General features: G+C 39.7%; 2 protein-coding genes and 1 pseudogene across 3 annotated transcripts; 2 read left to right on the top strand and 1 right to left on the bottom strand.

Annotated features, from left to right (window-relative positions):
* Positions 1-22,129: 22,129 nt before the first annotated feature.
* LOC140525905 (class I histocompatibility antigen, Gogo-OKO alpha chain-like) lies at positions 22,130-29,023 on the top strand. Of its 2 annotated transcripts, XM_072641677.1 has the most exons (8): positions 22,130-22,205; positions 23,239-23,511; positions 23,764-24,045; positions 24,381-24,656; positions 24,800-24,898; positions 26,613-26,645; positions 26,820-26,864; positions 27,053-29,023. In XM_072641677.1, the coding sequence occupies exons 1-8, from the start codon at positions 22,136-22,138 to the stop codon at positions 27,055-27,057; spliced, it is 1,083 nt and encodes a 360-aa protein (XP_072497778.1). In that variant the 5' UTR covers positions 22,130-22,135; the 3' UTR covers positions 27,058-29,023. The 2 variants fall into 2 exon arrangements, with proteins under 2 accessions (XP_072497778.1, XP_072497777.1); XM_072641676.1 differs by lacking the exon at positions 27,053-29,023 and having other exon boundaries at positions 26,820-26,985.
* An 8,983-nt stretch (positions 29,024-38,006) lies between these two features.
* LOC140525902 (HLA class II histocompatibility antigen, DQ alpha 1 chain-like) lies at positions 38,007-41,357 on the bottom strand (annotated as a pseudogene).
* A 5,005-nt stretch (positions 41,358-46,362) lies between these two features.
* On the top strand, positions 46,363-68,200 carry LOC140525903 (HLA class II histocompatibility antigen, DR beta 4 chain-like). The gene is made up of 7 exons (XM_072641675.1): positions 46,363-46,507; positions 47,884-47,966; positions 63,814-63,971; positions 64,368-64,643; positions 65,240-65,350; positions 65,830-65,853; positions 66,352-68,200. The coding sequence occupies exons 3-7, from the start codon at positions 63,839-63,841 to the stop codon at positions 66,363-66,365; spliced, it is 558 nt and encodes a 185-aa protein (XP_072497776.1). The 5' UTR covers positions 46,363-46,507; positions 47,884-47,966; positions 63,814-63,838; the 3' UTR covers positions 66,366-68,200.
* The last annotated feature ends 3,889 nt before the right edge of the window (positions 68,201-72,089 follow it).

Here is a 72,089-nt window from a genome sequence, read left to right as displayed (position 1 = left end):
TCCATTGTTGAATGTCTCTGCATAAACCCCCTGAGGGAACTGAGCCCGTGAGGCAGCCCTGCCCCCACCTGAGCACCTGAACTTAATCTCACACTGAATAACAGCCCTGCCCCGCCAAAAGCCCTGAGGCTGGGAAGCAGCATTTGAATCTCAGACCCCAAGCGCTGGCTGGGAGGATCTGGAGGCAAAGTGGGTGTGAAGAGAATATTCAGAAGTCAAGTCACTAGCTGGGAAAATGCCCAGAAAAGGGAAAAGAAATGACTATAGAAGGTTACTTTCTTGGTGAACAGGCATTTCCTCCTTTCCTTTCTGATGAGGAAGAACAATGCTTACCATCAGGCAAAGACACAGAAGTCAAGGCTTCTATATCCAGCCCACTCAATGGGCTCAGGCCATGGAAGAGCTCAAAAAGGATTTTGAAAATCAAGTTACAGAAGTGGAGGAAAAGCTGGGAAGAGAAATGAGAGACATGCAGTCAAAGCATGAACAGCAGGTCAGCACCCTGCTAAAGGAGATCCAAAAAAAATGCTGAAGAAAATAACACCTTGAAAAATAGGCTAACTCAATTGGCAAAAGAGGATCAAAAAGCCAATGAGGAGAAGAATGCTTTCAAAAACAGAATTAGCCAAATGGAAAAGGAGATTCAAAAGCTCACTGAAGAAAACAGTTCTTTCAAAATTAGAATGGAACAGATGGAGGCTAATGACTTTATGAGAAGCCAAGAAATCACAAAACAAAACCAAAAGAATGAAAAAATGGAAGATAATGTAAAATATCTCATTGGAAAAACAACAGACCTGGAAAATAGATCCAGGAGAGACAATTTAAAAATTATGGCCCTACCTGAAAGCCATGATCAAAAAAAGAGCCTAGACATCATCTTTCATGAAATTATCAAGGAAAACAGCCCTGAGATTCTAGAACCAGAGGGCAAAATAAATATTCAAGGAATCCACAGAACACCGCTTGAAAGAGATCCAAAAAGAGAAACTCCTAGTGGAGTTGTGGCCATTTCCATTGTGGCCAAATTCCAGAGTTCCCAGATCAAGGAGAAAATATTGCAAGCAGCTAGAAGGAAATAATTCAAGTATTGTGGAAATACAATCAGGATAACCCAAGATCTAGCAGCTTCTACATTAAGGGATCGAAGGGCATGGAGTAGGGTATTCCAGAAGTCAAAGGAACTCGGACTAAAACCAAGAATCACCTACCCAGCAAAACTGAGTATAATACTTCAGGGGAAAAATTGGTCTTTCAATGAAATAGAGGACTTTCAAACATTCTTGATGAAAAGACCAGATCTGAAAAGAAAATTTGACTTTCAAACACAAGAATGAAGAGAAGCATGAAAAGGTGAACAGCAAAGAGAAGTCATAAGGGACTTACTAAAGTCGAACTGTTTACATTCCTACATGGAAAGACAATATTTGTAACTCTTGAAACTTTTCAGTATCTGGGTACTGGGTGGGATTACACACACACACACACACACACACACACATGCACACACACACACACACATAGAGACAGAGTGCACAGAGTGAATTGAAGAGGATGGGCTCATATCTTAAAAAAATGAAATCAAGCAGTAAGAGAAATATATTGGGAAGAGAAAGGGAGAAATGGAATGGGGCAAATTATCTCTCATAAAAGAGGCAAGCAAAAGACTCATTAGTGGAGGGATAAAGAGGGGAGGTGAGAGAAAAACATGAAGCTTACTCTCATCACATTCCACTAAAGGAAGGAACAAAATGCACACCCATTTTGGTATGAAAACCTATCTTACAATACAGGAAAGTGGGGGATAAGGGGATAAGCAGAGTGGGGGGGATGATGGAAGGGAGGACATGGGGAGGAGGGAGCAATTTGAGGTCGACACTCATGGGGAGGGACAGGATCAAAAGAGAATAGAAGTAATGGAGGACAGGATAGGATGGAGGGAAATATAGTTAGTCTTATACAACACAACTATTATGGAAGTCATTTGCAAAACTACACAGATTTGGCCTATATTGAATTGCTTGCCCTCCAAAGGGAAGGGGTGGGGAGGGAGGGAGGTAAAGAAGTTGGAACTCAAAGTGTTAGGAACAACTGTCGAGTAATGTTCTTGCCACTAGGAAACAAGAAACACAGGTAAAGGGGTATAGAAAGTTATCTGGCCCTACAGGACAAAAGAGAAGATGGAGACAAGGGCAGAGAGGGATGATAGAAGAGAGAGCAGATTGGTCATAGGGGCAATTAGAATGCTTGGTGCTTGGGGGGGGACAAAAGGGGAGAAAATTTGGATCCCAAATTTTTTTTAAAATTGATGTTAAAAGTTAATTAAATAAATTAATAAAAAAATAAAAATAAAAAATAAAATATCTGTCTGTCTATCTCACTGTTCTTCTTCATATGTCTTCCCACTGTTCTCCAGCATAACACTGAATCAAATGACAATATTGAACTCTAAGCAGACAAAAAATAGGATTAGAAAGAGTACCTGCACTCAATGACTTTGTAGAGTTGGTAGCTTCATTATTCCTTATTTATCCAAATTTCACCCATTCTTTAAGGGTACAAACCCAGCCCTATTTGTGAAGGGTTTTTTTTTTGTTCACACTGTTTTTGTTTTTGTTTTTCCCTCCTCTGACCTTCTACATACTCTCCTTACTTTATGACACACTTGTAGATTCCATTTTATGTTGTTACTTGACTTTTTGTGCATGCATGCCCTAAGGAATACCCTCCACTCCCTTTTCAAGCTATAGATGGCAGCAAATGGCAAGATAGATGAATCTTTTCTTTCTTCAATCAGTTCCGTTAAGCAGAATATTCTTCTTCCTTCAGTCATCACTCAACAGAAACACTTTTTCTCCAATCAGCCTTTATAATTACCACAGCATTGACTCTACTGATCACCTTTTAAAATATATTTTAAAATAGTAGGTTTTAGTTTCAACATTTATTTTCATAAGATTTTGAGTTTTAAATTTTCCTCCCCTCCCCAAGATGGCATGCAATCTGTTATAGTTTATACATGCATAATCATATTTAACATCCTTTATTCTTGTAAAGAAGAATTGGAACCAAAGGGAAAAACCATGAGAAAGAAGAATCAATGGAGAAAAAAGAGAGAAAATAGAATGCTTTGATCTGCATTCAGACTCCATATTTCTTTTTCTGGATGTGAATAGCATTTTCCATCATGAGTGTTTTTGAATTGTCTTAGTTCATTGCACTGCAGAGAAGAACTTAGTTTATCAACATTAATCACTGAACAATACTGCTGTTACTGTGTATAGTGTTTCCTCCTTCTGCTCACATCAGTCAGCATCAGGTTTTTCTGAAGTCTGCCTGCTCACCATTTCTTGTGGAACAATGGTATTCCATTATATTCATATACCACAACTTGTTCAGTCTTTCCCCAACTGATAGGCATTCGCTCAATTTCCAATTCTTGGCCATCACAAAAAGAGATGCTATAAGTATTTTTGTACATGTAGGTCCTTTACCAATTTTCATGATCCCTTTGGTGGATGATAAACCTCTCTAGGTTTTCACAATACAACAGTGCTCATTTCTGGTTTCCCTCATTCTTGGGTGAATGATCCTTCTCAGTCTCCTTAACTGGTTCTTTATCCATATCATACCCATTAACTGTAGATCTCCCCCAAATCTTTGTTGGAAGCACTCTACTCCTTTCCTTCCTTGGTGACATTAATAGCTCCCTGAGTTCAATTAATACCTTTATGCAGATGACTCCAGCCCTTCTCTCTTTCTCATCTTTCTCTCAAGGTAAAATCCCAAATCAATAAGTGCCTTTTCTACACCTCAAATTGGCTGACCCATAGGCATCTGAAATGCAATATGCACAAAAGAGAGCTCATTGTATGTTCTATCTCCTAAAAGCTTCTATTTTCCAAATTTCTTTATTGTTTTATGTATATATACAAATAACTACTATTTATATATTCTATTATTATATATTATTTCATTGTAAAATTATTATTTATATATTTTATTACATATTACCATTATACATTTATTACTATCATTATAAACATTATTTATATATTAGATTATATATGTACATATTATTTTTATATATTTATTACTATTATATATTATTAGAACACAGGCTCTAAACACTGATGTCATCGTCTACCGTTCAATCTCATTCACCTCACATATCACATATAGAATGTAAAATCTTTTTCTTTCTACCTTAAAAACCCCTTTCATATATTTCTATCTATCTGTCTTCTCTTCTCTACTCATGTAGTCATCATCCTAGTTCAGGATCCTATTATCACTTGACTGGACTATTGCAGTAGCCGTCTATTTGAGGTCTCATTGCCTCAAGTCTTTCCCTACTCCAATCTATCTTCAGTCAAGCTGCCAAATTGATTTTCCTATAGGGTGGATCTGACCACCACCACCACCACCACCACCCATTTAGTGAACTCCAATGATTATCTCTTATCTAAAGGGTCAAATAGTAAGTATTCTGTTTGGCACTGAAATTTTCTCCTAACCTAGACTCTTTCTACCTTTTTAGTTTTCTTACGTTTCTCTCCCCTCCCTGCACATGATTCAGTGACAGAAGCCTGCTTGCTATTGCTTGAGCATGATATTCCATGTCCCATTTTCATGCCTTTTCACTAACTCTTCTCCATGTCTGGAAGACTCTCCTTTCCTCACTTTCTCCCCTTTTCTTTGTTTCCTTCACATCTCAACTCAAATACCGATTTATGAAAGAGAATTTTCCTGCTCATCCTACTTGCATTTTGTTTTAAATACATGATCTTTTCCCCTCAGATAGATCCCTGCAAAACTAGGGTATGCAAGAAGAAATGTCAGACAAAGGGTCTCTCTATGGAGTTCCTGCCAATGCAAATGGAATTCCAAAAAATCTCAGGTTATCTCCCCAACTAGCATGGGCATAGCATTGTGTCTAACCCTTCTTTTCTCTAGTCTCTCTCTCTCTCTCTGTCTCTCTCTGTGTCTCTCTGTGTGTCTCTCTCTGTGTCTGTCTGTCTCTGTCTCTGTCTCTCTCTGTCTCTCTGTCTCTGTCTCTGTCTCTGTCTCTGTCTCTCTCTCTCTCTCTCTGTCTCTGTGTGTGTGTGTGTGTGTGTGTGTGTCTCTCTCTCTCTCTCTCTCTCTCTCTCTCTCTCTCTCTCTCTCTCTCTCTGTCTCTCAGCTGGAATTGGTTTCCTTATCTAACCTGTAGTGGCAAGAACGCTGGTAAGTTAGAGTGGTTCCCCAGAAAGGAAAGACACAGCTACATCTCACTTGCAGGGTAGAGGGTAACCAGTACACCATGAAGCTTTATATCTTCTATGCATAAGTGAAGCCTTTGAACTCTCATCTTCCTAAGTCCTATTCCTGGTTTCTGACTTTCAAAACCATGCCTCTGCAGCTATCTTATCCTGGAACTTCCTTCAGCAACTCCCCAACCTGGAAGATTCAATTATCTTTGTGACTTTCTCTACTTGAAATGTTCCCCCGTAAGACCCACTCCTTTCTCTCATTAATGAGTTCCTACCAGGAACCATTTTGTGGAGGAGTACCCCATTTTGTGGAGGAGTTCAGGCTGCCGTTCTTTCTCCTTCTGACTCTGTTCCTGGCTTCTGGACTTCAAAACCACATCACCTCCCCTTGTTCTTCAGCATTTTTGTGTGAGTTTTCACCTATTAGAATTTAAACTCCTTTAGGGCTAAGACTTTTTTTCTTGTATTTGTCAGTACTTTAGCACACTACCCAAAACATAGTACAAACTAAATAAATGATTTTTCCCCATTCCTTCCATATGTTCTTCCCATTTAAATAAGTCAAAATGACACAGTTAACTCTTAATCATGAAAAATTTGCTAATTGAATGCAGAAAAAGAACAATTGTAACAAAACACACCACTAATAAACCTAAGCCACATTCTTCCACCATTTTATACACTGTCTATCAGAAAGAGTAGGCACAAAATTAAAGAAGGCATTTAGGAGGCATATTAATAAAAACACACAACTCTGCACTTCAGTCGCTGATATTCTTCATCACTTTGGCGAATGTGTGCATCACAGTTCATCTGCTGGACAGGCCCTTTCTCCACTGACTATTTCACCCAAACAACTCCTTGATTGGATTCTAAGGAATTATTATACTTTTTTCCCCTCCCAAAAAAGCAGTTTTCCTAAGCCTCGGATATCCAGAGCTATTCAGGACTGCTATCTTGGATGGGCTCTGAGAAACTGCCACCTTTAAAACCATAAGTCACAGGAAATAATAAGGCAGAGAAACCCCCGAGGGGTTTTGATTCACTCAAAATGTTGAGATTTCAGGGTTTTGGGACCCTGAAGTAATACACAGAAAGAAATTCACACAGGTCCTGCTTGAATGCATCTGACCCAAGCCTTTATTCAGCCAAAGCAAACAAAGTTTATTAAAAGGCTGCATTTGGCCAGACTCTTAAGGAATCTGAGCATATGTAACGCTATACATACATGTCTGTGTGTGTGTGTGTGTGTGTGTGTGTGTGTGTGTAACAGACTGTGGGAGGGATATGGGGTAGCCAAGTAGTCTAAGGTGGGGCCAGATGGTGGTGGTGGTTGTTGTCCTTCGTTTTCAAAGAGGACCAAATAACATCACCATGATACAGTCTAGTTTCAATGTGTCCAACTGTGGCTGATCAGACCAATACAAACTCAGAATGCTCTACCACAGGTTGGGCACAGATAGTCCATGTGAACATGTGGGGTGGACAGTCCAAATTTGCACATCCTATGTTTCCTTTCAGCTGTTTCAATTCTGCTTTGCTCATAGACCACAACACTCTTTTTGATGTGGGCATGCCATGCTGAGCGGTCCTGTGCCAGTGTTTCCCATGTCACACAATCAATTCCAAAGTTTTTGAGAGAGACCTTGAGAGTGTTCTTATATTGCCTCTTCTGACCACCATGTGATAGTCTGCCCCAATCAAGTTCTCCATAAAGCAGCCTTTTTGGCAAATGTATATTTTGCATTTGAACAACATGGCCAGCTCACCAGAGCTGTGCTGAAGAATAGTTTGAATGCTTGGCAGTTTAGTTCAAGTAAGGACCTCAGTGTCTGGTACCTTATCCTGCTGGCCTTTATTTGCCAGCCTTGTTTCACTCAGGGCTGCTATTTGAATGTGATACCTGTTGAGTTCTCTTGCAACAAGAGCAGTTTGTCTTTCAGGTCTACTGGACTTTGTGTTGTCTATAAGTATGCACATGTATCGTGAGCCTATGGTGAGTGGAATCATCCTTGCAGATGATCAAAAGTACTAGTTATCAAAAATTTCCCAGCTAGTAAACTTTAAATACTCTTAATATTTCTAAGTAAATCCTAGGATGGGAAACAAGACACTTTCTCCATGTTTGGCTTTAGTAAGTTTTTCCCCCACCCAGAGCTGATTTCTCTCAGGTCTTGATTCTCTCTAGGTTTTTTCTCTGAAAGACTACTTTCTCAGAAGCTCACTAAAAACTGTCTGTTTCTACCCATTTCAGCAAATAAAATTGTTAAATTTGAAAGAGGGCACTACCGTACATGAATATGAATCAGTTTTACATAATATCCAACAGCTGATGATCCAGATTTGAAGACCTCCGGTGAGGAGTAATTCACTACTTCCCAAGAGATCCCACCCCACTTTTGTACAGATTGAACTGTTAATAAGTTTTGTTTGTTTTTTTTTGCTTTTTCTAATGGAAAGTATTATCTCAGTAGCAGTAACAGCAACTATAACAGAGATTGTGGAAAACATGGGCAGAGCAGGGACAGTGATGCAATCATAATGGCCTGATGATATCATGTGTATCCTAGCCTTATTTGTCTTCATCCATTGGTGGTAAATCAGGTAGCAGGGATTAGACTGGAAGGCAAGACATCATTAAGGAATTGCTAACCAAACAATCTAGGGAGTGGTTGGGTCTTTTCCTGTTTTACTTTCACTTCCCCTTCCACTCTCTTTTCTTTCAGTTGGAAACTTAAACTCAGTTTCCTGTTCCCTTAATGTTGATATGTTACTGATGTAATGATATTTTATTTTGTTAAGCCAGATCTCTTAGTTGAGATTGTTCACTATTATCTCATGGGTACATTACTGACATGAAGTGGAGATAGGGTTTGCAGCAGCTATGTGCAGTTCATAGACAGTTGTCTTCTCTCAGCTTGATGGCTAAAGGCCACTGGAGGAAATGAAGCCAGTATTGAAAACTTTCTTTCTATTCTACCCCATCTGCTATTAAATGAGACTGTCTTCCTTTGCTATATACATACATATATAGATACATATGTATGTGTGTATGTATGCATGTATTTATATATGTGTATGTATACACACACATATATACACACACATACACCCATGTACCTCTCTCTCTTAATATGTGTATATATATACATATATATATATATAAATACATACAACCATATTATATCTATATCTATATCTATATACTTGCATGTGTGTACACAGACACACACACAGACACACACACCTTTGTTATACATGTTGCAATCCTGTGCATGGCTGACTAGGAGAGAATGATATGAGCCCCCTGAGGCTAAGTCCTCTTCCACACTGACCCTGGAGAACGGAAACGATGCAGCTAGGAGAGAAGTCCCCTCCCTGTACTTGCCCAAGTGAAAGAGAAAGGTATGGTTTGAGGGGATTCTGTCACTTCTCCTTTTCTAGTTGGACAAATAAGTCTGTTGGCAAGGGGCAACACCTAAGCAGCTGCTAAGTGCAATAATACCTATTCTTTTCACTTTAAGAAAAAAAACTAATCCATATTGGTCTCTTTAGGAAATTTCCCTTTTCCCCTCCTCATCACAATTGTTTTTCTTTGCCTCTTCAGAATTCCCAGAGGTTAGAGACAAAAGGCAAAAAGTCATGGATACAATCACCTATCTATTTGTTCCTAGCCAATTCTGAGAGAAGGAGAAGTTGGAGCAAGAGAATATCAATCCCTACTAACCAATATTCCTTTTGTGGAGGCTCAAAACGGGAGAGCCTAAATTGACTTGAATTACTCCATCTTAGAACTAGCCTCCATTTCTGTGTAAAAGGAGCAAATCTCATTCATCTTCCCATATCAGACCTATCTTCATTTTAGCCTATTTGCAAAACTAATCACAGAGAGAAAGAAATTGTTCTACTCCTCTTTCCATGAGAAGTAACTTTTCCTGCTGTGATTTTAAGGTCAGGTGCACAAAGCTTCAAAGATAAGTTGTTTTTCTCAAGTTATAAGAAAAAAAAAAAGCTTCCTTTTTGAATTGTCCTTTAACTGCATGTTCCTGATTAAAATATCTTCTGTCTTACAACCTAAATTGTTAGCTATTCATTTGTTTTGGATTTTTTAAATTGATTTGATGCATTTCATAGAAATATAACACATGGACTCTGTGACGAGAAACTGCTTCCTGATACCAGATCAAAGGTTAATAAAATTACTTTCGATATAAACAACCACACACATTAGATAAGGACTTGGGTGGTATGGGTGTCATAGATGAGAGTAACTGTTAGCATCTGTCTCTCCCTTACCTCCTGCCAGTGTATACCTTAATGACTATGAGCTATCTGGAAGGACCCTGACTCTCATCTCAATAGAACTTGACCTTAATGTGAATTCTCATGGGTTGAATCTCTCCTTGGTAATATGACCTATAGTCTGAGGTATTTGACCTTCAGCTTTAGCATTTGTCCTTCCAATAAACAATCTGAATTAATTTATTTAAGTATTTACTGATTTGATCTCCTTGCTGTCCAAGGGCCTTTCAAAAGTCTTCTCCAATGTCACAATTTGTGTCAATTCTGTAGCACTCAACTTTCCTCATAGTCCAATTTTCATAGTCGTACCTTGTTACTGGAATATAACCATAGCTTTGACTATACAGACCTTTATCAGCAAAGTTATTTCTCTGCTTTTTAGTATGCTGTCCAGATTTGTTATAGCTTTCCTCCCAAGAAGCAAGTGTGCATCTTTTAATTTCATAGTTGCAGTCACCATCTTCTGTGATCTTTGAGTATGAGAATATAAAATCTGACACTCTTTCCATTTTTTTCTCCCCCATTTGTCAGGAAGTTACCATGATCTTATTTTTTAAATGTTAAACTTCAAGTCAGTTTTTGCATTTTCCTCTTTCAGCCTATCAAGAGGATTTCTAATGTCTTCAATGTCTTTCAAATGAGTGATATCATCAGCATGTTCCACACTGTTAATATTTCTCCCAGGAAGCTTAATTTTGACTTTTGAGTCATTCTGCTTGCTATTTTGTATCATGTTCTCTGAATTTAAGTTAAATAAGCAAGGTGACAATATACAGTCTTGATTGTACTCTTTTCCCAATTTCAAACCAATCAGTTGTTCTATGTTTGGTTCCAATTGTTGCTTTTTGACCTGAAGATAGGTATCTCAGGGCATAAGGACGATGATTTGGTACTTTTATCTCTTTGAGGACTTGTCATATTTTGTTATGATCCGCATAGTAAAAGGTTTTAGGATAGTCAGTGAAGTGGAAGTAGACGTGTATTTTTTTTTCTTTCTGTAACTCTCTTGCTTTCTCCATAATCCAGTAAATATTAGCAATTTGGTCTCTAAGTTTCTCTGCCTCTTTGAAGACCAGCCTGTGCTTTAGATAATTGTTGCTTCCCATATTGCTAAAGTCTACCTTGCAGAATCTCAAGCATTCAAAACCTTGTTGGGGTGTGAAATGAGCACAATTGTTCGGTAATTTGAGCACTATTTGGCATTGCCCTTCTTTGGGATTGGAATGTAAACCTATCTTTTCCAATGCAATGACTGTTGACTTTTCCAAATTTGCTGGCTTATTGTTGTTGCTGTTGTTGAGTCATTTCAGTCATGTCCAGCTCTCCATGACCCCATTTGGGGTTTTCTTTACAAAGACACTGGAGTGATTTGCCACTTCCTTCTTCAGTTCATTTTACAGATGAGTAAACTGAAGCAACAGGGTAAATAACTTGCCCAGGGTCACACAACTAGTAAGTGTTTTAGATTAAATTTGAACTCAGGAAAATGAGTCTTCCACACTCCGGGTCCAGCACTCTATCCACTGCACCATCTAGCGGCCCTGATCTGGCATATTGAGTGCAGCACTTTAACAGAATCATCTTTGAGGATTGTAGATAGATTGGCTGGAATTCCATCACCTTCACTAGCTTTGTTGTTAGCAATTCATCCTAAGCTTCCCTTGACTTCATTCTCCAAGATATGTCATTTTAGATCACTAGCCACATACCACTGTGGTTAGCAGTAATGTTAAGACCTTTCTTGTATAGTTCTTCTATCTATCTTTGCCACCGCTTCTAATATCTTCTACTTCTGTTAACTTCCTACCATTTTTTGTATTTTATCATGCCCATTTTTGCATGAAATGTTCCCTTGACATCTCTAATATTCTTGAAGACATTTCTTGTCTTTCCCATTCTATTCTACATGCTACTTTTAAAATTGTCATAATTGTTTGTGCTTCAGAAGCAGCCAGGCGGCCTGATGAGTCAGACAGAACCAAATTTAAGTGTAATCTCAGACACCGTGTGACCCTGGGCAACTCACTTAATTTCTGTTTGCCTCAGTTTCCTTATATGTAAAATGGGGATAAGCATAGGTGTAGCTCCCAGTGTTGTTGTGAGGATCAAATTAGATAATAGTTGTAACAGTACTTAGCATTGTGCCTGTCACATAGGAACTATTATATGAATTCTACTTGCTATTATGATGACTTTTACTATTGATGAGAAAAAATGAAGATCAGTTATAAAATGGAGTTCATTTGGTTTGGGAATCTAGAGACACAATCTGATTCTATCTCATGAACACCAATTCCATCTTGTGCTGTCACATGTATTCTTCATTTTGCTATTTTTCTGTTATAAGCCATCTATTGTTTTACAAATGCAAGTGGATGCGCTTAATCAACATCTTTCCATTTCATGAATAGAAGACCCAAAACCATTCCTGTCTCTTCCAGCTCCACTGACCCAAACTCACTCTTTCACCCTCCCAACTTGGAAATTCCCTAATCTTTCTTTCAATTAGAAATTAGACTACCTAATTTTACATCCTGGATGTTTTTTCTAATAACTAATTTGTTCTATTTGATTAGTTGTTTTTTTATGTTGAGAGAAATGATTATTAACTATCTAGTTGTCAATACTAGGGAGACTCAGGATTTATCCCTCTCTGAAACCTTATTCTCGAATATTAGGCCAAACCAACATGTGAAAGACATTGCTGATAATGAGGTTGCATTAACTTTCTAATCAATCTTGCTCACACCCCAATCAGGCTAGGAAGCCCTTTGGGTTCTACTCCATTTGGGGTGGAGATAAATTCTTTGATTAAATTTCTCAAAACTGGGGGTGTTCAGAAGTAAACTTGGTATTTCACTATATGTTCAGGATCTTTGGACTGACTGGTGAGTCCTTTCACCCATTTAATCTGACTTCCAGCTAATAAATTACTTTTGCTCAGATTATTTTCTCAGTTATTAATTAACTGCACTACCACTATTACTACTACTACCACCACTACCACTACCACTACTACTACTACTGCAACCACAACCACTGATACCATTACTACTACTGCCACCATCATCACCACTACCAGCACCACTACTACTATAACTACTACTATGACTACTACTGTTTCTTTCTGATTTCCCCTTTTTTCTCTTCTGCGCATTTAAAAAAATGTTAGAGTGGTCTTCTTTATTTTGGTTTCACTAGTGATAACCCCTACTCCCCTGTCTGCTCCAAGTAACTGAGAGACAGGAGGAAGAGCAGAAACCTCCACATAATGCCCATGACCTGTGTGTGTGTGTGTGTGTGTGTGTGTGTGTGTGTGTGTGTATGTGTGTGTATGTTGCATGTCAGATCCCTAACTTCCCTTTCAAGTACAATGCTTCCTCACAGAGGTACTCTGCAAACTTAATTGATCATGGCTTTGATAATTGTTTTTTTTAAAATTTTGTCTTTATATAAATTCTTTTCTTATTTTTGCTCACTTCACTCTACATCAACTCACTACCCAGCTTTATTTAATATCATCACTTATATAATTTCATACACTGATATATTTCCTTATATTTGTGTATCCCAATTTGTTCAGACATTTCCAAATTCTATAAGTCAATTTAATGTGCTTTCTTAAATTCTAATTATTTTTTATTTTCTTAGCCCTCCCCTCCCCGCCCTTTTAAACACTCCTTTCAGTATCAGGAAGTTTTTCTCTGCTCTTTCTTCATGATTCTCTCTTGACCACTCCACACCAATCCCCACTCATTTTGCCTCTTAAGTCTGAAGTCTATCTATGCCAAATGGCAGTTGTGTATGTATTTGTGTGTATGTGTGTTTGTGTTCATGTGTTTGTATATATGTATTTTGAACTGTCCTTTGTTACAGATAAGAAACAAATCCACTCCTAGGACTTCTCTTTTTCTTACTTTGAAGACATTAAGGTTCTGAAAGGATACTCCTGCCCCTGCCCCCCCAGTTTAAGAATAACACTAATTAGCATTTACACAGCACCTTATGATTTGCATAGTGCTTTATAAATAAGGTCTCATTTTATCCTCACAATGACTGTGGGAGGTAGGTGTCACTATTATTCCCATTATACAGATGAAGAAATTAAAGTGTAGTAGTTAAGTGACTTGCTCAGGGTCACAGAGTTAGCAAGTATCTTGGGTACATTTTGCAGTTTTTTTAATTGCCCTAATTTTCAGGCAAAGAAATCAAAGTAGTCTCTAGTCATATGAAAAGATGTGGTAAGTCATTATAGATTAAAGAAATGCAAATTGAGACAATTTTGAGGTACCACCTTAGACTTATCATGTTGGCTAATGTGACAGAAGACGAAAATGACATGTGTTGGAGAAGATGTAGAAAAATTGGAACATTACAGTATGGCTGGTGGGCTTATAAACTGATTCAACCATCCTGGAGAAAAATTTGGAACTGTACCAAAGGGTCATAAGACCATGTATACTCTTTGACCCAGCAACAACACTATACAGACCTAAGTCTGTATCCCAAAAAGATTTAGAAAAAAAGGAAAAAATACCTTCGTGTACAAAAATATTTATAGCTGCTTTTTGTAGTAATGAAAAATTAGAAATTGAGAGGATGTCCATCAATTGGGATATGGCTGAAAAAGTTGTAACGGAATACTATTGTGCTACAAGAAATATCAAGGGGGAGAGGAATTTCCAGAGTAACCTGGAAAGACTTACATGAATTGACGCATACTCAAGTGAGCAGAAGGGGGAGAAGAGTGCAAACAATAACAATATTAAATGATCAACTGTGAATGACTTAGGTATTCTCAGGTATATAACAATCTGTGTGTGTTCATCCTTCATTACCGAAGAAGACCATGCCATCAGAGAAATAATGACATGACTTGCCCTTGACTTCGTTTTGAGTGAAGGAGAACCGTGCAGGTCACCAGACTCCAGAGCCATCTGAATCCAGTGACCAGATATTCCTCAGGATGACTGGAGATGGCCCAGAATGAGGCAGTTGGGGTTAAGTGACTTGCCCAAGGTCACACAGCTAGTGAGTGTCAATCAAGTATCTGAGGTGAGATTTGAACTCAGGTCCTCCTGACTCCTGCACTTGTGCTCTATTCACTGCACCACCTAGCTTTTTCTTAGATATAATAAGAAAATTCTAAAGGACCTATGATGAAAAATTCTATCTACCTCCAGAGAAAGAATTGATGGAGTCTGAATGAAGACTGAAGCAAACTTAAAAAAAAAAAAAAAGAACTTTATTTTTCTTGTTTTTTTGGGGGAAAAAGATCATTGTTTTCTTTCTACAACATGACTAACAAGAAAATGTTTTGCACGACTCCACATGTATAACCTGTATCAAATTGCTTGCCTTCTCAACGAAAGGGAGGGGAAGGAGAGAGGAAAAGAGAAAATGTAGAACTCAAAATTTTTCTTTTAAAAATTGTTTTTACATGTAATGGAGGGAGGAGGAAGTACATTTTTTAAAAAAGAAAAATGTTGCCTTTTCAGATTTCTCTGACTTATGCTTGGATTTCATTTTTTGTATGCTACTATAGTCTTTTCTCCACTTTTAAAGTCCTCTGTTTCATTAAAGCTCCATTCCTCCTCTTCCTCTTCATAATATTATACTTAGATTTGTAGGGTAAGATATTCTTGGTTGCTTATCTACTTTGCTTTTTGGACTATCATATTCTAAGATTCTCTCTCTCTCTCTCTCTCTCTCTCTCTCTCTCTCTCTCTCTCTCTCTCTCTCTCTCTCTCTCTCTGCCTCTCTATCTCTCTCTGTCTACTGACTGTAATTTTTTGGCACTTGGACCTTTGATACTTGGACTGTTTCTTTCTGGATGCTTGAAGTATTTTTTTCTTTGACTCAGAAGCTTGGAATTTTGGTTTTGATATCCCAAAGGATCTCCCTTTTGTGTTTCTTTCAAGAGTGGACTCTTTTTCTTTACATTGTCCCCTAGCTAGTTTTTACTTATAATATTGTTATGGGAAAAATGTTTCTGTCTGTGTTCATGTGGTGGGTAACTGCTGCCAAATATATATCTATTACAACCCAGAAATTATGACTATAAAAACTTAGGGTTGTTTTGTTATTTTTATTTTTTGTTATTATTTTGCTCAAGCACATCTTCAAGCCTCAGAGATAAACCTGATCAAGACCATTCTGATAAGACTTGTAAAAGGAAAGATTATATCACAATGACAGAAAAATAATTCTTTCATATATTGCAATCTAGTACATTCCCATTAGACCATAAAAGTTAAAATTGAGATGGGTCCATAATTTCATTCTTTTTTCAATGTCACAAAGATTGGACAAGCTTAAATAGCCATAATCTTATTTATACCCTGAGGAAACAAACTTGTCAAAGGATAGGTAATTTAAATCATGTTACAAATTAAAATTACTTTTAAAGAATTCACAGTTAGACTGATTGAGCAGGAAGATTTAGACGACACCCAAGAGTCTGAAACTGTTGACATTCTTCCTCTCACTTCTTATCTAAACAGTACTTAAGGGCCTTAAGTAAAACTTTACATTCTGTAAGAAAGATTTTGATCAGGTGAGATTAATGTGTTAATATAGATGTAAGTGGAATAAAGGGAGATAAAAAATTCCCATAGCAATACCTTGAAAGGTATCGTACAGGTCTTTTTTATTTTTAATCATGCTTTTCAAGGAGTTCAAAGATTTCAAAATTATTTCTATTTAATCTATTTTCCAAGCCAATTGTTTTTTGTGTCAGACATCTTTCATTTTCTTCTATTAGTTATCCTTTTGATTTTGTTCTAATATTTCTTGCTCTCTCATGGAGATATAGTTTTCTCTTTGGTTTATTCTAGTTTTCAGGGATTCCATTTCTTGGGTACTAAGTTTAACCACATTAACTCTTAAATTACTTATTCTAATTCCATTTTTTCTCTCTAGAACTTTATTTCATGTTTTATGTTTTCATGTTTTATTTCTTGCTTCATTTTTTCTGGGGACTTCTATTTTACATTTGCAGAAAATTCTCTCTGTGTGTGTACTTATTGTTGTTACAGAGTCAGATTCACAATGATTTTTTATGAAGTTAATATTTCATTTGTGAACTAATCTTTTTAGTTTAAGTTCCTGAATTGGGTCTCAGTGCTCAGGTGTGGCTCCAACCCTTGCTGTGTTTTGAGTGGGGTGATCAGCTTTGTTTGATCTTGTCCTGGGTACACAAGGTTTTGTGCCTATCTCCATATCCCAGGGTTGATCTCCTCCCAGATCTTTGAGGTTTGAAACACTGTATGTTTAAGGCTTTCTCTGGCATCTCAGAACAGAGTGTTAAGACCTCAGAGTCCCTGAGCCTTGGCATTTCCAGTGTGACCTCTGAAGCACTGCGCTTGTCACTCCCAAAGGTTTCCAAGTTACTCACCTCAGAGAAACTCTCTGGTCTTGCTTCCTCTGGACATAGATCCTTGTTGGCTACACATGCCTGAGGGCAACTAGGGAGTATAGCAGATACAGACCTAGAGTAAGGAAGACTCATTTTCTTGAGTTCAAATATGACCTCAGACACTTCCTAGTTGTGTACCCCTGGGCAAATCATTTAGCCCTGTTTGCCTGAGTTTTCTATTCTATAAAATGAGCTGGAAAAGGAAATGACAAACTACTCCATTATCTTTGCCCCCCAAAAATCCCAAATGTTATCTCAGAGTTAAACATGGCTGAAGCAACTCAACAGCAGCAATATTCTCTCAAAACAGAATTACTCTAGGACCCTTGAGAGAGTTTTAGTTACTGTCATTTGGTGTGATCCCCTGTCAAAACTGTCAACCAGGTGAAGCCCATCCTGCAAAATTCAGAGAACTCCAATCTGGGTTTAAAGCAATAAAAGTTTTATTCAGAAGAAAATCACACACTTGTGCTGAGGCCCCTCCATACAAGGGACAAAAGAGTTAATAGCCCAGGAGAGGCAGAGATTTATGCTTGAAATCCACAAAGGGAGGTTCAAGGAGTAGTTGGAAAAAAGAATGGATAATCTTTCCCAGGAATAGGTGAATATGGAAGCAGGATGTTTTGCAGGAACAGTTGGTTTGGGCCAGTTTAGAGGGTGGAGGTCACAGTTTAGCAATGTCAGCCCACACTAACAAAGACATCTAGGAGTGAGCAAGACTTTGACTCACTGCAGGCTCCTGATTGGCTTCTTTCAGTAAACAGGCTTATTCTGTGTCTAGGACTTCTGCCCGTAAGATAACTCATGGAAAAGGGACACATTAATCTGTAGAACCTTAGACCTGATAGTCTGAAGTCAAGTTGGAGTGAGACAGCCAGTCCAGAGAGCAAGAGTCAGGGACATGCCACATTCAGGGGCAATAATTAAATCAAGAAATTTTGTAGTTCATAAATATGGAAGTAGAATATTTGTCAGTGATGGCAAGATCAAGGGCATAGCTGGAGTGGAGTGGGTCATAGGAACTGAAAAAGTCTGAAGAACTGAGCCTTTGGATAGTTCTAGGAGGGGCAGCTGGCCAAGCAGAGGGCTAGAGTTAGAAAGGTCAATAGTGGAGAGAAGTCAGGGGAGATGGTGCGGAAGATTTGATGTGGTTATTAGATAAAAGAAAGGTGATGGGTCTGCAATTTTGTGGATTCCTTGAACTCTTAAAGTCCTAATTAATCTCAACTTTCTTCACACATTAGCTTTAGCATTTCAGAAACTTATATTCAGAAATCTGCATTCATTCTCATAGAGGATGATCTTATGTTTACCCTCTCTTACTTGTCATGTTTTGTCCACTTCTTTTAAAAAATCTAAATTGGTTTGCAAGTTCTCTGAGCATCCATAACTTCTATCAACCAACCAACTTAGATTTTACAAAATAAATGTACATATGGAAGCCAGGACAGGTAGCAAAGTATGAAAAGAAGAAGAAAGCAGAGTTCAATTAAAATGGTATGAGTGCGAAACTTCAGAATGAATGGAATCTGCTTAGGGGAACTTTAGGAAAAGAAAGTTGTTTTTTTTCCAAATTGGTAGAAAAAGTATTCAAAAAAAGATAGGCCCTCTGCATAAATCACCAAAAAAATAATGGATATACAGAAAGGGAAGTGGTCATTCCAAAAAAACCAGCCTGGCATCATTACAAACTGGTCACACCAGTCTAACTGCACTTCCTTTTTTTCTGACACGATTGCTCAACTGATAGATGAGGGGAGTGAAGTAAAAGTAAATTACCTAACATCTCATGTTATTGTAACGGCATGAATGGAGTTCCCCTACCTACTTTTGGATGACCAAATATGATGGATCAGTGCTTGGACACTTTGGGAATGATGAAATTTCTGTCTGCCACATGTAACACCACACTGAAGGACTCAGACTCTAAGCGTGATGAAGCAATCCCCTTGTTGGCCACTGAACAGGAAGAGATGTTGACTGTATGGTAGAAGGGAATGCCCCACCCTTGTTAGTGTCTTTTCTTCCCAGCTGTAGATCTTGTCAAATGTAGTTAGGATGTATAGTATAGTTTTATAGTAGGAATTCATTTTTCATATAGACTGGATTAGATAATTATTGAGGTTCCTTTGAACTCTCAATCTCATAGATTCAGTGAATCTATCTATGGAGGGGTTAAAGAGAAATTGACTTCTCTTCCCTCCAACATGGCAGGAAGGGTAGCTTCTCCCAAATTACCCCTAGAACAAGTGTTCAGTTGGGTTGTCTGAGTCTGGCTTTGTAGCTACTGATTATTTTGTTTTCCATTTAGTTTTCCTTTTCTGGGTAAATTCAGAGGTGCTGAGATGAACTCACCTAGTCTTGCAGGCAACCTTAATGGTAGGAGAAGATGGAGATTCTAGGTCCTTTGGTCAGAGCTGAGTGATATCAGTGAGAGATTGTTTTTTCATGGAAAGGATAGTGCTGACAAGAGAGGCATTGCAACTCTGGTAGAATTTCCCAAAAGACATGTGCCATGAGGAGGACAGTGAAGAGCCAAGGTGAAATGCAAAATGTTTATTCAACTCTTCTGAAAACTACTTTATATTCTGATGTTTCTCAGCCTCCTTGTAGAATATAGCAATAATTAGAAGTCACTGTCTTCTTTTATGTGCATTTTTGTGCGCATTTAATGTTAGGCATTTCTTTTATTACCTGTTTCATAAATGCTTTACACTGAAAATAGAATTCATTTCTTCTCTGCCTTTTGAGGAAACCCTAATGAAAAACCCAAACCTAAACTTCTAGCAGTTTTTCCAGGGTGAAAATGTTGGTTGGTTGTTGTCCTTTGTTCTCAGAGAGGACCAAAATGACATCATCAAGATAAAGTCAAGTTTCAGTGTGTCCGCCTGTAGCTGATCATACCAATACAAGCTCAGTCTTAAAATGCTGATCAGACATACAGGGGACTGCTGAATCCAACTGCTGCTTCCAGTGAGAAATGACCCTATGGCCCGGGGCACCTGTATGCAGGGTTGTGACTACAGCTCCCAGTGTATGCTTCATCATTTGCCTGTCGCCATAGGACTTTGAGGTATAATAGTAAAATGGTATGGGTGATGTCTTGATTCATGCGTAAATTGGATTTGTGTGGCAGAGTTGCAAGAAGTCATCAGCCTCACTCTCTCTTCCATAGTCATCATAGTCCAGTGTCAGGACAGAATCAAGACGACTCATGGTGGCTCAGGATGCAGTGGATGACCTTGGCATCTTTGACATCTAACCAAGCTCTAATCCCTTCACATGGCCTGCTTCAGCTGCCTTCATGGCCATTGGAACAAATGATTCTCATCCATCCATTCCACCAGGGAAAGTCTTCATTTGCTTGGGGTAGACACCTCCCTAATTCACCAATGGATTTGAGACCCCTTTGTTGCCCTCAACCTGGTTTGGCCTGTCTGCCCAAATGGTTTACCAGGGTGTCGCTGCTGCTCATGCTGCAGCTTTTTGGAGTCACAGGTAAGAGTTAGGTGGAACAGGTGGACACCAAAGGTGGAAAGTAGCCCTGAACAAAACTCAGCAGCCATCATACCAAAGGTATTGATCCTCCCTGAACATACCCTACACCCATAGGGGGTGATAACATAATGAGAGAGGAAATAAGTATTTATATAGAATCTACTCTGTGCCAAGCACTGTGCTAAGCACTTAAAAAAAACAAAAAAAAACCAAATATCTAATTAATGAGCTAAATAATGTAGAAGATTCTAACATTTCCCCAGGACTGAACCCAGTCATTCTGTGCATTGGTCCAGAGTAGAAGATTTCCTTATTGGAGAGGAAAAGGACACAGGCCTAACCTCCTGGATACAGAAGCAGTTCTAATTGTTATACTTGTGGAGAAGAGGGATATGGAATAAACAATAATACACTTGATGAATCCAGACTTGTCAAATGGACACAAAGAACAGTGCTAAAAAATTCAATGTCAGGAGAGAGTCAGTGTAGTGTCTTGGGTGTCTATGCTGTTTAACATTTTCTATGCATGTCTATGACTTGGATATGAAAGGTATAGGATAGATATAAACTGAGACTGTTAGTCTTAGGCTATTTTCTTACTGATTTACAAGTTCATTTGGATACCTCCGTTAAAGTGACAGGAGACATGCTCATCAAAATTGCAGACGATATAAAAATAGAGGAGAATAGCCAATGCATTTGATGGAAGAGTCAGGATCCAAGAGCTTTGTGACATGCTAAAGCAAAAGTTCTATTTTTTGCTTGTTTCAGAATATTATTTTGAGATGAAATTCATGTATTATTTGGACTGTCAGGGATATACCACACAAAAATGTTAAGAACTCTTAGGCTGGAGTATTTAGGTTGAATCTAATAAGGAGAAAGGCAATAAGGATAAACTCAAAGGGTTACACTTGAGTTCACAAAAATCAACTTTCTAAGTACAGGATCTGTATACATTATTAGAAAGCAGTTTGTATAAAAAGGATCAGGGTTTTGCAAACTCAATATGTGACAGTAGACTTGCTATTTATCCTTCATTCTCAAAGTAGAGTATTTTAGCAACCAAAGAGCTAATGGAATATTGGGCTACATTAAGAAAGACACAATAAGGGGACAGCAGTCTCTTTGTGTAGTGCCTAATTCAGACCAAGGGGAGCAATGCATTCACTACATCACAGTTGAAGAACATCGAAGACTTTCTGAATGACAATTCAATAAGCGAAAGGCATTGAGTCCAGGTCAGGTGAAGATTAATGGAAAGAACTCTAGACTTTTAGCCTGCAGAAGATAATAAGTGGAAGTTGTAAAGGGACCAATTTAAGCTTGATGTCAGTAAAAACTTTCCAATGTTTAGAGGTGTCCACTAGCACAATAGACTTGATGGGTTCTCCTTAACTGGAGCAAAGACTGCATGAATATCTATCAAGTATGCTGCAGTGTAAATTTTTCTGGGGTATGAATTAGACTAGATGGCTGCTGAGATTTCTTCCAGCTCTCAAATTCTGAGATTCTCTTTTTATTCTGCCCACCTACTGATGACATTTTTGTATTCTCAGTTGCCACTGGATTGCAGAGTTTCTCCATAGCCAGTCAGAAAGCTAAGAATCTCTCTATATAAGGCCAGCCAGTGTAAATTGGTTTCAGCACTTTGTGAATGTCTGCCATGGAGCATTATGTGCTCGTTCTCTTTTTCTTGGTGGTTCTGGCCCTGACCCTGACTGTGACTTGGGCAGGTGAGTGGAGAAGAACGTTAATCAACTGTCTAGAGAATGGATTGTACAATTATCAGGAGCAGATTATTGGGTGGAAAGAGTCCCTGATGCCAGGAATTCGTTATCCCCCATCTCAAAAAAAGAAGCTCTAGGGAAAAGAGTCGTTATCCTCAAAGGGAATTTGACTGGGGAAAGGTGCTGGGAGAGGTAGTGGTGACCGAAGGTGGGGATGAGTAAACAAACGTCTGTGCCTTGAATCTTCCTGCTGTGCTGGGAATGATTGTAGGGAGCTCTGATGTGGTTTTGCTAAGTTTGAAGGAAAGGGTGAGAAGAGACAGGGAACTAAGGGGTGCTAGAAGCGAGAAAGGGAATAACTTTCCTGGGAAGGTGAGGGGTAGACAGAGGGGGAGACAACAGTGTTTAAAAGGGAGGGAAGCAGAGGAATGCAGTCTTGTTAGGAAGGAGGGTAAAGGGAGGGGTGTGTGTGTGTGTGTGTGTGTGTGTGTGTGTGTGTGTGTGTGTGTGTGTGTGTTGATGAGTACTGGTGGACACAGAGGACAAGGAAGTTTGGGTGTTCTAAGACGTGAATCATTGAAAAAGTAGACCTTTTCCAATAAGGGAGGGAAAAAGAAAGGAAGTAGTGGTCACACACACACGCACACATACACACAGAAAAGCAGAGAGTTGGGAATCCCACAAGGTGATTTTGAAGAGAGTTCTTTATAAATCTTGAAGCTTTTTCACAAACGTGATTTTTGTTGTTGTTATTATTATCATTGGACCGAACCGAGGTTAAAAAGTGATGCTGGGGGAAGACGATCTTGGAAACTGCAGGGAGTGACTGGGCATCTGGATTGGAACAGGGGATCCCCTGGCAAAGGAGTGAAGGAAGGGTAGTTCCCAGCTTATACGGGTTTGCTGCGGGACACCTCGGTCTTCGTAGGAGAAGCCGCTAAAACCATGTGGGGCCGGATTTGGGGGTGCACAATCACTGCTGGGTCAGAGTCCCATTCTGAGCCTGAGAAGATTCCTCCAATATCCCCAATTATTTCAGGTTGCCATTCTATGAAGTATTTCGACACAATGGTGAGCGGGCCCAGACTGGGGTTAGAGGAGCGGTGGTTCATGACCGTAGGTTACGTGGACGATCAGCAGTTACTGCGCTTCCACAGCGACTATAGGAGTCAGACCACCGAGCCCCGGGCGCCGTGGATAGAGCTGGAAATGCCGGACTGGGAGCTGATGACGCGGCACCTAAAGGACGCACAGAACTGCAGAATGAGCCTGCAAAACCTGCACTTCAATTACAATCAGAGCGATGACAGCGGTGAGTGACCTGGGGACCATGCATCATCCTTCCAGTCTGATGTGGCCTGGTCCACAATTCAAAGAGATTAGGGGGAGGGAACGGCGGGGACTGCCCTAAAACTTTTCCCGACAGAGAGAAGGAAGTAGCGCCCCAGCAGAACCCTGAATTCCAGCAAACCCCGTAAGGTCTAAAGCGGAGATGGCTCTCTTTGTCTTGACAAGTGGCCCTCTCCCAGTGACCGGGTTGATTGTAATGCTGGGCATGGGTTAGGGGTTCACATATTACAGCGCATATACGGCTGTGAGGTTTTCTCCAACGGGAGCTTCAGTACTTTTTACCTACGTTACGGCTACGACGGACAAGACAAACTCTCTCTGGACCCAGAGACGCTCAGTTGGATAGCATTGGACAACGTGGCCCTAAACGTCAAGTTCAAACTGGACGCTGATCCGAGTCTCCTGAAGATGTGGCAGTTCCATCTGAAGGAGACGACGTGCATACAGGCTCTGCTGAGACATCTGGAGAAAGGGAAGAAGACGCTGCTGAGGACAGGTACCGCCCAGACCTCCCTCGCCTCTCTAATGGGCTTGACCTGCTCCCTCTTTCAGAGCTTGCAACCCTAGTCCATGTGTACAGAAGCCAAGGCCAGGTCTCAGTTTAGTTCTTCTTGAGATGGGGTCTCAGGCTTTCTCAGCCTCACCTACAGGTGGGGCAGCCTCTGGCTCTTGACTCCCCTGGATATCAGGACCAGTGCAGTGTCTGCCCAGGCCAAGGTTGTATGACATTCCACAGTGCTCTGTCTTCCTATGTGATACTGGAAGGGGTTCCACTGCCTAGGCCTTCCACAAAGAGTGAATCTGTACATTTTGCTTATCCTTGCTTCATAGATCCTCCTTCTGTAAAAGTAACCCGTCACATCAGTTCTGATTGGGAAGTGACCCTAAAGTGCCGAGCATGGGGCTTTTATCCTGCAAAAATCTCATTAATTTGGCTGAGGGATGGAGAAGAACAAATTCAGGACACAGAATACATTGAAACCAGACCTGGTGGAGATGGGACCTTTCAGAAATGGATAGCTGTTGGGATGCCCTTTGGAAATGAAGAGCAATACACCTGTCAAGTGCAACACGAGGGACTGCCTGAGCCGCTCTCCTTGAAATGGGGTGAGTAGTGAGGTGTGGCTGAGGGAAGCTCTCCCCACCCCAACAAATAGAACTGGAGCTATTTGGGGGAAGTAGAAGGGAGTTAGTGAAGCCAGGCTCCAAGTCAGAGAGGAGTCAGTCTTCCCTTCTCTTTTTCATTTTAGAGCCACAGTCAGCATCCATTGGGCTTATTGTTATAATCTTCGCTGTTGTCCTCATTGCAGTTGTTGTCGGAGCTGTGATGTGGAAGAAATACACTTCAGGTAGGGAAGACTGAAAGGGGCATAATGAGGAAGAGGCAGGACAGGAATTCTTACATCCTTCGGCTTACTCTGTCCTTCTCCATCAAGTCTTCTAGGGTACATATAAGGCATTGAGAATAATACAGACTCTGGGACTGTAGATGAACAAACCAGAAAATGAACATTTTTTTTTTAAATGGATCATGTCCTTTAGTGTACCATAGACTGGATGAGAGGAGTAACTGCTTCAGCTCAAACCAGAAATATTTGTAGCAATTTATATCAAAGGAAATAGAGTTTATTCATCAACTAGGAGTTTATTTAGTAGATTTGGAAACTCACTGTTATCAGTCTTCACACAGAGAGGGTCCTAACCCCAATACCTCTGATGTCCGATAGGCATTTCAAACTCAATATTTCCAGACCAGAACTCTTTATGTTTCTCTCAAAACCACACTGTCTAATCTCCCTATTACTGCTGAGAGCACCACCACCCTCCCTGTCACTCAGGTTCTCAACATCAATTTCTTTTATGAATTTTCACTCTCAAACTACATATCCAATCATGTGTTTAGAAAAATCTTATCATTTCTACCTTCACATTTCTCTCTAATATCTCCTCTTCATTCAATGTCCACCGTTCTAATTTGGGCCCTTAAAATCTCTTGCCTAGACAATGCAATAGCCTTTTTAGTTGGTCTTGTTTCAAATCTCATCTCACTTGAATCCATCTTCTACATAATTGCCAGTGATTTTTTCCAAAGAACAGATGTGACCATATCAACTCCTTTCTTGATAAACTCCAGGGTCCCCCTTTTACCTTCAGGATACAATATAAAGTCATCTTCTCAGCACTGAAAGCTCTTTAGAACATGGCACTTTACTGCCATTCTAATCTTCTTACATTTTCCTCCCCTCCAAGCACTCTGGGATCCAGCAAGTTCTACTTTCTGTTCTTAATGCATTATGCCACATCTCCTGTTCCTATATCTTTTCACTGGCTGTCTTTCATTCCTGGAGGGGCAGCTGGGTGGTGTAGTGAATAGAGCACCAGTGCAGGAGTCAGAAGGACCTGAGTTCAAATCTTACTTCAGACACTTGACACTCACAAGCTGTGTGACTTTAGGCAAGCCATTTAACAACAATTGCCTCATCTTGAATCATCTCCAGTCATCCTGATGAATATCTGGTCACTGGATTCAGATGGCTCTGTAGGACAAGTGAGGCTGGTGACCTGCACAGCCCTCCCTCACTCAAAGCAAAGTCAAGTGCAAGTTATGTCGTTATTTCTCTGATGGCATGGTATTCTTCAGCAATGAAGGACGAACACACACATTTCATTCCTGGAATGTTATCCATCCTCTCCCTACCCTCCTAACATTTCTGGTTTCCTTCAAGACTCAGTAAAAGTGACACTTTATGCAGGAGACCTCTTTCAGTCCTCTCTATGCATCTTGTATGTACCTATTTATTTGCATGTTGTCTCCAGCCATTCCTTGGAGGCAGGGACCATTTTTAACCTTTCTTCTAAAATAATAAGTATTAAATAAATATTGTTTATTGATTTTTGCTGGATCCTGATAATGCAGAAGTCGGGGGTGTTGGGGGTTGGGGTGGGGTAGATCGCAATTCAAGAAATTTGTCTATGACTACAAAGACAGATAAATGAACCTTTGAAACCTAAACACATACATACATATGTACATACACATTTTACGTATGTTTTGCATTTCAGGTGGAAAAGGGGGGAATTGTGCTTTGACTCGAGGTAAGTGAAGAGTTGTCATAGAGGGATAAGGGAAGAGCTGGTCAAAAATGACCCTTGGAACATGAAAAATGAGAACTGAGCAGAGAGGCTATCTCTATTTGGCCTCATCCATTACCAAAATTCTCTTATAACTAAGAGGTGTCTGAATGGATTCTCTTCATGTTGTCTCTCTAGAAAAGGACAGTGCTCAGGGATCAGATGTCTCTCTTACAGCAACAGGTGAGACTTAGTGGTGAATTTTGGTATCGTTGCAAACGCAGTGAAAATGAGCATGAGGGTGATTGGGTTCAGGGGAGGGGTTGATTCTCAGAGTGAAGATAAAGCACACTGTCTGGGATAATGAAGGGATTGAGACTAGAGGTGGCTTTCCAGATCCTATATGTTAATTTTTTGTTTCCCTTCTTCAGCCTGAGGACCTTCCCTGTGTGGAATGGAGAAAGAAATCAAAATACTTCTCCTTTTCCTGAACCATTTCTCTTGATCTCCTGCTTTCTCCAAATTCTCACCCTGTCATCATGGCAGTAAATTTACTAACCAAATCTCATTGAGAGCATCAGTGTTTTCATCCTATTATCTGCTGTCTTCCTCCTTCTCTAACCTTATTCCTGTCAGAAACTAGAGTGGTGATAGAAAAGTTTCAGAATTCCCTCCTTCTCTCCATTTCATGTTACACTGAACTCTGATCTTTTGCTTGTTTTTTTTTTTTTAACTGGGAAAATACGTCTATGGAATTGTTTTTCTTCAGTACCAGATTTCAAACATTATTACAAAGTGGTAATGATCAAAACAATCAAGTATGACTAAGAAATAGATGGAACAATGAAATATATTAGGTTCACAATACACAGTGGTAAATGACCATCATAATCTAGTGTTTGATAGACCCCCAAATCCAAGCTTTGGGGACAACAATTCACTATTTGAGAAAAAGTACTAGGAAAACTGGAAAGCAGTTGGATAGGAACTAGGCATAGATTAATATCTCATATGGTACACCAAAATATGGTCAAAATGGATAAAGGATTTACATATAAAGGGTTATATCACAAGTAAATTGAGAGCACATAGAAAAAATTATTTTTCAGATTTGTGGATAAAAATTAATAGGGAGGATCTTAGGAAGTGAAATGGATATTTTAGTTTACATGCAATTAAAAGGGTTTTGCACAAACAAAATGAATGCAGCCAAAATTAAAAGGAAAGTAGGAAACTTGGAAAAATATTACAGCAAGTTTATCTAATAAAGGCCTCATATACATGTGTATATACACATATGTGTGTGTATATACATATATGTATAATACCCAGACAAGTTGATAAGAATAAGGGCCATTCCTCAATTGACAAATGTTCAAAGGATATGAATAGGAAGTTTTCAAATAAAGAAATAAAAACTACCTCTGGTCATTTGAAAAAAATGTGCTAAATCACTATTGGTTAGAGAAGGGCAAATTAAAATAACTTTAAACTACCTCCTCATACCTATCAAATTGGCTAACATGATAGAAAAGGAAAATGATAAATTCTAGAGGGCATGTAGAAAAATAGGGACACTAATGTACTGCTGGTAGAGTTGTGAACTGGTCCAACCATCCTAGAAAGCATTTTGGAGAAATGGCTAAAGGGGTATAGAACTGTGGATACTCTTTGCCCTAGTAATACCACTACTTGTGCAAAGGTAAGGTGAAATTGTATACCACTACTAGGTCTGTATCCCAAAAGATATCAAAGAAAAGGGAAAAGGACCTATTTGTACAAAAAAAATCATAGTATCTCTTTTTGTGGAGACAAAGAATTGGAAACTGAGGGTATATCCATCAAATGGAGAATGGCTGAGCAAGTTTTAGCAGGCCTGCACAACATATGGCCTGTAGACTACTTGCAGCCCACAGGCCATATGCTGTGTATGCCTGTTTTGTATTCCTGCATTTTTCATGGGTCACTCGAAATCCTTTGACAGGCACAAGTGGCCCGTGTGCCAAAAATGGCCATATGTTGCGCCACCCTGGAATATGGTATATGATCATGATGGAATACTATTGTGCCAAAAGAAATAATATTGGTGGTTTCAGAAAAACCTTAGAAAATGCATATGAACTGATGCAAAGTGAAGTGAGAACATCCAGGAGAAACATTGTACACAGTAACAGGAATATTGAACGATGATCAAATGTAAAAGATTCAACTACTCTGAACAAGACAATCATCCAAGACAATTCCAATGGACCCATGTTGAAAAATGTTATCCACCTACAGAGAACTGATAAAGTCTGAGTAATCATTGAAGAATGTTTTTTTCTTGATGTTTCTTGCTTTTTTGTCTTTTTTTAACAACACAGAAAATATGCAAATATGTTTTGCAAGGCTTCATGTGTATAATTCATGTGTTGTAAAATAAAAAAAAACTTTTGAAAATTTTTAAGAATTATCATTTTCTATACTTAGCCTATGGTTATAGATATGTAGAGACTGGCTTAAGGAAGAGATAAGAGAATGAAAATGATGATGCCTTGTGCATAGGAAGTCCTCAAATATTTATTTTTGATTTGGACCTGTCTCCCCATACAGTCTGCTGGTTTGCACATATGGTTTAAGTGACTTATTATAGTAATCCAGATCACAGATGACAGCTTGATAGATCATAAAACATGAAATTGAACTTATCTCTAAAGCCAGAAAGCCCTTCCAACCCATTCATTTACCAAGTGATAAAATTAAACCCAAGGAGGGTTAAGTGACTTGTCTAGAGTTGCAAGCAAATAAGTATCAGAAGTGAGTTTACAACCCAGATCTGCCTGCACAACAAGCATTCTTTCCATTATGCTGGGCAAGTAACCCCCAGTCCAAATATCAATATTATCTCCTTAAATGGTTCCACTGTATACACTACTATTTAAATATTCTTTTGTCATCTTCATATTATATTCATCTTAGGCCTACAGGCCTCTAGTTTCAGGTGTGGGCTCCAATAAGATCATAGCAAAGAGAGGCAGGGACCCTAGTTGCAGGGGCAACAGCAGTGGTGCAGGACCTACCTAGAAAAGGAAGGGCATTGGCAAGGTCAGTGACAAAGACAGGACCAGTGCTATCTTTTGTTTATTGTGATCTCAGATTGATGAGGCTCCTTCACATTGCTGTATGTACAACATCCAATGGCCCCTGAGCAACATTCATGGAGAGGACTTAGAGAACTAATAGTTAGCTTTTGTGACATGGTTTGCATTTTGGAACAAAGGGAAGGTGAAATTGTTTACCTTTCTGAGGCATAGAGCTCCCAGGGAGGGGAAGTCTTGGATGGTTAACAAGAGAATATCAAGTAGGTGGTGGTACAGGGTGATTCTTGGTATTGATGTTGACACTGGAGGAGGCTACATGAAGAGGATAATGACATCTTAGCTACCTAAGTAGGGATGATGCTGATCTATGACTGCAGGAAGTATCTTCACTATAGACCTTATGTTGCTCCTGCAGAAAATCATACTGGAACATGAACTGTACCAATTTTATGATAAACACCTATCCTCACATCCTCCCCCTATTCTTTGTTTCAGAATAGGATCCATGAAACTTGCGTCATCGAGTAGAGTTTGTAAAAGTTGACAAGAAAGAAATCTGAGAAAACAGGACTAAGATTTAGGAAAATGGGGTTCTAGTCCCTTCTTATCCAGACATTTGCTGTAAGACTGAGTAAAGTAATCTTCTTTTCTGGGCCTCATTTTCCTCATTTAACAATTGAGGAGGGCGGACCAGATGATCTCTAAGGTTCTTTTTCCATTTATAATACTCTATGAGCCTGGAAGTGCTGAGGGAGATTTTTTTCTTCTATAATGAAGTACCAGATTACTCCCTTCCTTTGTTGCATCCAGCTACAGTGCCTAATTTCAGAGTAGAAGAGGGAAAAAATGGTCCCAGGCTTGGGAAAAGCTCCATTGCTAGGTCCTGTGAGGTGTAAAGAAAAAAGGGGGAAAGCATAGCTCCTACTGGCCCCAATGCAATATTCACAGCAGCCATGAATATCGCGGTACAATTCCAAATCACTAAATGCAACAGACTCACCACATGGAGGGCAGAATCAAAACATTTATTCAGATCCAAATCCATCACAGCAACAAAAATCTATACACAATAACAATGCAGAGAAAAACACTATCCCCAACTCTTCCCCCTGCTAAGCTTCCCACAAACCAGCGCCATTAAACAAATCACAAGCATGCTACCTTGAACAAAATCACAATCACAAAATCACTCATGCTAGCCAGCTACCTATTGACCTGCATCCTTCCTAGCTCTGATTGCTCTCAAGAACAACTTTCTTTCAGCTCTGCTCTAGCTCTGCCTCTTCCTGCTCCACCCTTTCTGTTTCACACATTCAGCAAACTCCTACCACAAACTCCATATGAGTTAATGAGTTTATTAATGAATGAGAAAGATTTTCCAATTTAAATTACCATTACACCTATTCAGATGGAGTATGAAGCTGATGATGAAAGGAGGGAGAGAACACAAATTTGAGAGTCATTCAGCAATTCAAGAGAATTTGAGCATATATTAAAAACCCACTCCTCCCCAAAACATGAATAAATTCTTTAAACATGTATGTATATATTTGTGTATATACACACAAATATATATATATTCATTGAATATTAGCAGTGGGAAGAACTTTAAAAATTAACTACCTTGTTCCATATCGTCATTCTAAAGCACAAAGCACAAAGTGACTTACTGAAAGCTGCATATTGTCAACTTCAGATTGTAAAATCTATTGGGACCGTATATTAAGATTTAGTAGTGAAGTCCTGTACAAATGTACAAACTTTCAGGTAAATAAGAGCTAATGGGAAAAGTAGTTTCATAGAAAATAATTCCAGAGTATCTTATACTGTATGTAATAATAAGCACCACATACATGTGACTCGTACAAAAAGCCACATTATTGTGTGGGGAGGGGGAAGATGGAGAATGAAAGGATGTACTTTTCATAGTTATTGTTATGGAGAAAACATCACATAATGCCACACTTGGCCATGACCACAGAGGGCAAAAAAGTCTCAGGAGAAGAAAGTGCTCTACTAAATAGTCAATGACTCTGGCCTTGGAGGGGGAGGTGCTTAAATAGGATTATAGGGAGAAGCAACAAGAAGTCAGGCACATGTGAAGAGGAACACACCATCACAAGAAAGATGATTCAGATATGAGGGAGGAAGTCTAGACAGTGAATTGCAGAGATCTCACTAGCATAGGCAGTTGTAATAAGTCCTGGAGAGTACATGGATAGTTAAGAGTTAAAACTATAAGCCAGTGAAATCTGCACTGATGATCAGGAACAGGCCAGGGCAGGGAACAGTCCCATGCTCCTAATTTCCCCATCCTCAATGGAACTTTCGCATCTAAGACATTAAATGTGACTAATCTGACCTAAAGACAAATGCCGAGCGGGGGTGGGGGGGTTTAAGAGTTTGGAAGCTATTTATTCAATAAGAGTTCATCTGAGTTTTGATACATTAGAGCAAAGAGTTTCGGTACAAAGTTACTTTTTTTTTAAATTTCAAAGTGATTTATTAAGATTTAATTTTATTCAAATACAAAGAGTATCTCTTGGTTTGTGGCTGAGTGGCCATTTTTTTTTCATGAAAGCAGTAAATCTGAATACTGAACATAAAGCATAAAAGTGTCTTTCACAGATACCTGCATTACTCCTGTATCACACAAATAGAGTCGCAGTCAGGAACTTAAGACTACAGGTCAAACTACGTTATCTATAACCAGAAGAATCTTGAGTCCAGCAACACTTTTCTTTAAGTGACTTAAAAGCAAACTACTATATTTGTAAAGAATATAATGCAGAAAAAAAGTGATTTCTAAATTAATCACATCTCCATTATCAATAACAATGACTTCCTAGTGACTACCTTGATATGCAAAATGCACAATTAGGCAGGCATATGAAGTTAAATTCGAATTCTAGGAATAAACAAGAAATATATAAATCCCCATATATCTGTACGTATCACTGCTAACCTGGCTATTGACTACGGGGTGAATAATAGGAAAAAAAAAAAAAAAGAACTCAGAGTGTCAGAAATGGAAGGGACTGCAAGGATACTCTAGTCCAATCCTCTTATTTCAAAAAATAAAAAATTAAGAAAACTTGCAAAGTAGCTACCACAATAACATTTTCCCCAGAAAACTACATATATACAACCATGACATTTCTCAAAGTTAGGCTATTTGTTAGAATACAAAACCCACTGAAAAAAGTAGACCTACCCCCCCCCCCCCCTCCCAGTCTAGGCAAAGAGAAATGTCTATGAAAAAGTCACATTTCACATTTAGAGTAACATTGACTTCAAGCATCGAAAAAGAACTTGAAGGGAAAAAAAAGAGTCCTCAAGTGGACCTCAAGGTTAAACTTTTAAAGGAGGATCCGTTACTTTTTATCAATGCACATTAACAGACCATAGAAGTACTCCAGACTGGAGATGCATCCCGAGCATCCTGCGCCTGTCCCCACACGCACCCAAGTAACAGCTCCCCTCCCGGACCATCCCAGCCCACGCACTAGTCCCGCGGGACTCACGGGCACAGTGTGGGGGCGGGAGGTGGGGCTCACTGTGGGGATGAAAGGGGAGGGGCCGGCACCCCATCCTCAGGTGTCCTTCTGGCTCCAGGGGCACCTCCTTGTACTCGGCCTCATAGAACAGGTAGCCCAGGAGGTCGTGCAGACAGCAGAAGGCTCTTGTCCTCGAATTATTGTAGGTCAGCAGGCCCCGATGCGCATGAAGAGGCGCAGCAGGTGCGTGGCGCTGCACAGCCGCGACATGGACACGTTGGGGTGCGTGGCCAGCACCAGGCCGTGCTACAGTCGCTGGTCCTCCTACCGCAGCTGCGTGCCCAGCAGCACGTTGAAGTAGGCGCGGACGCCACCCACCAGCTTCTTGGCCTTGAACTCCACGCGGTCGCGCCAGCCTTGCGCCTTCTGGAAGGCCAGGTACTGGCCGAGGATGGCTCGTCGCTCTTGGCCGCGGGCAGCACAAACAGCCGGTGCTGGTAGTTCACCAGCTTCCAGTCTCGCACCAGCAGCTGCATCTGCTCTCCAGGAATCCGCACTGATAGATCGGGGCTCGTCGGGGTCCCCGCTTTACTCTTGAAGGCGGGGTCTTCTCGGGCTTGCCCCCGCGGATGCGCGGGGTTCCGAGCTGGGACTGGGGCCAGCCTCACTGCCGTCGCCTCCCCCCTTACCGCCCCCCCCCCCCCTTATCTTCTGCTTTGCTCTTGCTGCGGGGCTTGCGACCAGAGCGGGGTGTCTCTGCAAGGGCAGCGACCCGCCCTCCGCTGCGTCCCCCACCTCTGGCCTGGCTTCCGGCGCAGTAGCGGGGGCAAGGCTGCGCCGTCCCTGCGGCCTGTGGCTGCCCAAGCCCCCATCCCCCCTCCCCGCGCCCGGCTGCTCCTGGTTGGCCCGCTGCAGCTGGCCTTGCTTCTGCAGGTTGGCCTCCGAGTACTTGAGCACGCGGCTCTCAGGCACCCACTCGCCCCGATTCTTGTTCCAGGCGCTGTAGTGGATCAAGTAGCGGACCTGCCTGTCCTCTGTGGACACCTTGAGGCACTTGGCCTCGTACAGCAAAGGCAACCATGGGTCCCAGCTCCAATTCCTATGATTATGTCACCACCTCTCTTCTTATCTCCCTGACACACTCCTTAGCGTAATGAACAGAACAACATGGAGTACAATCTAAAAGGACCTTGTCCTCTCCCTCCCTCTCTGGAGTCATATCTTTCTATGAGGAGTGCTAAAGCCCTGAGATGTCTGACCAAAAAATGTCTTCTTTTAATAGGTGTAGCACTTGTTAAGCTCTCAGTTTTTCCCACTAAGCAGCCCATTAGAGGATACTTTATGTTGAATCATACATATCTGGAAGCCAGTCACTCAGATCTTCACATTGTGCATCAGAAGGAGTCAGATAATATCTACTAATGCTCTGTAAAAATCCATGAAATGCTACCAAAAAATGAGCAAGGCTGTGAAAAATGGGAACTCTCTTTTTAATATATATTTCTCCGCTAACCCAAATATATTACTTTCCTCATTTTCCTCCTCTTTTTATCCCCCTTTTCATTCATTCATATTCATTGTATAAGATACTTATTCCTGCTTTCTCTACCCGAATCAAGTTCTTACTATCAATTACCAACAGAGAAGGACTCCTCTCTGTCTTCAGTGCTACTCACAAAGAGACTGGGGTTTTTTTCCTATCGCTGTCAACCTTGGATTATAACACTTTGTTTCCTTTCTTCTGGTAAGTTCTTGCAGTAAAATCACACTGTTATAGGTCAGTCTTACTGAGTAGAATTTTGAAAGAATTTTGTTGTAAGTGATAAGGATATAAGGCACAGAGTGTAACCACCCAGATAATTACAGAGTGAATACAGAATCCAGGTTCCCCCCTCAGTTTCAAGTATAAATAATGTTTATATTTATTTGTTTAGAGATACTCTTGGGCAGATACACAGGTCAATCTATCAACCAGATGTTTAAGTATCCTCATTAATATTGCATTCTACTCTAGGAACAATGGGGAAATGGAAATATGAAGCATAATTTCAACCTCAGAGACTAAGATAGAACTACAGCAAATAATCCAATGCAGAATATAGTTGGTTGTTGTCCTTACCAAAATGACATCACCATGATAAAGTGAAGATTCAGTGTATCTGACTGTGGCTGATTAGATCAATACAAGTTCGGAATGCTCTGTCACAGGTTGAGCAAAGATATTCCATGCGAATATTTGGGGTGGGTGCTCCGAATTTGTGCATCCTATGTTTACTTTGTGCTTTCTCAATTCTGCTTTGCTCATAGAGCACAGCATGTTTTTTGATATGTACACACCATGCTGAGCAGTCCTGTGCCAGTATCTCCCATGTTGAACAGTCAAATCCAAAGTTCTTGAGAGGATCCTTCTATCACTTCCTCTGACCACCATGTGATTACCTGCCCCATCGATTGGTAAATCATGTTGTTTTTTAAAGGTTGTTAAAGGTTTTTTAAAGCTGTTGTATTCAAAAGTTTAGTGGTGGCTAGAGTCAATAGGAAATACTTCATGAAGCAAATGGAATTGCACCTGGACATAGAGGGATGAGTAGGATAAGTGGAACAAGAAAGGAAGGGGAAATTCCAGGTAAGGGGACTACATGATCAAATGTACTAAGATGGGAATTAGCATAAGAAGTTAGGCATGGGTGAGAGTGAAAGTAGTCTGAGGAAAACAGAAATGTGTCAGGGAGCAATGATTTAGGTAGGGTGAGGTAAGATAATGATGGGAGAGGGCAGGCACTGCACCCAGGTCAGACATGATATGATGGCAAATATGGAGTCATTGAAAGTTAAGCATAAGTGTAATTATATTTATTGACTAAAAACACAAAAAGTTTAAATTACATTAAATTGGGAAGTTAGGTTTGTTAGTTGTGATCACCTCTGTGACCCAAATTCTTCTTTCCTTCTCTTCAACTTTCTGTCTGCCAGGATTCTATATGCCACACCAATCTATCAATAATCAGCAGATGGTCTTCTCCCCAGGTCCCTGCATTGTCACTGGTTCCAGAGAAGCTGTAAGAGTATGGATGCTGCTATAAGACTCATCCAAGGAAAAGGTCAGGCTACATGCCGGCCCTCATCTCCTAGTTCTCAATAAATTATTTTTGAAACTCTTTATGATTTAAGGACTCCTCATCTCTAAGCCATAGAGAACCAATCTTTGACCTCATCTAACCCTACAAAGAAGGACCCGAAAGCCTACTATATATATATAGTATGTGTGTGTGTGTGTGTGTGTGTGTGTGTATATATATGTACGTATACACATACAGAACTGCGTCAAATAAGGAAGTTACTCAATTTTATGACAATTTATCTGTCAGGCACTGTGCTGAACTCTGAGGATACAAAGATTAAAAAATCTCAAAATAGTCTAAAAAATCTTACTTCCGTGGGGAAAGAAGGGGGTCATGAACGGAGAAAACCATATACACAGGGAATACAATATAAAAGATATACAAAGTAATTTCTAAGAGGAAAGACACTAGTAACTGATGGTGTCAGGATAGGGTTTCGTAGGAGAGGATATGAGATGAGTTATGAAAGAAGCTAGGATTCTATGGAACAAAGTTGAGAGGAAAGCTGTTCTAGGCACATGCCCATTCTAGGTCTTTGCAAAGACATGGAGATTGGACATGAAATGTTGATCATAGATTAAATGTCTTGTATAAAGAACAGCAAAAAGACCTGTTTGGCTGCAAAGTAAAGGACATAATGCCGTTTGCTAAAGGCTTTTAAATCCAGGGAAACTTGCATTTTATTCTAGAGGTGGCAGTTACTTGAGTTTCTTGAAGAGTTGAAGGATATGGTCATACCTGTGACTTAGGAAAATTTGACAGCTCTATGGAAGATAGATTAAAGCAGAGGAAGTGATTTAATTGTAATCATCCAGGTTAGAGATGATAAAGGCCTAAACTAGTTTGTAAGCCATGTGAGTGGGGAAAAGGGGACTGAAACAACATATATTGTGGAGATACAATCTTCAAGACCTGGCAACTGATTGAATGTGAGGAATGAGAGATACAAAAGAGTAGATGATTGGGATTATGAATTTGGGTGACTGGAATGATGCTAGTGCCTTTAATAAAAATAGAGAAGTTAGAAAAAGGAGGAGTGTTCTGGGGAAAAGATAATGTGTTCTGCTTTTGGACATGTTGAGTATGAAATGATTATGAGATATCCAGTAGGAATGTCCAATATGCACTTGATGATGTGGGAAACTACAGGTCAGCAAGAGACTAGGGGTGGATATTTGTATCTGGACATCATCTGCATAGAGGTGATAGCTGAACCCAGGGAAGTTGGCAAAACAAGTAAGTTTAGTCACCAGAGGAGAAGATCAGGATTAGAAGAAGGAGGGCCCTAGACATGAATCAACCTAGAGAGTCTACAGGGAAATTAGAGACCAGACCAGCTTTTCTGCCTTATAAAATGATGAGATTAAGGGGAAGTCAGCAAAGAGAAGATATAGGTGGAATCAATCAGAAGTCCAGGCAGTTAAATAGAGGGATGAACAGATAGATGAGATGTTTGAACACGTGACAGAAGGTAGCATCTTCATCAAGACCAAGGTCAGGGATAGGGACAGGTATCTTCTTGTGTTTCTCCTCATTCAGAAAGTTGTTATCTGCAGCAAGAGATGATTTATAGAACAGTCTCTGTACCCATGGGAATTCCTCCAACACCTCCACCACCACTCCTATTGTGATTCCTTATTCTCTCCATCATCATAGGAATAATTTTTCTTTTACTCTTACCTCCTGTTCTCCCTAGTTCCTCACTCCCTTTCACTCAGGTGACTCACAGAGGCCCTTGATGTTGGATCCCAGTGCTGGAACACATGCCTCTGATTATAAGGATGGTGCCCACAATGATGCCCACCAGGCCCACTGTCAGACCAAAGGCACAGACCACAGTTTCTGTTGTCTCTGGCTCTGGGGATGGAATCTGGGGTTCTGAGGAAGAAAAATAAACTTAGAATAAGAGGAATGTTATCTTTGAAGTGTAGAGAATACAGGAATTCAAATTCTTGAAGGAAGGTATTATTGGGCTACTTTATTCATATATGACATTTTATTCATATAGGAAAGGCTATTTGTGGGAGGAAAACTATAGACAAGACTAGTGGGTCCTTGGAGGAAAGTAGGGGAAAGGGGAGAGTAAGAAAAAGAAGACTTATAGTAGTGTATCTATAAAAAGCATTTTCTCATTAGCATTCACAATGACCCTGTTTAGATCAGCAGATATCATTGTCTCTGTTGCGTAGAGGAGGAGATTTAGGCACAAATAAATTAAGTGTCTTGCCAAAGATCATGTAGTTGGTTGGTGAAAGAGACACGATGAGAACTCAGCTCTTTAGATTTCTAGTCCAGAGTTACTTCCACTTTACCAGGACAAAAGGTCCATACCCCAGTGCTTGAGGACTGGCTGTTCTAAGCCCCAGTGCTCCACTTTGCAGTCATAAAAATCCTCTGTGTTGGGGAGAAAAGTGAGGTAATAGAACTTGTGGAATTCATGGTCAGGCCGAGAGTAAAAGTATGTCTCAGACACACCAGTGGTGACCAGCTGGTCATTATGAAGCCACATGATGCTGATAGCTGAGGGGAAGATGTTGTCCACCAAGCAGATGAGTACATTTGGCTGGCCTATCTCCACAGTATTCTCTGAGAATACAGTCACCTCAGGGGGCACTGAGAACAGAAAGGGGAGGTGCTCACCTAAGGGCTTTCATGCCCCACTGAGCCCTTTAAATAAGACTGATTCTGAAAGCTCATTCTTCAGGGATTCATTTAACTCTTTTACTTTGTAATCCCCTGCTCTGTTTCCCCAACTCTTCTGCTAGGGCAGCTCTGTGTAGGGAAAAGGCCCACAGAGACAATTTATGTGAATGCTAAGGAAGGAGAACTTCTGTAGAGGGTGGCAATGTGTCAGGATGACCAACCAGGATGGGGTGACATGATGAATGGAACATGGGGAGAGAAGGTCTGGGATGGCCTGGTGACTTCTGGTAGTAACCATGGTGATAGAGTGGTCTGAGGTCAGTGAGGAACCATAGGAAGGGCAGCCAGGGAAAAAGGGTAAGGAAAGGGGTCAATACCCCTGATGGCCCTGCTTCTGTTGGAGTGTTTGATGAGGGTGTCCATGGTGAGCTTGGGTATACGTATGTTTCTTAACCCTCCCTGAGGGTCAAAGCCAGCAAAATGGCTAAACTCTGGCAGCCACCATACAATCTCCTTCTGCAGGTCCACATAAAACAGCTCATCATCATCAAATTCTTGTGTGTACTGGCTTGAGGGCCCATAATTCTGGCATATATCTGTGCCATACACCCTAACATGGTCAGCTGTAAGATGAAAATACAGAGAAGATAGAAAAGATGATTATGCTTGTGATCATAATACACCAAGGATCCAAATTCTGGGATAAGGACACCAGGACAGATATTTACCACAGCACCTGAACCAGACCAGTGTAAATGATAAGAAACCTGTCACCTGGGTACAGGCATAAGTCATGTCCCAATGACTTGAGGCAGCTGGTAAAAGTGCTAGACCTACAGGCTAAGAAATAGAGGGGTAGACCAGTGCAATAGGTTAGGTACTGAAGACACAGTAGTCAATGAATATAGCAATCTACTGTTTGATAAACCCAAAGACCCCAGCTTCTGGGACAAGAACTCACTGTCTGACAAAAATTGATGGGAAAACTGGATAACAATGTGGTGGAAACTGGACATAGACTAATGCCTGACACCATACACAAGAGTAAAGTCCAAATGGACACATGATCTAGGTGTAAAGACTGATACTGTAAACAAATTAAGGGAGCAAAGAATAGTGTATTTGTTCAGATTTATGGAGAATGGAGAAATTTTTGACTAAATAAGAGAGAGAGAACATTATGAAGTGTAAAATGGATAATTTTGATTACATTAAATTGAAATGTTTTTAGACAAACAAACCCAATGCAACCAAGATTAGGAGGGAAGCAGAAAACTGGGAAAGAGGGGGAGTGAGGGTGGAGGAGAAGGGAGGGGGAAAAATCTAAGATATATGGAAGTAATTGTAGAAAACTGAAAATGAATGAAATAATTTTTTAAAAAGTGCTAGACCTAGAATCAGAAAGACTTGTATTCACATACAGTCTCAGACACTAACTGTGATTCTCAGCAAATCATTAATATGTTTGACTCAGTTTTCTCAAATATTGAACCTACTTCCTTGGATTGTTGTGATCAAATAAGATAACACTTGTCAAAGTGCTTAACAGAGCACCTGGCCAGTTGTGGGTGCTACATAAATGCTTATCCCCACTTCCTTCCCTGTTTTGTCCTGGATCCTTCAATTCTATGTCCCATGCATCTCTTCTTTTTTTCATCCTATTCTGGCTTATTTGTGTCTCAGTAGAGAGCAAGTCAGAGGAGGACACAGGGGCAGACAACCAAGGAATAAGACATTTAATCCTCAACAAATCTGACTTTTGTATCTTCTGTGTGCATACAACATTGTACTGGTCATTACTGAAAACTGAAAGGGTAGATAAGATACCTTCCCAAATGGAGCTCAGACTCCAGTAGAGGGATATGCCTTCAACCCAGAAATGACGCATGAGTGGGGAATGACTGGGGTGTGGCATGAAATGAAACTTAAAACAAAGAAGAAGTTGGAAATTGAATGCTAGTTATATGTTCTTGCTCACTTGTTTCATGTTGGTCCTCTCCTTCAGAAATGGTGGTAAAATGTAAGGCCACTTAGGGACTGAGTTAAGCCACCCTCCCATGCCCTACATCCTTAATCTCAACCAATTGAGATGTACCTCCCTCTTAAGAGCCTGGGATGAGTTTATAACACAGTCCTGGCATCCCCTGAGGGAATGAGATCCCATAGGTCAAAAATACTATGGAACCTCAGGACCCAGGGGAAGGGACACATGGGGCCTCTGTCTCTCCAATCTGCTCTATTGACATCTCCCATTCCATCCCTCTTTCTCCCTACTTGCTCTCCCTATCAGTGACTTTTGTCACAAATTTGGCTTCAACAGACTCAAGCTCCTTGGGGACTCAGGAGCAAAACTAGTGAGAGGGTCCCTCGGATCAGAACTCTGTTGGCAGCCATTCTATTTGGGACTTATCTGTTACTAATAGCCCCAAATAATGGAATAGAAAGCATGGAGGCAGATATTAGATAGAAGGGAAGAGGTAGGGCAACACTTCAAGGGAAGAGCCAAAGCGTGGATCAGCCACGTGCAGCCAATTAGAAAAATTTCTTCAGCTGACCTCTTTGTTGTTAGGTGAAAAGATACTTTGGAGAGGCCTGTAGGGGCAATTCAGGAAATTCACTTCTCTAGCCCTTATCAATAGTCCAACCAATTTATGAACATGTATTAGGTGCCTACTATATGGTAGGCATTGGAGACAGAAAAACCAAAGACAAAAAATACTTGACTTTAAGGAGTTCACATTTTATTGGAGGAGAAACAACACAAGTAGGTAAAAATATATTTCCAAAGTAAATACAAGGCAATTTGTGGGGTGAGGGTGGCATTAATATCTGCAGGAGGGGATAGAATCAGGACAGGACTGATATAAGAGGTGATCCTAGAACTTTGAAGTGATACTAAAAGTTTTTCACCTTTTAGAGGTAATAAGGAAATGCTTTCAAGGCATGTGGGGTAGACCATTTGGAATGTAAGGTACAAGAGACAACAAATAAGCTGGTTTGTCTCTACCATACAGTGTGTGAGATAAATAATGTGAAAAGTATGCTGACAAGATAGACTGGAGTCAAACTGTAAGGTGTTTCAAATGACAAATGAGGAATTTGAAATTGATCAAAAAGAAATGGGAAACGTAGCACTTCTTGCTAGATGGCACAATGGATAGAGCACTGGGCTCAGAATCAGGAAGATCTGAGTTCAGACTATCTGTGTGATTCTGGAAACAAAACTTCCACTTATCCTGGACCGTGAAATTGCTTGTTCCTCTCCCCACCCCCCACCCCCCCATTCTGAGGAATGTGATTTTCTTGTTTCACTTATCTTGTGTCATTCACGGTCTTCATTCTGTGTCTTTCCAACCCTTATGAGTATCATTTTCATCCCTGTGTCTTTATCATGCAAGACTTCTTTATCTTGCAATACTTACCCTAGATCTCCAATCCCCATAAGGAAATCCCAAAATCATCCTGTATAAGTTTGATCCTTTTCCTATATCACTACCTTTTGTTTAGCCCCTGTGATGGCAATCAAAGTAGGATCTTTTGCTGTTTTTGTTTTAGTATAATCAAGTGCCTGATTGAATCTTGCCTTTATCAATTAAGAGTCTTTACTAGGAGTAAAGTATAGAAACTAGAGTTTCTTTAACTAGAAAGAGTATGTGCATTTGTATTGTTAATGGGCCTGCCCATTAAGAGGAGCTTGATTAGGGAAGATTTGTAGGAACATCCATAGTTTTTGTTAGTGAGGCACTGGCTCTCTAGGGTTGGGATGCCCTCTGACTGTTAAAAAAGGTATAGATGCTCCAAGGATGAGGTTTTGCTTTGGGGTTTAATTTTGGTGAGAAGGTGTGAGTGCCAGATGAAGACTCTGGGAAGTCCATAAGTAGCCCCCAGCTTTGAGAACCTAGGTGCCATGCTTCCCTCCTTGGTAACGATGGTCAGACAGCTGTATTGTCTGTTGAATTATGGTCAGGTAGAGGTCTGTTGAATTATGATCAGGTAGAAGAAACCATGTTGGTTGATTACTTTGGGGCTTACTGACTGGAAGTGTTTGTTTGGCCAGATGAGAACTCTGGGAAGCTGCTAATGAGCCCCCCAGCTTTGAGAACTGAGATGTCATGTTTCCCTCTCTGGTATTGATGGTCAGACAGTTGGGGTCCATTTGTCTGTTGAATTCAGGCAGAGGAAGCCATGTCTGTTGATCTTTTGATTTCTCTGTATTTTCTTTGAAGTTCAAGGTGCTGTTTCCCTTAAACTAACTGAATGATATATGTACTTGGTTAAAGGAATGATACATATGCTTGATTGTTAACTCCTTGAAAGCTGTTTTCCTTTTATGAATGCAGAACTAAGAACCTGTGATAGCAGCCTCCCTCCTCCCCACCCCCCGTGTACATTGGGGTGCTTACTGATACAGTTCCTTGCCAAATCTCAAGCCCATTGCTTTTGGGTCAACAAAACTCCCTTTGGGTAAAGAGGTCAAAGTGAATTCTTTCAAATTTGAACCATCTCTCTTCAGCAGTAGAATCAATGGGGAAATGCAGCATTGCAGTTGTGAATGACCCTTCCACACATGTCTCCCATGCATATGTACATATGTACCTCATGTAAGCTCCCTCTTACTATTGATAATGCGTATTTCATGGGATAGTATGTCTTGGGCTTATGGCAGAATGCTCTACTGCAGATCTTCCAAATGATAGCTCAAATGTCTTTGCTTTGAACTGAGTCATCATCTGTCTGACTAGACCAAAAGTAAACACATTAGTAGAGATTTTGTGAATTTTTGTGGGAGTGGATGGTAACTCTCACAATACACTGAATTTGAGCTAGCTATTCTGGGAGTTGATGTGTAAGAAGGGTTATAACCACATTCTCTATTCAAGACATTAACTGCTTCCGCTCAGGGCAGAAAGGGTAAGGAGACCTCAGATTCAGTTTCTTCCTTCCTCTGAGATAATTGTTTAAAGATGAATCACAGCCCTCTTTACCCACTGAAGAATACTTTAACACTTTAATGAATACATGTGGTTATCATTATGAATACTTCTTCCAACACACAAATGAAAATCTTACCTCTTCTTATGCTTCCCAAATAGGGTCCACTGTCCATGGTGAAGGTCTTCATGACAATATTTGAGAATTATTATTATCTGTCATTTCTTACTCTTACTACATGACCAGCTCACTTCTTTTTTTCCATTTCTTGGATGATGCTTTTAATATAATTTGTACATTAAGTCATTGCTGGTCATATGATACAGTTGTACTTATACCTATCATATATCACCTTGGTGTGTTTTGGATGATTTTCAATTAATAAAGCAGCTAAAGGTTATTGCTCTCCTTCCATCCATTGTCCTCTTCCTAAAACCTGTATGAATTTCAGAAATAACCAAGCTTACCTATTGTCAGTTCTGTATCTGGGGATTTTGTCTTCTGATAATGGTGTTACATGGGATCAAATGATTTTACTAGCCTTATACCTGAATGGGTACCTTAGGCTCTGCAATCTTCCTAGACACATACATAAGCTACCATTTTATAAACCGTCATTGGATACTTTTGGCCCAATATTTATCCCTCTTCTATTCCTTCCTAGTACAACTTAGGAAGGTTTATTTTGCCTTTCTTTTCTTTTAAGCTCCCCTTAATATTCTACTTTCTAATGTTGGAGTTTGCTTTGCTTTTGACTTTTCTGTCACTAGTCTAGCCCTTCCTCCTTAAACTCCCTTTTCATTTCCCTGTTCCTACCTGCTTCATGATTGAGTTTAACATATTTCTACACTTCTTTGTCTGTATATGAAAGTTAGGCTCATGCAATGCCCTTTCCTATCATCTCTCTACACTGTTGTTGTGTGCACTTTTTCTCATGCACTCCAATTATATGTGATAGGAAGGTCCTTCCTTTTCCTCCTCCTTTCCTACCTACTATATACCCCTTTCACTGCTATTTATTTCTTCTTCTAAGACCTTCATAAGAGAAGAAAATTACTTTCCCCTCATTCTGCAGGTCTTCTTTAATTCCTTCTATGACCCTTGAAGTAATTAGGGTTCTGACTGTATTCTTATTTCATTTCTTATTAGAGTGTAAACTCTTACTCATTTCATGGTCCCTTTTAAGTGTTCCAATATATTTATCATTCTACACTTTTCTTAATTCCAGTATTTGCATTTCAAAGATCTTATGTAGTTCCAACCGTTTCTTCAGGATGTTTGAAATTCCTCTATTTTGGATTGCCTTTTTTGTTTGTTTTTCAGTATGGTATTATACTCCATTTGAGGAGCCTATATCTTTTTCCTTTTGGAATATTGTATTTCAAGTTTTGCTCTCCAATTAAGTGGTATCAGTCTTCCTGATATTTCCCATCCCTGAGGTGAGGGTTTTCTAATAAAAACCTAAAGATATTTAAATGGTGGAAGTCCACAAGAAGACCTTTAGGATCTTGCCACTAAGGAGTGGAATGTGTAAATAATATTGATTTTTTCCAATTACATATAAAGATAGTTTTCATCATTTGTTTTGTGAAAGATTTTGAGTTCCAAATTTTCCCATTCACCCCCCCCAAGACAGCAAACAATTTGATATAGGTTACACATGTGGAATCATGTTAAACATAATTTCACATTAGTCAAGTTGTGAAAGAATAAACAGAACAAAAGGGAAAAAAAACATCAAAAAACAATGAAAAAGTGAAAATAGTATGTTATGATCTGCATTCAAACTCCATAGTTCTTTTTCTGGATGTGGACAACATTTTCTATCATGAGTTTTTTGGAGTTGTCTTGAATCATTGCATTGCTGAGAAGAGCTAAGTCTATCATAGTGAGTCAGTGCACAATGTGGCTGTTACTGTGTACAATGTGCTCCTGGTTCTGCTCACTTTACTCAACATCAGCTCATGTAAGTCTTTCCAGGTTTTTCTGAAGTCTACTTGCTCATCATTTCTAAATAGCACAATAGTATTCCATTACATTCATATACCACAACTTGTTCATCCAACTCTGTACAAAAAAAATAAAATGTACTTAAAAGGAAAATGTCTATCAAATTTAGAGGGGAAAGAATCAAACCAATGCAAAATTGAAAAGAAAATTGCTTATAGTCAGATATAAACTCAAACTGTAAAGAAAAAATGCATTAATATAATTTGTAAAAATTAAAATTAGAATTCTACAGTGAACAGGTTTTAAATGCATTCAGCAATAGCAAATTATACTTTTGCTTTCTAAGAAAAAGAAGAAATTGTTTTTAAAAAATCTCATATCTAAGCTTCCAAGCAGAAAAAGAAATCCAAAGAATGATAAATATAAAACTCAGACAAATTTCATTCTCATAGCCACCAGGTGGAGCTGCGAAGCAAGGTTTTGCTCTGTAAGGACTGCAGGGGTGCTGAAGGAACGTGGGTGTTACAAGCAACCCCTATTTCTCATCCCACTAGGCTGTTTATACTCTCCTAACACCGCTCTTCACTCTGTCCCTAAAGAGAACAAGGGAGGGGAAGAAATATGAAAGAACAAATGACCTGACAGCTCTAGCCTCATTCCAGGTAGGAAATTAATGCTCTGCTGGACAAAAAGTTCCAGATCAAGTTTAGTTCTGCCTTCGAGAAAGTTGGTAGATGTTTGGTGTTAATTATTTCAACTAGGTTTTCAGTTGATTCTCCAGAGTTCCCCAAGTATACCATCATATTATAGGGAGACACAGTGCGCTTTCTGGGCTCTCAGCCAACCAAAGTAGGCTAAACTAAAGAATCATTTGAAGGATTTTCTCTCTGGAGTAGTGGTGCCTCTCTTCCTACTCCCAATATACTAGAAAAGAATTTTCACTGAGGAAAGCCAACCTTAATCTTTCTTATAGGATTTGTAAACTGATAACCATTTGGTAAAAAAGGATTAATGAAAGGCACCCACCTTCCCAATCATGACGATTGTCCCAGGGTCTGAAACTTCAATACTAAAGATTTACTCTATTGGGTTAGGTGAATAATTTCTGAATTTCCTGGAAAACACAAATACCTGTGAAAAGTAGAATACATTAGACCGCTGACAGCTATTCACATCAGTGTATAGTAATTTGAAGTTGAATTGATCACAAAGAAATAGGGTAAGAAAGCTTTGTTGAAACTGGGAAAAGAATAGAGCAAGACCTGGATTATGGAGTACCTCCTCCCATAAGAGGAAAGGCCCAGGAAGAAGCAACCATAGGGTTACCTTTGCTGCCAAGATTGTGTATAGCACTGGAGTGGCTCTGAAATAATAGACAAGAAGTCTCCAGAATAACCTCAGAATTGTTCCTTCCCCAAGATCCACAGATAATCCATCTCACCAATCACACACACACACACACACACACACACACACACACACACACACACACACACACACACACACACACACACCAGGAGTGTGATCAAGTTGACTGTTAGTAGGGTTAGAGGTGGATATAAAAATTATCGTTCCCAGGAGAAATGATTCTCTTAACCTCCCATTCTATACCAGGTCTCAGAGCTAGAGAGTTTCAATAAATATACTTGATAAAGAATGCTTTTCAGTCTTATATTAGAAGAAGTGCTTTCCAAGAGTAATTTTAAAGGGAGACATTAGATTCTTCACAACACTCAACAGAAGCATTAGCTCAGGAAACACTGAAGCACAGAGTAGGTATTTTTAAAAAGTACCTACTGAAGTGACTGAAATTAAATCCTACTAGAATCTTCAAAATACCTTCTGCCTGGAGACAAATGATGCCCAGAAGTCCAATACTGACTGGTTCTTTCCCCCCACATAACTGCCCAATCACTCGCAGGGAAATCTGTACAATCTCATGGTTTTTATTTTCTGAGACATTAACATCAGCTTTTACTGGATGGGGACGCTTCTGACAACTATTTCTCTTGTTCTCTCACTCTCTCTGAATCCCCAGGATGGTGTGTGTGCTGGTTCTTGTTCCAGTAGGGACCCTCTTGGATCTGAGTCTACCTGTAGCTAAAGGCAGAGACACCTCAAGTAAGTATAGAATGGTTTAGCCAGAAATACAGTTATTGCTAATGGAGTAGAAGGATGCAAAACCCCCAAAACTGGGGGTGGGTGGGAGATATCTTTCTCTGAGAGGTTTAGACTGATTTTGTAGGTGCTCCTATCACAGTCTAGAGGGTTCCCTATCCACTACAGAGGTCTGTGCCCCTTATCTTTCTCATGCACTGCTACTGTGTAAAGTATTAATCCCCTATTCCAGGAATACAGATTTCAGATTCAGAAAATATCAGAATGAGAACAGAATAACTAAAATGTATGTCATAAAAACAGTGGAATAAAAAGAGTTTTGGGGTAGTCTAAGCTTCCTCCAGAGAGAAACTATCAGGATCAGTCATCCCAGGTCCCTAAGATGTGAGGAGAATGTTCTGAAGCTCTCTGGGTTTGAATGTGGAAGGACCCAGGCTATTCACAGTTACTATGTAGCTGCATTGCTCTTAGAGGGATTTACCCATCTCTGTAGTAGAATTGTATGGAATCTGGGAATTGTATCTTGGGGAAGAATGGGAGCAAACATAGACATAGAGAGATAGTGTATTTCTTAGCCTCACCTGGGCAGTCACAGACCATATATCCAAACTAAGAGATGTGATTATAGCTAAACTGGATATTGGGGCTTTAGAAGAAGAAAAAATGGGAGACCTGAGCTCCCTCTCATTCCAAAATATTGAATCAGTCTTTCTCTACAGAAGGAGGAAGGAAGAGTGCTAGGAAAAGTGAAAAATCTGTAGAGAGCTACATTGGCCACTTCCAGAGAAAGAATTATGAACTCTGAAGACAGATCAAAGCATGTTATTTTCCCTTTTCTTCTTTCTCTTGTTTTTTGCCTTTTATTCTGATTCTTCTTTCACAACCTGACTAATGCAGAAGTGTGTTTGACATGATTGTACATGTATGGTCTATATTACATTGTTTGCCATCTTGGGGAGGGTATAGGAAGGGAGAGAAGGAGAAAAAAATTTGGAATTCAACATCTTAAAGAAGTGAGTGGTGTAAACTGCCTTTACATGTAATTAAGATTACATATAAATTTACATGTAAATGTAAAAAATAAAATACTGTTAAGTGGGAACAAATAAAATGAAATTTTGTATCTCTCCCAGTGCTTATCAAAATACTCTCACCACAGCAGGCATTTACCAAATGTTGTTTTGAAGCAAGTTAATACTCAAATGAGGGAAGTGATATACCCATTATTCTCTGTCCTGGTGGGACCATATATCAAATATTGTGCTCAGTTGTGTAGTCTCATTTAGGGAAGTGCATCGGCAAGCTGGCACACATCCAGAAGAAGATGACGAAAACAGTGAATAGAGTGTAGACTACATTATACACAGAGCAGTTGAAGTACCTGTGGGTGTTTAACTTGAGGACAGAGGGTGTCATGAGAAGAAGAAAAATAACTGGCATTTATATAATACTGTGTGCTTGCAAAACAGTTTCAAGAACCACCAGACTTCATCATTTGTCCTGTCACTGATTCATAAGGTCCTCTAGGTCTTACCATCTGTCTTGCCTCTTTACCCTCCAGATCCCCAATACTGTCATTTTGCTGCAGCTGAACTCGCTTATATGTTGTCCCCTCTAAGAAATATAGGAGCTCCTTGTAACCAGGGACTGTCTTGCTACTTCTGTTTGTTTCCCTAGCACTTAGCACAATGCTTGGCACATGGGAAGCATTGATTAAGTTCTTTTTCATTCATTCACTCATTACTAAATTTATTCTCCAAACAACCTTATTATGAGTAGAACCATATTATAGGTAGAATGAGTATCCAAGTATTACACAACCGATATCAAAGATGAGATTTAAACTCATTCTTTCTAGATTTTAAGTCCAACAGTTTCAAAGGAAGGAAGGAAGGAAGGAAGGAAGGAAGGAAGGAAGGAAGGAAGGAAGGAAGGAAGGAAGGAAGGAAGGTGGGAAGGAGGGAGGGAGGAAAAGAAGGAAAGAAGAAGGGAAGAAAGCAAGAAAAATGGAATGTATCAGCTTGATCAACCCTCACATATGTGCTTCTAGGAAGTCTGTGTGCCAGCATCCACTTAAAAGCACTGATCAAAATATTTGCCCCCATTAATATATTTGCTTTTGCTAGGTTAACCAGAAGGAAAACATCAGAATAATAGATTAAGAGATAAAAAACAATTTAGTGCAAGCCTCTCCTTTTAAAGAGTCAGAAACTGAGTCCCAGAAAGATGAAATGACTTGCCAAAGGTGACTAGTGTTGGAATGACAATGTCTTATTCAAATCCAGTGTTTTTACTATTACACAAAAGTGTTTCTATTAGCTTAAAGCAAAGGCTTTTAATTTAAAAGAATGTAAATTAAGTGACAATGGACTGAGTGTGGGGTGGTCAAGATACCAAGATGGCAGAGTAAAATCCAGGACTTGCTAGAGTTCTTCTCCCAAACCCAGCCAAGTACCTGTAAAAAACTCCCTTAAACAAATTCTAGAGCTGCAGAACCCAGAGAATGATGGAGTGAAGCAAATATCCAGCACAAGACCACCTAGAAGATCAACAGAAAGTGTTCATGATACCATGCTGAGAGCAGAGTGCCATCCAGCATGGGTCACACTGGCACAAATGGGACCTGAGCAGGCCTTGGGGGGACTGAATCTCTGGCACCTGTGGAAGTTTCCAGACTTCACAACCCCAAAATGCTGAAGACAAATTGGAAGGTCAGTGGAAAAAACTTGTCAGACCTATGTGGGAGAGTAGAATGGTCCAGACCCAACCCTAGGATGGCATGGAGAAGGGGTAGAGGAATGAATGGCAGCCAAAGAAGGGGCAGTGGCAGTGTGTTTCTGGATCTCTGGTCCCAGATTGTGGATAGAGTGGCTCACAGGACCACCCCCCACCCAACTGCAAGCAGAAAACTACCTTGACAAGGAGCTCAGAAGTCAAGTTAATAGCTGGGGATATGAGAAAAAACTGGGGGAAAGAATCAGACTATAGAATCTTACTTTGGTGACAAGGAAAACCAAAATATACAAACAGAAGACATCAAAATCAAAGCTGTTACATCAAAGGACTCCAAGAAAAAAGTGTGAATTGGTCACAGACCTTGGAAGAGTTCAAAAAGGATTTTGAAAGTCAAGTAAGAGGAGAGCAAAAATTGGGAAGAAAAATGAGTGATGCAAGAAAATCATAAAAAATTAGTCAACTGCTTGCTAAAGGAGACCCAAAAGAGTGCTGAAGAAAATGACACCTTAAAAAATAGACTAACTCAAATGGCAAAAGAGATCCAAAAAGCCAATGAGGAGGAGAATGACTTAAAAAGCAGAATTGGCCAGATGAAAAAGGAGGTCCAAAAGCTCACTGAAGAAAATAATTCCTTAAAGATTAGAATGGACCAGATGGAAGTTAACAACTTATGAAAAATCAAAAAATTATAAAACAAAACCAAAAGAATAAAAATAGAGTAGATAATGTGAAATATCTCATTGGAAAAAAAAAAACAAAAACAACCGACCTGGAAAATAGATCCAGGAGAGACAACTTAAAAATTATTAGACTACCTGAAAGCCATGATCAAAAAAAAAAAAAAAGAGAGAGAGAGCATAAACACCATCTTGAAAGATTGTGTCTGTGCTCTTTTTTTTTTTTTTTGATAATTTTCAAAGAAAACTGCCCTGATGTTCTAGAACCAGAGGGTAAAATACAAATTGAAAGAATCCACCAATTGCCTCCTGAAAGAGATTACAAAAGGAAAACTCCTAGGAATATTATAGCCAAATTCTAGAGGTCCCAGATCAAGGAGAAAATATTTTAAGCATCCAATGAAATAGAAAACTTTCAACCATTTTTGTGAAAAGATTACAGCAGAACAGAAAATTTGACTTTCAACCACAAGAATCAAGAGAAGAACGAAAGGGGAAAAAGAAAAGAGAAATCATAAGAGACTTACTGAAGTTGAACTGTTTACATTCCCACATGGAAACATAATATTTGTAGCTCTTGAGGCTTTTCTCAGTATCAGGGTAGTTGGAGGGATTATATGCATATAGACAGAGAAAACAGGATGAATTGAATATGAAGGGATGATATCTAAAAAACAAAATTATGGGCTGAGAGAAGAATATATTTGGAGATGGAGAAAGGAAGAAATAGAATGGGGTAAATTATCTCTCACATAAAAGAGGTAAGACAAAGTTTTTTCAAGGAGGGGAAGAGGGGAGAGGTGAGAGGGGAAAAAATGAACCTTACTCTCATCATGTTTGGATTAAGGAGGGAATAAAATGCAGATTTAATTTGGTATGAAAATCTATCTTACACTGCAGGAAAGTAGTAGGGAAGTGGATAAGTGGGGGGTTGGGGGATGATAGAAGAGAGGGCAAATGGGAAGAGGGGGTAATTAAAAGAAAGTGTTTTTGAGGAGAGAAAGGTTCAAAGAAGAGAATAGAATAAATGGGGATCAGGATAGGATGGAGGAAAATATAGTTAGTCTTTCACAATATGACTGTTATGGAACGTTTTTGAATGACTATACATGTACAACCTACAACTAATGGCTTGACTTCTCAGGGGGAATGGGTGGGGAGGGGGGCAGGGACAGAAAGTGTAACTCAAAGTTTAAACATCAATGTTAAGGAGCAGAGCAGGAACCACTGGTGCGGATTGAAGCAGAAGCAATAGTGCGGATTCTCAAACATATCAGCGCAGGACAGGAGTCTAGAAGAATTGAGTGAGACAGAAGTGTAAGACACCTGATAACAGCAGCAGCCACTCCTAAAGTGATCAGCCTGCAGATTAAAAGTTTGAAACTCACCTATTTGAACTTCCAGGAGCCAAGATGGCAGAGTAACTGTAAGTGCTCTCATGCCTCCCTTGTTGACCTTGAAAAACTCCCCAGAATACTTCCCTAGGAAAAATACTGGAACAGTGAGATCAGCCAAAGCCTCTTAACTCATGAGGCTAGGAAGATCATCAAGGAGAGTCCCACTTGCTGTGGCTGACAGGGATCATGCAGGACCAGAGATGTCCCAGATAGATCTACTTTAGTAAACCAAGTGCAGATCCAGAGCCCCAGGGGTGTGGAGCCCATAAATGCCAACACCAGAACTCCAGGTCTGCCTTAGCAGCGAAATTAGGCAGACACCAGCACAGAGGGGGCTTCACCTGCCACTGACCCTGCCTGTGCTCTAGCTCAGGGGAGAAGTAGACCTCCTGTGACCAGACCACCACTCCCCTACACCTCACACAGTGAGCTTCAGGGTAACCCAGGGAAACTCAGAGAGCCTTCACCTGACCTTGGCACACACCAGCCACCTCAGTACTAGGTAAGGTGCAGCATTCTAGCTTCTAGCTGAAAGAACCAGAGGCCACAAGACACAAAGCCTCAAGTGTTCAGCACAAGAAAAGTGGGATAGAGCCCCCTATGACCCAGAAGCAGAGATCCATTTCAAAAACCAAGAAAATCATTTTGGTAGCTATATGGAGGATTGATTTGTTTCCGTGAAGCAGGGTGTCCAATAAAATGGTTATTAGAATAATTCAAGTGCAGAAGGACCAATCAGAGAGTTTTTGGCTATGAATAGAGCAGGATCTTCTTGATTCAAAAGCCATCTCCTTCCATGAGGATGGCTGACAACGAGTATCAGAGCCTGCAATACAGTAAACAAGACAATGTCTTCCATTCTCTGCTGCGGATTAAGTGAGCAGAACTGAAGACTCAAGCTTGGCTCTAACCAAAATGAATCCAATGGAAGTTGTGGGCCAGGTTTTAGGATATAAATCTTCCAATGTTGCTTCCTCTTACTTGCTGTCTTCTTTTCACAACTTATTTAGGGCTACCTTATTTTAATTTCCATTTAATTTGGAAGTGGTAGAGTTCAAGGTTAATATTAAATGGAAACTGGCTTTTCCATATTAAAAAAAGATTATCCCTGGAGGTTTGAGTAAAGCCCGTTTTCTTTTATGTTTTCTCCCCTCCCTACTGTTAACCAGCAATGATTATGCACAAGTTCTTTTTAACTAATTAATCTCAATCAGTTTTTACCAAAGGGTATTTTGCTCTGAAGCTATAGCAAGGACAGAAGTACAAACACCCCCTTAACACTCAGAGCACCCTAAAAGAAAAAAAATTTATATATTAAAAAATTAAAAAAAAATAAATTGAAAGAATTAGAATAGGCAAAGAAGAAACTAAGTTATCACTCTTTGTAGATGATATCATGATATACTTAGAGAATCCTAGAGAATCAAGTAAAAAACTACTTGAAATAATAAACAATTTTGGCAAAATTGCAGGTTACAAAATAAACCCACTTAAAGCATCTGAATTTATATGTATTACTGAGAAAACTTAACAGCAAGAGATATAAAGAGAAATCCCGTTTAAAGACACTATAAAATATTTGAGTGTATACCTGCCAAAACAAACCCAGGGACTATATGAACAGAATTACAAAACACTTTTCCCACAAATAAAGTCAGATCTAAGTAATTGAAAAACTATCAGTTGCTCATGGGTAGGCCAAGCTAAGATAATAAAAATGATACTTCTACCTAAATTAATTTACTTATTCAGTGCCATACCAATTAAACTACCAGAAACTTATTTTCTAGAACCAGAAAAAATAATATCAAAATTCATCTGGAAGAACAAAAGGTCCTGACTATCACAGGAATTAATGAAAAGAAGTGCTAAGGAACACGACCTAGCCCTACCAGATCTCAAATTGTACTATAAAGCAAGAATCATCAAAACCACTAGGTACTATCTAGGAAATAGATCAGTGAAATAGGTTAGGTACTCAAGACACAGCAGTCAATCAATATAGGAGTCTACTATTTTATAAACCCAAGGACCCCAGCTTCTGGGATAAGAACTCACTGTTTCACAAAAATTGCTAGGAAAACTGGATAATAGTGTGGTGGAAACTGGACATAGACCAATGTCTGACACTGTATACAAGAATAAAGCTCAAATGAGTACATGATCTAGATATAAAGGCTGATACTATAGACAACTTAGGGAAGCAAGGGATAGTGTATTTGTCAGATTTATAGAGAATGGAGAAATTTTTGACCAAACAAAAGATAGAGACCATTATAAAGTGCAAAATGGATAATTTTGATTAAATTTAATTGAAAAGGTTTTGCACAAACAACTCCAATGCAATCAAAATTATGAAGGAGGCAGAAAAATGGGAAAGAGTTTTTATCACTAGTGTCTGTGATAAAGGTTTCATTTCTAAAATATACAGATAACTGAATCAAATTTACAAGAATACAAGTCAGTTTTCAGAGGAAGAAATTATTGATTAGAGAGATGCAATTCAAAACACCTATGAGGTACCACATTACACATATCAGATTGGCTAACACGACAAAACAGGAAGATGAGAAATGTTGGAGAAGATGTGGGAGAGCTGGAACACTAACTCATTGTCAGTGGAGCTGTGAGCTGATCCAGCCATTCTGGAGAGCAATTTGGCACTATGCTCAAAGGGCTACAAAAATGTACATTTCCTTTGACCCAGCAATATCACTTCTAGGGCTATATCCCAAAGAGATCATAAAAATGGGAAAACAGACCACATGTACAAAAATATTTATAGCAGTTCTTTCTGTGGTGGCCAAGAACTGGAAATTGATGGAATGCCCATCGTTTGAGGAACTGCTGATCAAATTGTGGTAAATGAATGTAATGGAATACTACTGTGCTATAAGAAATGATGAACAGTCTGACTTTCGAAAAACCTGGAATGACATATCAATTGATGCTGAGTGAAATTTGCAGAACCTAGAGAACATTATACACAGTTACAACCACAATGTGTGAGAACTGTTTCTGATAAATTAAGCTGTTCACAGCAATGCAAGGACCTAAAACATTCCCAAAGAATTTTTGAGGCAAAAGATCATCCATATTGAAGAAAGAACTATGGAATCTGAACACAGAATGAAGCAGACTATTTTCTCTTGTGTTATGTTTTGCTTTGGTTTTTCTCATGATTTCTCCCATTCGTTTTAATTCTTCTATGTGATATGACTAATATGAAAATGTGTTTAATAAGAATGTATGTGTAAAATCCATACAAGATCCTATGCTCTCTAGGGGAGGGAGGAGAGAGAAGGGGGAGAAAATTGAAGACTTATGGAAGTGATTGTTGAAAATAGAAAACATAAATCAATTATATTAAAAAATAAAATGTTAAAAATTGTTTGCAACTGGGAAATAAAACATACAGGCAATGAGATTTAGAAATCTATTTTTCCCTACAAGAAAAGAGAGGGGATGGGGATAAGAGAAGGGAGTGGTGTGACTAAAGGGAGGGCAGATTGGAGGAAGGGGTAATCATAATTCATGCTGTCTTTCGGTAGGGGGAATCCTGATGGAGAGAAAATTTGGAACTCAATATCTTGTGGAAATGAATGTTGAAAACTAAAACTTAATTAATTAATTAATTTTAAAAATAAATGACACAGAAATATTCTCATATTTACTAAGGCCTGGCTGCCACATTTTCAGTAGAGAAGGGTAAGTGCAAGAGATAACTATGACTAGTGAACATCCATAGAGAGACATCCATATAAGGGACACATGTGAGCAGGACTTATAAGATGGGCATACATGCAGGAGACATATTCAATCAAAGTAAACATAAACAGTTGCGATACTAAAGAGCTGCAAATATACTGTAAGTGTGTAGAACACTGTTCTCCTTGGATATTATTTAGCTGTTCAGCCTATCTGCTTCTCTATGCTACCATCTACTGGAAGATCAGGAACTTCTATTCAGCCTTTTTTTTTTTTTTTTGCAGGATAGAGCTATGGTCTTAAGCATATTATCTAGAATTATGACCAGTCACAGCTAGACTGATATTTTCAGAAATGACCCATCAATACCACTATTTGGTCTATTTCCAAAGATAATTAAGGAAAAAGGGAAAGAACCTATATGTCAAAAAAGGTTTATGGTATCTCCTTTTGTGGTGACAAAGAAATGGAAATTGAAGGGATACCCATCAACTGAGAAATGAATAAACAAGTTGTGGCATATGATTGTGATGGGATACTACTGTGCTAGAAAAATGATGAGCTCAATGATTTTAGAAAAACATGGAAGGATGTACACAAAATAACAAAGAGCAAAATGAGCAGAATCGAGAGAACCTTGTATTACAGTAACAGCAATATTGTTTTAAGAATGAGCAGATACTTGCTACTAGGAAATAAGAAATACAGGCAATGGGGTATAGAAAGTTATCTGGCCCTACAGGACAAAAGAGAAGATTGGGACAAGGGAAGGGAGGGATGATAGAAGAGAGGGCAGATTGGTGATAGGGGCAATTAGAATGCTTGGTGTTTGGGGGTGGGGGGAGGGGACAAATGGGGAGAAAATTTGAAACCCAAAATTTTGTGAAAATGAATGTTAAAAGTTAAATAAATAAATTTAAAAAAAATTTAAAAAAAAGAATGAGCAAATAATTTATTTAACTATATTTTAATTAATTATTTTAAATTAATTGATTGATTAATTCTAATTAATTATTAACTATACAGTACATTTGAAGAAAGGTGTTATCTGCATCCAGATAAAGAAATGACAATAAAAAAACCATTTACTTTATAATTTTGTTGTACATTTGAAAGAAATAGCAAGTTGTGCAAAGCAGATCAGCAATTCATGAGCAATAAGCTATTTTGTTGTACTGTGTTATGGAAATGCTTACTTTATTCCATAAATTTAAAAATAATTAAAAACAACACACAAAATAACCCAGATTAATACACTACTTCCATTGACTCTGCTGTTTCTATAGATTAGTCCAACTACTTTAATTTGCATCTGAGTTTTAGTCAAATAAATCTAGTTTTCTCAACCTCCTCGTCCTGGGTTCCACTTTAGTAAACAGCAAAGTAGTTTAGTAAGGCTCCTATTGGAAGCTTTGTGGTGAAGTGGAAGTAGCATAGGAGTTGTGATCAGAAGACCTGGGTTTCAATGTGATTTGGGTGACCTTTGGTCAGTCACACCCTTTCCGAGTCTCCGTTATCATTAAAATTAAGGAGTTGAACTAGCTAACCTCTAAGATGCCTCATTGTGCTAAATTTATAATTTGATGATCCTAGGATGGATGTTATTTCACAGATACTCTTGATGCGTCTTACATTCTGTAACCATTATTAGGGTTGAAAAGAATGGAAGAAGATAAAAAGAGATTGTGAACTTTGCCTTACTTTCCCCATTCATCACCCTCAAAGAACCATTGCTTTTCTCTGCTACTTTCTAGACAATGCAAAACCATTAGTTTCTCTACAGATGAATGAATGAAATTGTTGTTGTTATTGGTGATTCTATCATGACTCCATGGACCATACAATACTAGACCCTTTAATCCTCCACTGTGTATCCAAGTTCATGTTAACAGTTTCCAGGATACCATCCATCTGTCTCATCCCTGCCATCTCCTTTTCCTTTTGTCTTCTTTAGTCTTTCCCAGCATCAGGCTCTCTTCTTCTCATTAGATGAAAAGTCTATGAGTCCCATTGTCTCATTAGATGGCCAAAATATTTAAGCTTCAGCTTCAGTATTTGACCTTCCAGTAAATAGCCTGAATTAGTTCCTTTAAATATTGACTTATTTGATCTCCATGCTGTCCAAAGGACTCTCAAAAGTCTTCTCCAGAACCACAGTTCAAAAATATAGATCCTGTGGTGCTCAGCTTTATTGGTAGTGCAGCTTTCAAAGCCATGCACTGCTAATAGAAAAACCATAGCTTTGTCTATATGGATTTTGTTGTTGCCTTTTAGTATGCTGTCCAGATTTGCCGTTGTTTTCTTTACAAGGTGCAATGTCTTTTAATTTCATGGCTGTATCACTATCTACAGTGATCTTTGAGTCCATGAATATAAAATCGACTACTTTCATTTTTTTCTCTCCATTTGCCAGAAAGTGGCTGTACTAATTGCCAAGATCTTAGGCGTTTTGTTTTTGTAAAGCTTTGTTTTGTTTTGTAATGCTTCAAGCCAGCTTTTATACTCTCCTCTTTCATTCTTATCAAAAGACTTCTTAATTCCTTTTTACTTTCTGTCATTAGAATGGTAGTCTCTTAATATGTGAAACTGTTAATATTACTCCCAGAAACCTTAATTTGAGTTTTAATCATCCAGCCCAGTATTTTGCATGATGTCTTCTGCATATAATGCAAATAAATAAGGTGACAACATATAGCCTTGTCATACTACTTTTCCAATCTTAAACCAATCAGTTCTTCCATGTTTGGTTCTACCTATTGCTTCTTGATCCACATACAGGTTCTTCAGGAAACAAGATAGTAATACCATCTTTTTAAGGACTTGCAACACTGTCTACCTCACAGTAACTCCTTTTCATCTTTTATTCCTTTGTGTATTTACGTTTCTCAGAAGGCAACATTTTAAAGATGTCAAGTCACTTATGTGGAAATAGATGTTTCAGTATATCATGAGGGGTGTTTCCTTTCTTGTGTAAGGATTTTTCAAATTGTTCTTCAGTAAACCTTGAAAATTTACTATCAGCTCAGATGTGAGCATCTAGAGACATCTGCAACCACACTTCATTACTCATTTATATCCAGTGATATTTGACTACCCAAGACAATTGCCCTGATTCTTTCTCCTCAGCATCAGATGAATATAAGCTAAGGGAGCTTCTATCAGGAAAAAAGAGTAAATGCAGCTCTGTGTCTAGCTCTAGGAACTCAGAGTAACAGATTAAAGTCATACAGATGGATAATCAAGAAGAGAAATCCCAGATAGTTGAGAGGTCAAGAAGATCTGTGATTCCAGAATTTTGAACCAGTATCTCCCGGCCATATATAGAATACTTATGCTAAAATTCTCCTAGTACCTTTGAATTGTTGAGATGTATCTATAAGCAAAGCACTTCTAATCTGAAAACATTAAATGAATGTAAAACATTATTATTATAAATCTGTATATTTTTGAAAGATTGAATAAAACATTCAGTAAGAAAAACATTGTGTGAAGGGCTGAAGATACAATTATGCTCTCAAAGAATTCATGTTCTAATGGGATGTATTTTAAAGGCAAAAGAAGAGAGGCTGAAGATAGGAGAAAAGCAAGGGACAAATGAGGAAGCAAGTACATTTAGGAGGCTGTAAGGGCTTAGATCTAGGGCACTTGTTTCTTCTGCCAAGAAAAGTGTTCTAGCAGTCCCTTTACAACAACTTGCCGCCTGGAGACAGATGACACAACTCAGCTTTTAAAGGTTATTGGTTCTTCTTTTAATCACTTTTCAATGTCAGAGGACTTAAAGATACCAGTCTAGTCTTTCTCTCCAACAAGTGAAGTGCTAAGTCCTATTGATTGGCTTAAAGACCATCCATCTTGCTGTGTGCTCATTCCCTTGCTTCCTGTTTATCTCTAACATGCTTGATGTTTGGATCTTTGCTGGTTACTGGAAGATTGGTCTGTTAATGACTTCAATGCTGTTCAGTCTTTCTGCATCTTGGGCCAGGGACATCCCACGTAAGAGCAGCAATACTGTTCCCTGGGTCTCCCATATAGGGAATGGGGTCCTCAGTCTCCCAAAAAGAAGGTGGAAAATTACTCTTATTGTGGAATAGAGGCTACTGGTGAGAATGGGCAGGCCTCCTCCAGAAAAAACAGGGGTAGATGGTTGAACAGGGAGCTATGTCAGAGTTCCAAAGAAACCATCCTCAGGCTAGTCTGGCATCAATCTGTGTTTCTGTGGCCATGAACAAGATAGTGGGACTGAGGGGACTGAGGACTGAGGAGGTTCCCTTGAGAAAATTCCTCTCACCTGCACTACATCATCTGTGACTTTCTCAATGCTCAGGTAAGCCCTGTCCTGCGGATTTCTCTTTTCAATCCATTGTTCACACCAATGTCAAAAAAAATATTCCTAGTCTTCCCACCAATCTTATGTGGCTTCTCTTTATCACTAGGATCAATTCCCAATTCCTCAATCTGACATTTAAAGCCCAACCCAACTCTCAAGTTTATTTTACTGTCCTTTGAACACTTATTCTAGTTGAAATATTCAACCAGATTTTCCCAGAATTTAACCCTCATCTCTCTGCTCTGCATCCTTAGAATATATGCCCTCTTCATCTCTGCCTTCTGAGCCCTGACTTCCTTCAAGGAACAGCTCAAATATCTCATTCTCCATGAAAACTTCCTTGATCTCTCCAGGTTATAGTGCTTTCTCTCTCTTTCCTCAGAATCCTTCGTATTATTCTCTTTTGAATACATCTAATGGGGATTCACTCTATACTCATTGTCCTTGTACCTGGAGTATACTAGTCCTACCAGGTGAGGGGCAGCCAAAGATGAGTATGAAGATCCCCTTGCCCAGTTCTCTCCCTGTCTATATGTGTCCTATTTCCTTACCTGAACTATTCTTTCTGGTCAAAGAGCATTGACATAGTTCCAATCTAAATGAGATGTGGAAACTTTGAAAAGAAACTGGGGTGCAAGGAGGAAGGAACAGACCTGTCCAGGATCCTAGAATATATAGCCTTTTGGGAGTAGGGAATTTCCCCAAATTTCTGGTTTCCAGTCAATCTTGGATTCTTCTTCCAAATATTTCAGCCCAGCCCACTCCACATCCAAAATCTCAGCTTCTAGACAAATAAAGTGATTTTCCTCAAATTTCTCTTACAAATTTGTCCATTCCTCTTCTTTGCCTGCCTTCCTTAATTTTTTTTTTGTATTATTGTTATCTAGAGGTCTTTTTCCCCATTTTGGTTTGTAATAAAGAAATGAATGGGTTCTTTGCGGTATTTTTTGTATTTCCAGGGCTTAAAATATATTTTGCACATAGTAGGGACTTAATGATGTCACCTGGGTTAAAAGTGCCTTTTCTTGAGCACTAGCCCTAGATTGCACTAGTCACTCATTGATTATGACGTTCCTTGAATTTTGTTTATTTTTCTTTTTTAAACTCTTCATTGATTTTTCTATCAATGTGGGATATTGACTGGAAGTTATTAAGCAAAGCGATTTTAAGGAAAAGATAACTGAAGTCAGAGGACTTGTGTTACATTCCCAGCTGTGATACTGACTAGTCTAGTGTCTTTGCATAAGTCCTTTCAACAGGCTGTTCCTCAGTTCCATCCTGTGTAAAAGTGGAGAAATGGACTAGGTGAACCTGAAGTTGGGTTGGTTAACTAGGAAAATTTTCAAGTAGCAAAGAAGAAGTTGGGGTAGGGCAGTTGTATCAACGTGAAGGACATTTATTGGCCAGTGTAGTTGTACTGGGAGATAAGGGCAAGTTGCTCAGATTACAGTTGTAAGGGTGTTGTGGGGAGTAGGGGGCTTGGTTCATGCAGGAGGAAGATCTTGGAAAAGACTGAGCTCTTGATGGCCTGGGAGGGGCAGCTCTCTTCAGGAGAGGGATCAGGCAGGAGGAGAATAAAGACAGGGATTTCCCTGAAGGGGGAAGTGATGAGGGTCAGGAAAAATGCAGGAACCACTAGAAATCCCTGGCAACCAAGTCTGGAAAGAATTCACTGGACTCAAGCAATCTTAAGTGGGCAAAAAAGTGTATCATTACGCCTCTCAGTGGGCAAAAGTTCTTAAGTACCCTGCAATTTAAAGGCGTTATAAAGTTTATATAGATTATTCTATAGTAAAACTTGTGCCAAGTATGCTAACTAGGTGTTTTGGGGTGAGATTAGGGAGTGGTTAAGGAGTGGTTGATTATTAAAGGAACATGCACTTTTGGTATCTACTGCTCAGTTTTTTTACCCAAAATTCATTGGCAATAGCCCAAGGCAGGGTTACATGGAGGTGCGGTTTTAGTCCTGAAACATTACTAATTCAACCAATGGTCAGGGCTGACTAGGGAAAATCAGACTTCTCTCATCAATGTCTTGTTAGACAAAATTAATGGAAAGGGAGTACACATATATCCAAGTATAGGATACATACGATTGGTCAGTCATTAAATAAATGTCGTTATGACCCAGTGCACAGCTAGTTCAGTCATTATACAGCTGGCTCTAAGTGATAAATTGTATAGGTGCAGCTGGCTACTGTGGAAGGAAGGGAGATATGGAGCAGGTTGTCCTTGAGCTGGAGGGAGACTGCCTGAGATAGTGTTTTGAGGTTAAAGAGAAATGTGATTTTTAAAGAGAAATGCGATTTTAGAATTGGGTTTCAAGCACATGCACCCAAGCATCCCTTCAGAAGGAGTTCAGCTCCTCCTCTTGCCCTAATTGTGTCTGTGTCTCTAAGACATAAATTTTGGGCACCGCCCTCACTTTCCATTCCCACCTTCTCTACATGTACTGATTGTGTGTAAGAGTGAGTATGTGTGTATGTCTATGCTAGGGTTGTGTGGATATGTATTGTGTGTACATGTATATGTGAAGGGAATATGTATATGTGTGTGTGTCTTTGGTAGGGCCAGAAGCAGGAAGCCACAAGTTACCTGTTTCTGGGATCATCTTTGTAGGAATACAGCTGCATTTCTGAGCCTCCAGACCCAATCCTCCAAGGTAGAAGGGGAGGGGAGAGCAAGGGCATGGCTTCACTGTCCCAGGGAGGGCCGAACCAGTGACCTTTTCCCTGACTCTGAGGCTGGAGGGGGAGGTTGGAGTAAACAGCTCAGAGACCGAGGCCATGCAGATGACCCGTCAGGCACTGCAGGTGGGTGGTCCTGGCCTGGTCACTGGGGGCCACGGTTGGTCACTTTGCCAGGGGCTGACGCTGCTCCGGGTCCGTTCGTAGAGAATTTCGTGTATCAGAACAAGGCTGAGTGTTATTTCACCCACGGCATGGAACAGGTGCGCTTTGTGGTTAGATAGTCTACGATGACCAGAAATTTCTCCGCTTTGACAGCAACGTGGGGAAGTTCCTGGAGGTGATGGAGCTGGGGCGGAGTCAGGCTGAGTACTGGAACAGTCTGGAGGAGATGCTGGAGCAAAATCAAGCAGCCGTAGACACGCTGTGCAGATACAGCTACGACATTGGCAAGCCTTTCATGGTGGACAGAAGAGGTGAGTGACCCCGACCCTCACCCCCTAACTTCAGGGTCGGGACCGAGAGAGGGTGACCCCAGATCTGAAGATGCGTCCTGAGCTGACCCCGAGAAGGCTGGATCCCCGCCCCATCTGCCCCGCAGCCTCCCTCCCTCTACCCCACCCCAGACAGGACCTCCCAAAGGGTCTGGATCAAAGCCAGGGCCGAGGGGACCCTGTGCAGACTGGACAGTCCAGATGGGGACGATGGGAACCTGGAGGACCTCAACCCCCACCCTGGACAAGGGAGAGCACCTCCGAGCCTGTGCTGGGCACCTCTGGGAGAGGTCTTCAAGGCCACACAGCCAAAGAGACCCTTATCACAAGGTAGGAGTATCTCCCTCTCCTGACACTTTGTCTCTCTCACCCTCTCAGTCCAGCCCAGAGTGACCATCTCCCCCTCCAAGACAGATGCCCTGCAGCACCTACTGGTCTGCTCTGTCACTGGCTTCTATCCAAGCAAGATCAAAGTCACCTGGTTCAAGAATGGGCAGGAGGAGACAGCTGGGGTTGTGTCCACGGGTGTGATACAACATGGAGACTGGACCTACCAGACCCTGGTCATGTTGGAAATGACTCCCCAGAGCAGAGATGTCTACATCAGCAGTGTGGAGCATGCCAGCCTACAGAGCCCCATCAGTGTGGAATGGAGTGACAGCCAACTCCCTTACCCTGTCCCCAACCTGTCCCCTCCCTGTAACCCCAGGACAGGAAGGCCCATATCTCTGGAGGTCCTTCAGTGAATGTTCCCACAGACCCCCTTTCTATGCCTTGGATTATATGCATCCTCCTCGCTCTCCCAGCATAGCTTCCTGACTGCAGCATTGAGCTAGCATTCACAGAACCCTGGTGCTTTGTGGAAACACGTATTCCTCAGCAGGAGGAACTTGCAGAATCTTAGACAGTCCTGTCCTGGAGATCCCAAATTCCCTTGACTATCCCTTACCCTAGGAGATAGATCATTTTTACCTCTGGGAATTCACATATGTCTCTGGAAGTCAAGGAATGGGAAATGTCCTCAAAAAAGCAGACATTCTCCCTTCTCCCAACCCTGAAGTCCCTCAGCATTTTTCCTTCCATTTCTCACTCAGATGGAGTTGGAGCTGGAATCCAGGCTTCTTCCCCTGCTTACCTCTCCATTTCTTAGTTCCCCTCAAACCAGACTGGGCTCTGAGCTTTTAGGGCACTGGTTGAAGGTGGGATGGAGATGACTGAAAAGTGATGACTCCAAGGCATGATCTCTGCAGGGGCACAGTCTGAATCTGCCCAGAGCAAACTGCTGAGTGGAATTGGAGGCTATGTCCTGGGGCTGATCTTCCTCAGTGTAGGACTGATTATCCACCTGAAGAACAAGAAAGGTGAGGAGCATGTAGTGAGAGAATTTGGCTCCATAGAACTCAGGCCATGAGGGAAGATCCATCTCCACTGTTCAACGGGCTCTGTCTCTGGCCCAAGCTCATGCCCCTCACCCCAGAGAGGGAACTTATCCCAGGAGGTCAGATGCAAAGCCCAGGAGTGGTAAACATTGGGATCAGTATTTCCCCAACCAAAGTCATCCTGGAGTAGGAGGTTTCAGTGACTGAGGGACATAGTGAGAGCCAAATGCTGGTCCTGACAGAGAGGAAACTCTTCAGACTTTTACATCCCTGAACTTTCTCTTCCCCTTTGTTCCAATGAGAATCCCTCAGACATAATGCAGTTAAAGTTTAGGATCCTTCATATTGGGGTACTAGATGAGCATCCTGACTCTATGGTAGAAGTCCTCCCCACAATAAGGATTTCTGACTGTTTATGATCTTGTATTTTTCTCTTTCTCATTCTTCCTCTGCCTCCTCAGGACACACTGGGCCTCAGCCTGCAGGTAATATCCCTTTTCCTTTTTGGCCAAAGCTCATAATTCTCCATCCCTGAGCTCACAGACTATAGGAATGAGTGTTACTTTGGTTCTGTCTCTCTCGTACTAGACTCTTTTGCTCTCTAATTGGGACATCCCCAGTTCCTTAGGATGAGAGGGGGAGTGGTAGAATCTGTGATATTTTACCCTATTGCTACAAGAAGTTTCTAGTACCATTCTCCAACTGTCCCCATGATTCAGCAGAAGTCCTGCTTTAGGCAAGATCCCTTCTCTTTGGGATCAGAGTTTTCAGAGACATTCTCAGGATTCCAGGGGACAGAAGAGAAAAAATCTGTCTTAATAAAAAAAAAATGGTTAAATCTCTTTGAGTAGTGATTTAAGGGCATAAGAAGGATTCATAGGGACTCTGCCTCCAAGGAATCATCAGGCTTCCCTCCCCCTTGGAGAAAAAAAGATGCTGCTTGTATAGCCTGTATCCTGTAATGACTCTTTTGTCTCCTGCAGGCCTGTTGAGGTGAACCTTAGGATTCCATCCTTCAAAGAGCATGCCTCCCATCCTGCTCTCCTGTCCAGGGTCCCCAGGCATTCAAGAGAGAGGAGCAGTTCAGTCGTTGTTGTGGAGCTAGCATTCTCCTGTGCCTAGAGGACATTTACCATCTAAAAACTTCGTAGTTTCCACATGCTGTTCTGGACATTTTCTATACTCTCTTGGTACAGGGCCTTAGGGAGAAGGAAATGTGTTTCTTCTGTCCCCATAAAAACTGCTACCTTTTCTGCATTTACCCCATTTTTTTCTCTCTATTCTTCCTTAATAAATAAGGTGTCATCTGTGTCACTCATTGTGCTCCTGGGACTGCTGGAGGAGTCATATTAAACAAATTAGAAGGAGGGGTTAGGAAGGGGCCTTCCTCTATGCAGGAAGAAGGAAGAGACATCTGATAAAAGGACCCTAGAACTGAGACCTGGCCTACCTCAAGTATCACAAGTTGCAGCTGGTCATGCCTTGGTCTTTTGCATCCTACATGGTTCCTAGCAATATACTTTGTATGTGGTCAATGCTTAAGAATTTTTAGTTGAATGAAACAGTGTGTTTTGTGAGAGAGGTGCCCCTGCTATGTCTGCCCACATTCCCCTTGTTATTCTGCGGAATTGAGAGGATGCCATAAATAGGGAGAACTTAGTGGGAGGGCTGAGTAAACTCAAGGTGGTTTAAAAGTTTTCTTTGTGCTGAGGGTAGTTCACCATCCCTTTTCAGTTTCTGTTTGCAATTTAGGGCTTCCAGGCTCCTTAACTATTCTCCTAGGACTTCATGTATAAAACCTTCTCTTAGGATTTCAAGTATAAAACCAATAAGCCACCTCTCTCTGACCAGCTAGCTCAGTTTCTTCTGTTTCCTTAGTCCTCCTTTCCCTCAGCTGAGGCCTTTTGCCCCCACTGATAGAGTCAGTTCAAATCCAGTCAACATTAAGCACCAACTATCAAGGCACAGCTTGGGAAGATCTTAGAGATTCTCATAAGAAAATGACAGTCTCTGCTTTTTGGAAGGGATACTTTTATCTTGGAGATGGTGGCCAGCTTCATGAAGGAGGAGGTATCTGAGGTGGATTTTTAAAGGAAGAAAGAGCTGAATTTGGGAATATGTTGGGGTTGGGTGGTAGGGAACTTAGAAAAGGGAAGGTGATATCTGTTCCAATCAGAAGAGCAATGTGGACATTGACATGGCCTTCCATGTGGGTAGGGCAAGAATGAGAGATTTAAAAGTTTTCTAGTTTGATTAGAATATAGAATTTTGAGAAGTGATATATGATCAAGGTACACAGATATTGGGACTATATTTTAGAGGCCTTGACTGTCAGTAGTCAGTCACCTAATTTGTATATAGTAGGTAATGGGAAACCACTGAAGATTTCTCACTGTAGCCCATCTTAAATTAACCTTAATTAAACATGACAATTCCCTTAATAAAGGTGACCAAACAGTGCAGGTCGAGTTCAAGTTTTATATTTTGGCTAGAACTGGCCCTTATGCCCCAAATTTTATCTATTTATCTTATCAACTGAAAAGTTAATATTTTATTGGTATTTATGGAAATGAATTCATTTCAGCAAAATAATTATTTTTGTTGTTTTTTTCCCCTCACTTAATAGTATTTTATTTTTTCCAATTACATGTAAAGATAGTTTTCAATATTCACTTTTAGATGACTTTGTGTTCCAAATTTCTTTCACCCTCCTTCCCTCTCCCCCTCTTCTGCCCCCTTCCAAAGAGGTCATGCAATCCAATACAGGTTATACATGTACAATCATATTAAACACATTTCCACGCTAGTCATGTTGTGAAAGAAGAATCAGAATAAAAGGGAAAAACCATGAGAGAAAATACAACAAAAAAGTGAAAATAGTGTGCTTTGATATGCATTCAGACTCCATAGTTTTTTCCCTGGATTTTCCATCATGAGTCTTTTGGAATTGTCTTAGATCATTATATTAATGATATACATACATGTATATCATTAATATAATGATATAATACTAATTATCTTTGATAGTTAGATTAATTAATATATAAATATGAGAAGAGCCTAGTATATCACAGTTGATCAACACACAAAGTTGCTGTTACTGTGTACTATGTTCTCTTGGTTCTACTCATTTCAGCATAAAAAAAGTGAGTCCAGGTTTTTCTGAAATCTATTTGCTTATTTGTTATGGAACAATAGTATTTCATTACATTGATATACCACAATTTGTTCTGTCATTCCCCACTTGCTGGACATGCCCCAAATTTCCAATTCTTTGGTAGCACAAAAAGAGTTGCTATAAACATTTTTATATATGTGGATCCTTTTCCATTATTTATAATCTCTTTGAGATACAGACCTAGTAATGGTTTTGCTGAATCAAAGGGTATGCGCAATTTTATAACCCTTTGGGCATACTTCCAAATTGTTCTCCAGAATAGCTGGATCAATTCACAACTCCACTAGCAATGCATTAGTGTTCCAATTTTCCCACATCTTCTCCAACATTTATCATTTTCCTTTTATGTCATATTAGCTAATCTGATAAGTGTGAAGTAGTACCTGAGAGTTGTTTAAATTTGCATTTCTCTAATCAATGATTTAGAGCACTTTTTTTTCATATGCTTATAGACAGTTTTGATTTCTTCATCTAAAAACTGCCTGTTCATGTCCTTTGACCATTTATCAACTGGGGAATGACTTGTATTCTTATAAATTTTAGTCAATTCTTTATATATTTTAGGAATGAGGCTTTTATCAGAAACACTGGCAGTAACAATTGTTTCCCAACTTTCTGCTTTCCTTCTCATCTTAGTTGAATTGGCTTTTTAATTTAATGTAATCAAAACTATCCGTGTTGCATTTAATAATGTTCTCTATCTCTTATTTGGTCATAAATTCTTCCCTTCTCCCTAGATTTGACAGGTGAACTATTCTTTTCTCTCCTAATTTGTTTATGGTATCACCCTTTATGTCTAAATAATGTAACTATTTTGACCTTACTTTGGTATGTGTTGTGAGATGTTGATCTATGTCTAGTTTCTGCCATACTATTTTCCAGTTTTTCAAGCAGTTTTTTTTTTTGCGAAATATTGAGTTCTTATCCCAGAAACTGGATTCTTTGGGTTTATCAAACAAAGATTGCTATAGCTATTGACTACTGTGTCTTATGTACCTAACATTTTCCACTGATTTACCACTCGATTTCTCAGCCAGTACCCGATGCTTTTGATGATTGCTGCTGAATAATATAGTTTTAGATCTGGTACAGCTAGGCCACCTTCCTTTGCATTTTTTCCCATTAATTCCCTTGATGTTCTGAAACTTTTGTTCTTCCAGATGAATTTTGTTATTATTTTTTCTAACTCTATAAATAATTTTTGGTAGTTTGATTGGTATGGCACTGAATAAATTAATTAGGTAGAACTGTCATTGTTATATTAGCTCAACTTACCCATAAGCAATTCTAATTTTTCCAATTATTTGGAGCTGACTTTATTTGTGTGAAAAGTGTTTTGTAATTATGTTAATATAGTTCTTGGGTTTGTCTTGGCAGGTGGACTCCCAAATAATTTATATTGTTTATATTTATTTTAAATGGAATTTCTATTTCCATCTCTTTCTGCTGAACTTTCTTAGTAATATATAGAAATGTCAGTGATTTATGTGAGTTTATTTTCTATCCTTCAACTTTGCTAAAATTGTTGATTATTTTAAATAGTTTTTTAGTTGATTCTATTGGATTATCTAAGTATACTGTCATATAATCTACAAAAAGTGATGCTTTTGTTTCCTCATTGTCTATTTTAATTCCTTCAATTTCAGCAAAATTATTAAGAAAATACTGTTGCAAGACATTCAGGAAAGTCACTGCAATGATTGTTTTTCCAGTCCCAGACACCCTGTGCCCCCATTTCTTTCAGCTGTTTTGAAAGGATGTAGATTTTCATAGAACCAGACTATAAATTCATCAAAAAACATTTATTAAATACCTGCTGTGTTCCATGTACTGTGTTAGTTTCTGGAGACAAAAATACAAAAAAAAAATCAAGCCATCCCTGAAGAAACTTGTGATTTATTTAAGTAAATACCATAACAAAGTAACAACCAATCTGAGCTGGGGCAGAAGTCTAGGGATGCCCTTTCCCAGGAAAGGGTCCTTCCACTCTGGGCTATATCAGGTACTGGGTATAGTCCTGGGAGAGTATGCCCTCAGAAAAAGGTGTCAGGGTTCCTTGGGGGCAGAGCCAAGATGGTAGAGTATAAGGATGGACCTGTAGAAGCTTTCCCCCCACAGCCCATAAAATACCTGTAAAACATGACTCAAAACAAATTCTAGAGCAGTAGAAGACAAGAAACGACAGGGTAAAAGAGATTTACAGCCCAAAGCAGTCTGTCAGGACAACAGGAAAAGTCTGTCTCACTGGACTTGAAGCAGAGTACAGTCCACTGAGGGGAGCACAGCCTTGGCAGCATGGCATCACATAGACAGGACCAAAGCAGGCTTCAAGGTGCAGAATTATAGGGAGCAACTGCAGTTCCCAGATTTCTCAACCCACAAATGCCAAAGACAGCTTCAAAGGTCAGTGAGAAAGCTCTTTCACCTAGGTGAGAAGGGATCAGGGTCTGGCCCTAGCCCCAGCCCCAGGCAGCTGCAGTATCCATTTTTGGAGCCCTCAGTCTAAAGACCCTGGGGGGATTGAGCCACTGATCTGGATCTCAGTCCTGAGTGTCTGCCCTGGGGTGAAGAGGAGTGCTGGCTGATGGAGCTGGTAGAGGCTCTGGAGAGGAAATTCCACCCACAGACTCTGGGCATAAAAGATTGTGGTTGTTCCCAGACCAGAGCACAGGCTAGGAGAGGAATTTATTCCTCTCCCTTGATTGTGCCACCTTGGAGAAACTAAGAACTTATAGATCCCTAGAGTATACCCTCCACTTGACAAAGGACTCAAAAGTCAAGTAACTGGCTGGAAAAATGCCTCCTAAAGGGGGAAAAATAAGACTATAGAAGGTTGCTTCCTTAGTGAACAGGTACTTTCTTCCATCTTTTCAGATAAGGAAAAACAATGTGTACCATCAGAAGAAGACCTAAAAGTCAAGGAATCTGCAATCAAAACTTCAAAACAATATGCAGTGGTCTCAGGCCATGGAAGAACTCAAAAAGAATTTTGAAAATTAAGTAGGAGAGGTGGAGAAAAAATTGGGAAGAGAAATGAGAGTGATGCAAGAAAATCATAAAAAACGAATAAACAGCTTGTTAAAGGAGACCCAAAAAATGCTGAAGAAAATAATACCTTTAAAAATAGACTAACTCAAATGGCAAAAGAGGTCCAAAAAAACAATGAGGAGAAGACCACTTTTAAAAGCAGAATTAGCCAAACGGAAAAGAAGGTTCAAAAGCTCACTGAAGAAAATAGTTCTTTAAAAATTAGAATGGAGAAGATGGAAACTAATGACTTTATGAGAAATCAAGAAATTACAAAACAAAAAAAAAAGAATGAAAAAAATAGAGGACAATGTGAAATATCTCATTGGAGAAACAACTGACATGGAAAATAGATTCAGGAGAGACAATTTAAAAGTTATGGGACTACCAGAAAGTTATGATCAACAAAAGAGCTTAGACATCATCCTTCGTGAAAATTATCAAGGAAAACTGCCCTGATATTCTAGAACCAGAGGGTAAAATATATATTGAAAAAATCCACTGATCACCTCCTGA

This window comes from Notamacropus eugenii, chromosome 2, assembly GCF_028372415.1.
Source record: "Notamacropus eugenii isolate mMacEug1 chromosome 2, mMacEug1.pri_v2, whole genome shotgun sequence".
NCBI lineage: Eukaryota > Metazoa > Chordata > Mammalia > Diprotodontia > Macropodidae > Notamacropus > Notamacropus eugenii.
This window is presented reverse-complemented; position numbering and strand designations above follow the sequence as displayed.

What these genes read in the sequence shown, in the direction of transcription:
- LOC140525905 (XM_072641676.1), top strand. Translation starts at nt 22,136, where the DNA reads ATGGAGCATTATGTGCTCGTTCTCTTTTTCTTGGTGGTTCTGGCCCTG. An exon ending in CCTGACTGTGACTTGGGCAG is followed by an intron (nt 22,206 to 23,238) that starts GTGAGTGGAGAA and finishes CAATTATTTCAG; the next exon opens with GTTGCCATTCTATGAAGTAT. An exon ending in GTGGAAGAAATACACTTCAG is followed by an intron (nt 24,899 to 26,612) that starts GTAGGGAAGACT and finishes TTTGCATTTCAG; the next exon opens with GTGGAAAAGGGGGGAATTGT.
- LOC140525903 (XM_072641675.1), top strand. Translation starts at nt 63,839, where the DNA reads ATGGAGCTGGGGCGGAGTCAGGCTGAGTACTGGAACAGTCTGGAGGAG. An exon ending in CCCCATCAGTGTGGAATGGA is followed by an intron (nt 64,644 to 65,239) that starts GTGACAGCCAAC and finishes TGATCTCTGCAG; the next exon opens with GGGCACAGTCTGAATCTGCC. An exon ending in CCACCTGAAGAACAAGAAAG is followed by an intron (nt 65,351 to 65,829) that starts GTGAGGAGCATG and finishes CTGCCTCCTCAG; the next exon opens with GACACACTGGGCCTCAGCCT.